Raw genomic sequence first — 70792 nt, 5'->3', positions numbered from 1 at the left:
TGACAAGAAGATGCTTCACTCTGATGATATGAAGCTTCAAAAACAAGCTCTCCAGCGAATAAGGAAATTGATTGAGATGATGGGCCCTTATTTGAGTACACATACGCCAAAGATTATGGTCCTGTTGAGTTTCGCCATTGATAAGGAAGGTCTCCAGATGGGTGGTCTTGATGTCTTACATTTTTTCATAAAGCAATTGGCTCAAGTATCACCAAGTAGTATCAAATATGTTCTGTCCCAAGTTGTAGCTGCTTTCATTCCATCTCTGGAAAGGAGCAGAGGATGTCCTTCCATGAACCTAGGTAAAATTGTTGAAATCCTAGAAGAGCTTGTTGTGAAAAACAATAGCTTGCTAAAGCAACATATACGTGAATTACCACTGTTGCCTAGCATACCGTCTTTATCGGAAGTAAACAAGGTAATAGAGGAAGCTAGAGGGCTAATGACACTGCAAGATCATCTGAAGGATGCTGTCAATGGTCTTAATCATGAAAGCTTAAATGTGAGGTACATGGTAGCTTGTGAGCTGAGTAAATTATTCAATGCCAGAAGGGAGGATATGACTGCTCTTATCATTGGTGAAGATATTGCTGATTTGGATGTAATAAGCTCTTTAGTTATGGCTTTACTTAAAGGATGTGCAGAGCAATCAAGGACTGTTGTTGGCCAGAGACTGAAACTAGTTTGTGCAGACTGTCTTGGCGCACTTGGTGCTGTTGATCCTGCTAAGTTGAAGGTAAGTTCTTGTGAGCGCTTTAAGATAGAATGTTCAGATGATGATCTGATATTTGAGTTGATCCACAAGCATCTTGCAAGGGCATTCAGAGCTGCTGCTGACACTACAGTGCAAGATTCTGCTGCCTTGGCTATCCAGGAGCTACTAAAATTGGCAGGTTGCCAGTCTTCATCTAGTGAAGAATCAAATTGTTGTGAGATGAGCTACAGGGGCCAAAAGTTGTGGGACCGTTTCTCAAACTATGTCAAGGAAATTATTGCCCCATGCTTAACATCGAGGTTTCATCTTCCTAACACAACTGATTCTGCTTTAGCTGGCCCAATATTCCGCCCAACAATGTCTTTTAGAAGGTGGATATACTACTGGATTAGAAAGTTGTCATCACATGCAACTGGATCCCGTTCTAGTATTTTTAGTGCATGCCGTGGAATTCTTCGGCATGACATGCCAACTGCAATCTATCTCTTACCATACTTGGTCTTAAATGTTGTCTGTTATGGTACTCCAGAGGCTCGTCAGAGCATTACTGAGGAAATTCTGTGTGTTCTCAATGCTGCTGCTTCTGAAAATAGTGGGGCTGCTGTTCATGAAATTGCAGTGGGGCAGAGTGAGGTCTGTATTCAAGCCATCTTCACTTTACTTGATAACCTTGGGCAATGGGTTGATGACCTCAAACAGGAAATTGCTTTATCCCAGTCTAGTTATGCCATGGCTGGAAAGCATGGAGGTAAACTGAAAGATCGCACATATTCTGATCATGAACAGGATCAAATGCTGGTGCAGTGTAGCAATGTTGCTGAGTTGCTGGCTGCTATACCTAAAGTCACTCTAGCAAGGGCCTCTCTTAGATGTCAAGCTCATGCTCGTGCTCTAATGTACTTTGAATCCCATGTCCAGGAGAATTCTGGTTCCTCCAATCCAGCTGCGGAGTGTAGTGGCACCTTTTCAGACAATGACATATCTTTTCTTATGGAAATATATGGAGGATTGGATGAGCCTGATGGCCTCCTAGGTTTAGCGAATCTGAGGAAGTCATCGAGCCTACAGGATCAGCTTATCATTAATGAGAAAGCTGGAAACTGGGCTGAAGTCCTAACCTTATGTGAACAGGCCTTGCAAATGGAACCTACCTCTGTTCATAGACAATCCGATGTTCTTAATTGTTTGCTAAACATGTGCCACCTTCAAGGCATGATCGCCCATGTGGACGGTTTGGTTTGCAGTATACCCCAGTATAAGAAAACTTGGTTCATGCATGGAGTGCAAGCAGCGTGGCGATTAGGGAGATGGGATCTCATGGATTCATATCTGACCAGGACAGACAAGGGTCTGGTGTTCAGCAGTTCTGAGAATAATGCTTCTTTTGACATGGATCTTGCTAAGATATTCAAGGCCATGATGATCAAAGATCAGTTTCTGGTTGCTGAAAAAATTGCCCAGTCCAAGCAAGCATTGCTTGTACCTCTGGCTGCGGCAGGCATGGACTCATATATGCGTGCATATCCTTATGTTGTCAAGCTCCATATGTTGCGTGAGTTGGAAGACTTCAATTCCCTGTTGGGAGATGAGTCATTTATTGATAAGTCATTTCGTGCAAACGATCCAAACTTTCTGAAGTTAACGAAGGATTGGGAGAACCGTCTGAGATGCACACAGCCATCACTGTGGACAAGGGAACCTTTACTTGCTCTGCGAAGGGTGGTTTTTAGTCAGAGTCATATGAATGTTCAAGTTGGGAACTGCTGGCTTCAGTATGCTAAGCTCTGCCGTTTGGCTGGTCACAATGAGACAGCCCACCTTGCAATACTAGAAGCAGATGCCTCAGGTGCCCCCAATGCTCACATGGAGAAGGCAAAGTATCTCTGGAATATACGGAAGTTTGATAGCGCTATAGCTGAACTTCAGCAAACGCTTATCAACATGCCAGCGGAAGTTTTGGGAAATGCTGTCGTTTCATCTCTTTGTAGCCTCTCTCTTGCTTTGCCAAATGCACCTATCTCTGCAACACAAGCATCGAAAGAGAATCCAGATGTGTCTAAAACCCTGCTTCTCTATACTAGATGGATTCACAATACAGGGCAAAAACAGAGTGCGGATATCAAATCTCTCTATTCTAGAGTAACGGAATTGCGGCCCAAGTGGGAAAAAAGTTTTTTCTGCATGGCAAAGTTTTTTGATGATTTGCTTGTTGATGCTAGGAAAAGGCAAGAAGATAAGTTTGCTTGTAAAGTTGGATCAGTCCCTTCTAGCTCTGCAAGCAGGGCAATTGAAGAAAAAGAGAAGCCTTGGTGTGAATTTCTTCCGGGAGTGCTACTATGTTATGGAAAAGCACTTCACAAAGGACATAAGAATCTTTTTCAAGCACTGCCTCGAATGCTTACTCTTTGGTTTGAATTTGGAAGCATATATGTCCGAAATGAATCTTCCTCCAATCAACGCATGAAAGAGATTAATGCAAATGTAAATTGATTGCACATCCTTTTCATATTCTTTTTTTTTTCATTCTGCGTAAGAAACTTAATCAGCCCATTGCAGGTTTTAGGCCTCATACGTGGGTGTTTGAAGGATCTACCAACATATCAGTGGCTTACTGTGCTGTCTCAGTTGATCTCCCGCATCTGTCACCAATATGCTGCTGTTGTCAGAATGGTCAAATGCATCATCACATCTATTTTACGGGAATACCCTCAACAAGCTCTTTGGATGATGGCTGCAGTGTCTAATTCCACTGTTCTGGCAAGACGAGATGCTGCTGCAGAAATATTGCAGTCAGCAAAGAAAGGATGTCGGCGTGGGAGTAATGCACTCTTCAGTCAATTTACTAATCTTATAGGCCATCTTATTAGGCTCTGCTCTCATCCAGGGCAACCAAGGGCGAAAACAATAAACATCTCAACTGAGTTCAGTGCCTTGAAAAGAATGATGCCACTAGGAATTATCTTACCTGTCCAGCAAGCTTTAACTGTGACTCTGCCATCATATGATTCAAATATGTCGGATCAATCTGGTTTTCACCCCTTCTCAGTCTCTCAACATCCCACTATAGCTGGAATAGCTGATGAAGCAGAAATTCTTAACTCCCTTCAGAAACCAAAGAAGGTACGTTGAGCATTGCCTTGCTTGATTAATTACTGCATTAGTATGAAGAGAAACTGTTTAGGCTAACTAAATTTCACATCAAAAGCCATTCTAAATTTTGTTAGATGGTGAATATTTCTAGAGTGTTGTACAAATCATTGTTGAATTTGATATTGAAGTTAAAAGGCTGTTCGACACTTGTACAAGTTTGTTAGTATCAGAGTTGGCTATAGTCCTATAGCTTATACTTCACTAGGCTGATAGCAACTCACCAGCTGATCATTTTGAACTTCAGGTTGTTTTCCTCGGAAGTGATGGAGTTGAACGTCCATTTCTTTGCAAACCTAAGGATGATCTTAGGAAAGACTCACGCATGATGGAGTTCAATGCAATGATCAACCGTCTCCTCTCCACGGTCCCTGAGAGCCGCAGGAGAAAGCTCTATATCAGAACCTTTGCAGTGGTACCACTTACCGAAGATTGTGGAATGGTAGAATGGGTGCCCAATACTCGTGGTCTTCGGCATATTCTTCAGGACATCTACATAACTTTTGGGAAGTTTGATAGGGCGAAAACAAATTCACAAATCAAGAAGATATATGACACATGCCATGGGAAAATGCCTGACGATGTGATGCTGAAGACCAGAATCCTTCCAATGTTTCCCCCAGTTTTCCACAAATGGTTCTTGACAACATTCTCTGAACCAGCTGCATGGTTTCGTGCTAGAGTGGCATATGCACATACCACGGCAGTGTGGTCAATGGTTGGGCACATCGTGGGGCTGGGCGACAGGCATGGTGAAAACATCCTCTTCGACTCGACGACCGGGGACTGTGTGCACGTGGATTTTAGCTGCCTGTTTGATAGGGGCTTGCTACTGGACAAGCCTGAGGTGGTGCCGTTTAGGCTTACACAGGTAAGTAGCGAGAGCATGTCTTGGTTAGTTTTTCGTGCCTTTCAAGCTCTGTGGATATCTGACCTGTAACATGGTTTTTTTTTCTTGGACTTCAACTGCAGAACATGATCGATGGCTTGGGCATCACTGGGTATGAAGGCGTATTTTTAAAAGTCTGTGAAATCACTCTATCTGTTCTCAGGACCCACAAGGAGACCCTCATGACTGTCCTTGAGACCTTCATCCATGATCCACTCGTCGAGTGGACCAAACTTAACAAGTCTAGCGGAGGTGAAGTCCAGAACCCACACGCGCAGGTATGATGGCATATACAGCAAGGGCACTGGACGAGTGCATATTTGACGTCTTAGAAGTATAGTAACCACCATTACACCGGTAGCATTCTGATGTATCTCTTGTTGTATACAATCCAATCTTCCAGAGGGCCATCACTAACATCAAAGCGAGGCTCCAGGGAGTTCTGGTGGGTGCTAAAGCCAGCCCTTCACTGCCGCTCTCCGTGGAAGGCCAAGCGCGGCGGCTGATCGCTGAAGCAGTCTCCCTCAACAACCTCGGCAAAATGTACATCTGGTGGATGCCATGGTTCTAAGTTCTATATAATAACAGGTCGTCCTCTCTCTCTCTCTCTCTCTTACTACGTGTGTGTGTGTGTGTGTGTGTGTGTCTATATATATATATATATTGGTTGACAGAAACTTTGGGCAGAAAATGGCATTTTGTAATAGCCCTATGGCTGCCCTACGCCCTTATTGCTGCTGTACCTACTAGCTAGCATATCAATGCTTCTTTCATCTAGTAATATTACAACATGACTTTGGCCTCTCGGGGTAGCACTTATAGCAGTCAAAAATCTTAGTGTTGATCCATTGGCATTGGAAGTTTGGAACTGAACGAATGGTGGTGTCGTGTGAGGTGTGACTGTGACTGTGAGGCACAAGCAATACGCCATGGCCCATGAATGGAATCAAAAGGCACATGGTAAGACAAGCAATCAGGACTGCTTATTATAAAGCAACAGTATTAAGGTCCTATCTCAAGAAACGTTAAGGTCCAGCCCAGCTAATTATATGGGTCCGGCTCAGTTGGGTATCCTGCAGGCCGTTTCCTTTCCTATACACCACAACTCCACCAGTTCATGGTGCGCTCTGTGTTAGATTCCTCGTATACCGGCCGGCGACGGTGTGGTGTGGGCTGAAGAGAAGAGAGACGCTTGCTGGGACCACCCATACCCTACTGGACTTCTGGTGGAGATCGGATCATGGGCGGCGTCGCCTCCTGCTCGTGGACATGATCATAAGCGCGCTGTATATGGTTATGATGACTGATGAGCGCTGCCCTCATGGCAGTCATTGCGGCCGACAACCCATCGGATGCCATGGAGCGCCCGCCTCGCGCGGCAACCCTACAGTGCAGTTGCAGCGCTGAGGTGATCAGAGGCCGTGAACGTGAGGGCATGTCGCCTACCTCCTCTGACCTCTTGGTGCTGGAGCTGGTGCTCCCACACAAGACAATACTACGGTTGGCAAACTATAGCGAGCAGTTCAGCATCTTTCTTTTCTTAATTACTTGCGCAAGCCTGTCATTCTTTTACTTCCTTAATATATTTTGTTATAATAACCCCATTCATCTTGTCCTGATGGCAACTCATTGCATCTACCACTACTATACTAAACATACTCCTATACATTAGCACGCACGGTCACCGTCTTCCTTGTATTAGATATTAGTACGACTACGAAAAGCAAAGCAAAGGCGTCTGGCCTGGACAAGAAAAGTACAAACTTTGGAGTCTAGATTGAGCACCTTTACAAGGTTCAGATGGACCTGCAGTGGACGACGATCCGTCCTGGGGGAGTTGTTCATTCCTCGCAGCATTAGCCATTAGCAATCAGTTAGCTGAAGATGCGGTTGGCTGCTTTTTTAGGATTTAGGATAGGGCAATTACAAATTCGGCCAGGATGCTTTATTTTCATAATGAGCCTATATTTGATATATAAATGTTAACCGTTTGTTATAAATCTTGTTAAGTTTAAAATTATTTGAGCCTCAGAGACAAGTGAGACTTCCATTAAAAACGGTAGTCTGAGTATTGAACTGTTAGCTCATCAGAAGATAGAAGAAGAAAACGGGTTGGGCAGACAAACGGCTGGACACCGTCTTTGTCTGCGTAGCAGAAGTAGGAATACTCCGTATATACAAAAACTACTAGGGGTCAAACACGTCCATCAATGACGCTTTCCCTGCCGGCATCCTACCTCGCCCGCAGTCGCCGTGCAGAGCGCCAAGAGATACGACAAGCGCCACTGATCTGCTTCCGTGGTGAAATCTTTTACCGCCCTTAGAAAACGGAGTCCATCCATGGACCACGGTCATGGAACCAACGGGAGCAGCAAGCAAGACGGGAGATTGCGAAAGCGACCCTCCATGCTTGGATTCGACAGAGAGAGAAAGGAGAGGGCCCAAGATCAACAAGAAGCAACAAATCAGCCTTATCAGCCATTTGTACAATGTTTTTCTTTCACAACAAATCAGCAAGCAGTCCTTCTCAGCCAAGCTTTTCAGCTAAGCCCAGCTAAGCCAACAGGGCCAAAGCTTGGAGCCTCCGCAAGTCCCGCCCCGTGATAGCGATCATTACAGATGATGATGAACAAATGAAGCATGGAATGGAGGGAAGGGGGTTTTCCTCTTCCGCTCCCTCCTTCATTAGGCGGCCGGAACTCTAGTGCTTGGTAGTAGTTGTATCAGAATGTGACAGCAAGCAAAGAAGAGCAGAATTTTGCGGTGGCACTCTAGTGCCTCATTGTTTCCTGTCTGTTCTACTTCTACTCTACAAATACATTTCTTTGCTTCATTGGTTGGTTGCAGTGTCCGTCCACCGGCAATGGCGAATTGGCAATACATACAGATACAGATCATAAGCTGGACTGAATATTTCAGCAACACACATGCCCTTCCTTCCTTGATACCTCCACAATATGAGCTAACATTATACATCCACAATACAACGAACAGAACAGAACAGAGGAGCTGAATGAAGAACATTAATATATATAGATATATCCAAAAAGAGAGGGAATCGCCAAAGGCACTTCTGATCAATCATTAGAAAGGCAGCGAGCTTTGCTCTTGTTAATTAATAATAAATATAGGAGAAAGATTCAGCAGCACAGGGCAACCTTTGCATCCTGCATGATGCTAGGACGGACGGACACACACTGCTAACATGGATAGTAGATCGAAGTGGGTTATGTATGATGGGGAGATTGATTGCAAAAAGGCCTCCCAAATCTTTGCCAGCCTCTGCCCTGCCTGCCTTTTACTAGCGCTGCTCAAGCTTAATTAATTGCTGCCTCCTGATCCCCTTCTTCTTCCTCCTCCCATGCCCTCTACAAGCAGCCTCCGCCGTAGCCAGCGTTCTTGAACAGCTCCTGCTTTATCACGTCGGCGCTGATCATGTCCCTCTGCATCTGCGATGTCATTGCCACCAAAAATTGTCAGTTAGGCACCCTCTTCTCCAGCAACCATTCAAGGAGCAAACTTGTTGCATTGCATTGCATGATTGCATCCAATTTGAGGGCGAAGGAGTATGAATGGCAGCGAACCAATGGATGGACAGGGAGTGGTCACTACCTCGGAGCAGGAGGCGTGCATGCCGAAGCCGTTGAAGCAGCTGATGACGCACTGCTGGATGTCGAGCCCTAGCGTGTCCAGCGTGCTCACCGTGGACAGCAGCAGCCCCGGCTTGGCGGCGCAGTAGATCTCCACCCGGGTGTCGCCGCCCTCCTTCCGCTCCACGTCGAACTGCACGAGGCATCACGTACATAGCAGCAGCATCTCAGCCTCGCCTCACATTTCCCTTCCCCCAATCGCAGTAGCAGCAGCAATAGCAACAGCAACAGCTCACTTCTTCACGTACATTGGGGGTGTTCCTGGCCACCATCTCGTTGGGGTTGAGCTCCCGGAAGACGCTGAGCATGCCCGGCGCCTCCTGCTGCTGCTGGTCGATCTCCTCCTGCAGCAGCTTGATCCTCTCCAGCAGCTCCTTCATGTAGTCGATCGTGTCGCCCAGGATCGACGTCCGGTCCATCTGCGCACCACGACGCACATTTCATATCTCATCAGCCCAGCCGCCATAGATAGATAGATTGTTTGTTTGCTGTTGATGCAAATGTCCTTTCTTGGCCGAGGAGGACAAGAACCAAGGAAAAGGAGAGATTTTTTTTGGCCTTCTCACCTTGCTGATCTTGGGCACGACGGAGCGCAGCATGGAGAGGCGGTCGTTGAGGCGCTTGCGGCGGCGGCGCTCGGCCATCAGGTTCTTGGACGGCATCCCCTCGACCCTCTTCTTCTTGGACGCCGGGGCCGGCGGCGGCGCGACGCTGGGGCCAGGGCCGAACGCGCCGCCGCTCTCCGCCAGGCCGGGCTCCACCTTGCAGACCCCGAGGCCCGCGGTGGCGCCGCCGACGCCGACGCCGTCCACCAGCGCCGCCGCCGTCTTGGGCTCGACGACGTCAAGGAACCCCATCTCGCCGCCGTAGTCGCCGTCATTGGGCCCGCCGAATGCCGCGGCGGCGCCGTAGACCTCGCTGAGGCAGTCGAAGCCGGGCGCCACCGCCGGCTGCGGCTGCGGCTGCGGCTGGGCGTAGGAGGCGGTGAAGGTGGGGAGGACGCTGACGGTGGGCACCTGGTGGTGGCGGTCCTGGAAGGAGCAGTCCATGGCCGCCGCCGGGGAGAAGAAGTCCCCCATGGCATTGCAGTCCCAGCCGTCCCTCCGCAGGGAGAGGATCTCCTCCAGGAAGGCCTGCTCTTCCAGCTCCATCGCCGCCGCCGCCGCCTCCTTCTCCTCGAACTCGAAGAATGCGAGAGGGTAAGCACAGAAAGAGGTGGTGGTGGCTATGGCTTGTGAGGAGGAGGAAGGCGTGGTGGTGGGGAGAGGGAGAGCGGAGGATGCCAATGCCATGGGTGAAGGAGAGGGTGAGGGGAAGGGGGATTAATATATGGGGAATGGAAGGGGGACAATTATTCCCTATGATAAATGGTGAACAGTGGCCATTAAGGTAGGTTTGAGTTGATGGCTTCCATGTCATTAGGGGAGAAGGGAGGGAGGTACTAGTCTTGATGGGATTGGATTGGAAAGGAAAAGAACCATGCTGCTGCCTTCTCAGTTCTCACTACACTACTTGATGCTTATGCCTGTATTGTGTGAGCTCACATCCATCCATCCATTTGTTTGTCTGTTTGTTTAATTAATTAATCCATGGGGTTTTCTGCTGATTAAGTTGTGGTCTGTACTGCTAGTAGCAGTAGAATGCAGAGAGGCCCCCAATCTGTTTTTTGTTGTATTGTGACTTGTGAACCCTAGGGCAGAATAACAGTGATAGGCTCCAGGATTCGTCCTGTTGGAGAAAGCTCTGCCTTGTGATCCCATCACTCATTCATGAGTTGTTACTGTCTACGGAGTACTGCTGAGTAATTAGTGTCATCTATGAATAATAGGCAAAGGGGTACTGTGGTAGTGTTTAGTTCCCAAAATTTTTCAAGATTTCCTGTTACATCAAATTTTTGGACGCATGCATGAAGCATTAAATATAAATAAAAAATAAAACTAATTACACAGTTTACACGAAATTCACGAGACGAATCTTTTAAGCCTAATTAGACTATGATTGAACACTAATTGCTAAATAACAACAAAATTGCTATAGTACCATTTCGCCAAAAAATTCGCCAACTAAACAAGCACTATGATGACTGATGCGTCTCTGCTGGACATAAATAAATGTAATGCTAATTGCTGTCAGTAGCATCGAGAGGACGAGAAGTCGAGAACTACTACTGTCGCACAGTACTACATACTACACCAGTGCACCACCCTGTGTGTGATTCTGTTCTTGGATTTGAAAAATAAAAAGAATGGTACAGATAATACCGTGTTTTTATTTTCATGAGATATCACCATCGTTTAGGGAATGTTTGAAATATTTGTTCCTCAATACCGGTCTGAAAAATGCACAACTCATCAAGCCATGAGTACTACTCACTCAATTGGAGCTAAACCTGATGCGTCCAGAAGAGATAATGGCACTTTTGTTAACTGCTAGTAGCATCATGAAGCTAGAAATGGCAGTTAACAAAAGTGAAGACTCTGCTGCAGATACACTAAAGGGAAAGAGATTAGTAATAAACAACTAAACAAGGAGGAAGTCAGGAGCAGCAAGCAAGGATCCAAAACCGTCTTTCTGGACGCCACGGGCACAGACTTTGAAAGGCTCAACACTCATGACTCGTCAGGCAGAGAGGGCATTCAGATTCAGAAGCAGGACAGGACAGGCTCCACACCCGCACCCACACCCACACTGTGGAAACTTTGGTGAGTGTGGAGTTCCTCCTCTTCCTCATTGTCATGCCAGTTGATTGAAATGAAATGAAATTGATTGATTTCTGTGACAAACATTTTCTTAATCACTGATAGTCTCTGTCCACTAGTACTACACTACTACTCTTTTTGGAGTTTTATGTACTGTATAAGTATATTCGGCCAGCTCGCTTGGTCATAGCATCGTATATTTTTTCAGTCAGAACAGTATTTTTCTCTCACACCAAACCAGCCAGTACTAATAATTCACGATCGTATATGATCGTTTTAGCCCTAGCCGAATAGGCAGATTGTATGTACACTCTTGCAACTATACATGTTACATGCTCCTACATCCTACGTACTGGCATCTACTATAATGCACCAATCAAAACTACACTAGGTCTCACTAAGAAAAAGTCGTCCGCTGAAAGCCTCTAATCATTATACATCCAGAAAAATACACACATAAATTCGTTTCTATTAAAATTAAAGGCTAATAAAACACCGAATCGCTCCGCGCGCGACTCCCACCTTGCAGCCACGGTTCTTTTTTATTTTTCTGTCTTTTCTCGACTCAAACGACCACCGAACCTGGATCTGGATCCCACGCGCCGACTCCTCTCCCCACGCCCAACACCAGGGAGCCACCACCGCCGGTGGGAGGGGGCCGCGCGGGGCTGGCCAAGCACCTACAGGCGCAGGGCGATGGGCCGCCCCTGCCTCCCCCCCACGCGTCGACTCCTATCCCCCTCTCTCCTCCACGCCCAGCACCAAGGAGCCGCCGGTGCAGGTGGGATGGGCCGCCGCCACCATGGGAGTCGCCCATCGTAGGGCCTCCTGCCGCCGCCACCATGGGAGTTGCCCATCGAGGAGCGGGGAACGAGGTGGGCGTGATGAACCGATGCTCCGTCATCTGCAAGGCCGGGCGAGCTTCGTCGCCCCACGACGTCAACTTCGACTGTTCTATCCTCGGCATCGTAAGTGGCCCGGAATGCCCACCCTCTCCCGAGTTCCCGTCCGCCTTACGCCACGTGGACGTGCCTATGACCTACGTGCTTTTGCAGGGCTAGGTCTGCAAGGCCATCATCTGCCTGGAGATCAATGCGTCCAAGTGAGTCTAGGTTTGTTGGTCAACTGTTCGATGAATTGCCCATGTAAGGAATCTTCTAGGTCCTGTTGTAACCCGCGTCATTTCGTTTGTTGATTGCTGTGGTTCCAGGTGATATTTGACCAGGCGGAGGCTGTGCATATGAGCGGGATGTCTGAAAAGGCGTACATCAGATCATCTAATGGACTCCAAAATAGTCTTGGTGTGAAGTATGCTTATCATCCATATTTTCCTGATCGATGCGTCAAATTCCTACCCTTGATTACTAAAGTGAATTTTGCTCCTGTAGGACGACTTTGGATGTGTGTGAATTGGGCATCCAATTTGGTTGTGTCAGGTTGATATCTTTTGTTCACATGGGATTTTTAATGTACGTCTTCTCTCATGGCAGTCTGATTGCACTTGCATCAATATTTGAAGGCCTATTGATTCTGAATTTTTTTCTTGAGACCATGAATTGTAGACAATGTCATTATGAGCTTCATCGAAACTATCCCCAAGTTTGCAAGTTGCAACCTGATGAGCACTTATCTTGGTCGGCCAGTGTTCATCTTTATTATCTTAAAATAGTAAATGTTGTTTACCAACAGCTAGCTGGGGAATTAGGCAACAGGTCAATACAAAAGTCAGTGCCAACTGCTTATGACCTCAAGCTCTGAATTACGGATCTTATCAATAGCTGTATTTGAAACTTTTTTATTTTCCCATCAAGATATATATTCAAACTATTTTCATTCGTTCAAAGCTCAGATTTTCTACTTGGCATTCACACCAGATCTGTAATCCAGTTAAATTAATTTATGCCACTTTATGCAGTTGATTCAATAGGAGCAAGTACAAAAAATATGACCTTAAGCTTAATTAAGAGGCCCATAAGGCCTTAAGAAAAAGAATTTAAAGTGCATTTAACTAAGAAAATAAGTCATGAGACCTGCAAACTTACTTGGCAATACTACTTAATTACACAAATGCTTTGATTCAAAGTAAATAATTAGTGTTCCGTTGGAGCCACTAATCGTCTTAATATTAGCAATTCATATATCTATTATTTCATATTACTATTTCAACAGATTGATTCTTGATGAAATTAGAGAATGGCAATAGCTTGGCTGTGAGCCACTGCTCTAGGTGACTGTGGCCTGTGCACCGACCACTGCCACCCACCAGACCTGCATGCAAGCCATACTGAAGCCAAGAAAGTCGAGCTGACAGTTGAAGCCGACATTGGCGATGAAGGGGACATGGTGGCAGCTGAAGCTGGGGAGGGCACTAGGGGTTGTGCAAGTGTGCATGGAGGCAGATAACGGTGAGGCGCGCGGCGACCGCCACAGAGGACACATGGAGGAGGAGTTGGCCACACAAGGGACATGTGGGGTCAGTAACTCAGTATGACGCGTCTTCGCATGCTAACCGCTCTGTCTGTGACTGTGTCCTTTGTCAAAGCATATGCACACAAGGTGTTCGATGGAATTCCCTATTCTTGAATGGAGAGTTCTTGGATGCTTGGTTCAGTCAACATGCTGTTGATTATTTTAATTGGTGTTGACAATTCGAGCTTAGTATGTTCAAGTCTTAGAACCCTTCTATGGTTCGAGTATCTCAATTTGGTGCCTAAATTTTTGGAATGTTGACCATGCGAGGTAGCTGGTTGTTTTTTTTGTTTCTTTAGAGATGTTGCTTACTTTAAAAATTCTTGTTTATGCTACGAAGTCAATGGTATTCCCATCTATTCAATTATTATGAGAAAAATATTCTGTTCAATGTCAAATGATAAAAAATATTTTTGAGATGGGCATAAGAGTATTTATACACATTTATTTAAGTGGATACATGAAGTGTACATGTATGCACTATCAAAAGGAGTATCATCAAATTGAATGGAATTGTGTTTGCTTGAGTTGATATATATATGACAAAAATATTTGATTATACACCATATATGACGTGAGAATCTATGCTTGATTACTAAGAGATATTCGTTGGTTGTTTGATTTGCATTGATAGATGCTACCATAGCGTTAGCACGGGCAATATCATTCATGTGTGCAACTGGTGGGATATTTTCCTTGTCCAATATAATTGGCGTGTTTTGGTCCATCTTGGAGTGATTAGTACCTGCAATGCTTGAATTTTTTTGAGCCACAGAAATATGTTTTTGATTGAATCTTAACGAAGTAATTTAAATTTGATAGAATTAACTTGGATCTAATATGACCCGTAGCATTAGCACGGGCATGAAGTTGAGGTATTCCACTTAATGTATGTTACTTGTGGGTCTATCTGCAGGCTGCACTCATCCATTTTGATGCACAGTTTTATTCATTGATATAGTGAAAATCGATCATGGCCTCATGGGAACTTCATTGTTGTGTTCAAAGTTCTGAACATGATGGGCTCTTGTATGCAAAATAGGACAGATGATTTGTGATGATGAAACTTCTTCCTCAAGCAGTGCTACATTGATCCACAAAGCAGGTATGCCAGAGAGAAACCACACTGTATATCCAGTTGAAGTCACCATCCATTAATTAATTTGAGTTCCAACTTTCTATGTTATATTGGCAGATCCAAAATCAATGCTTCATTTCAGGAGGACAAATACCTAGGTTTTGTGATGTTTTTAGGTGGGGATTAGATCCGCACCATTCTTGTTTTTGGATTTGTTTTTCTACATGTACTGATTCATGTTAAGTTGTGTGATGAAATCAAGGCTTCAAGCTGAGTCATGTGTTCATGTTTGTATCCGTTGGAGTATTGATTATAAATTTGTTAGATGCAAATCAAGCTTTCTGCAATAATTCAGTACAAATAGGCACTGTCAGTATGCCAGCAAATCAGTTTCCCTCTTATGCAAATCAGTGCACCGATGCTTAAACCTTGAGTAGGCTAGAAATATCTGTATAATGGATCTGATATTTACTTCATTTTCAAGAAACATATTGTCTAATGAGTCTATAGTACAAGGAATACTAGTACAGTTTTACATAATGCTCTGTTTCTAAATTGCAAGGAGAGGATATTTGAATGTGACCAAATCTTTACTCCTCTCGAAAAAAATGCCTAGTTGAGAGAAACACTGGGAGAGAATGATTAGGCTGGGTGGGGCCCGCAGGTTTGACCCACAGATGCGTAACGGCTTTGGAGGGCAGCGGCCGTGTCACAGTTTCCCTGCTCATCTCCTGCATTGGCATGCAGGCACAAGGAGGCCCCCGCGTTGGAGCCCCACGTGTCCTCTCTCTATCTCATGGGCCTTTCTGAAGTTGGGGGGGTACACCTGTGATTCTGTCCCTGTATGCTCTCACTGCTCAGCGATCAGCATACATTGCCCTCCACGTCAGAGCCTCTTGAAGCATCAAGCAACTGTTTATGATTCAACATAAGCTCGGATTACAATCGAAGATAATATATATTCTCTCAGTTCTAAATTAAATTATAGTTTAGTTTAATGGTATGCTGATTTTTTCTAACCGTAACAATGGTTATAGAAAAGTACATAACAACTAAAACACTAAATTAGTTCCGTTAAGTTTTCCCTTGGAGCTACTACTTTGATCAAGCTTTTTTATAACATGTATAAAAGTATAAGTTCTTACATATATAGGGGCCTGATCCTAGAGGGAAAACTTTATTTTTACCAGTTTATTCTAATATGCTTTCTCTTTTAGTACAAGTTTTTTTAATAACATAACATTGTTAGAAGTCGTGATTCAGTATGTTAAGTAATGTATTAATTGATATATTTAGTTATGACATTACTTAAGACACTTTTACTCAGTTTTATCATTTAAAATTAAGGTGAACTGACAATAGTATGAATAAGTCATATCAAGTTTACAAAAACTTCATTAATTAAAAACTCATCAAAATCCATATATGGGCTTTACCTTTTACAGCCTATTATAGAAATGTCATGTGGAAAAAAATATTTTACTTCCTAGAATCTGATAGGATCGTATCCTTTGATCATGATCTTGTGACTTGTGACTTTGTGAGGCAACAAAAAGATCCCTGACTAGAATCAGGATCCTGCAGGTGACCTTGCTGTACAAATCTGCATGCAGTAGCTACTTGTTCCACATGCATGGCAGTACATGTATATATATAGTATTTATTTGGTGGCTCCTGTTGATCAGGATGCATGATCTGTTCCCCCAAACCCCTGGTAATAACAAGTAACCTGCAGATCGATATATGATCACCCAATTGATATATGAATGAACACAAGCATCAAGTTGACATCATGGCTGTGGTTGGGTTTTCAACTTCAACAACGCATGCATGCGTGCGTGGTGTGGCAACGATAGATACCATGACAGGTCGTTTTTGATGAATTGAATATATATATTGCCTACTTAATACGACCTGTCAGGCTCAGTTTGCATTGCATGCATGCATATGCCAGGGTCTGGACGGGATTTTTTATTCATCCCGTAGGTCGGCCTGTCTGTCTTGTCTGTGTCCTTTAATAACTAGAAAAAAAAACTAAGGATAACCAAAAAAAAAACGTCCCGTTTTTATGGTCCCCGGCAGGTCACGATGAGAAGAATGTACTAGAGAGTATAAAATTTTCTAGCTCTGACTGCTGCGAAGAATCCATAAATCGTGGCCCCGTTCGCCTGTCTTGAGCCCGGTTTGATTAGTATTTCTTCAGAATTTCTCCGTACCATCAAAATTCCTCTAGAACCATATCATCTAAATGGGGCCATAGTATAAAACGGCTCATCTTGCTCTTCTATAGCTTTGCTGCTAAAGCCGTTTTCTACATTGCCATTTAGTACAACTTCCGCCGAAGCTACGGAATAGTCCCTTAGCTGCAGCGGAGTTTTCGCAATTAGATCAAGCGCTTAAGGCAGCATTTCATTGGTGGGCCCACTTAAAACTTTTGGATTTGTCAGTTTGTAAGCCGTGTGTATCTTAGGCTCTTAGGTTAGACGCTGAAATTAAGACTGCCATCAAGGTGATTTGTAGTGTAGTCTTGATTTTAGGGAAAGCTTGGTTTACTAGTAAAAAGGGGAAAAAAGAGAAAGATTTAGAAGTAGCACACACGGCTCTGTTTGCTTGTTCTATTTAACCAGCTTTAACCCATACAAATCAACTGTAAAATAATATTTTTTTCTCATAATAAACCAGATATACAAATCAGCGGAAGCTAATTTAATACCAGCCGAACAGGAACGCGCGCTAGGTTGCTGGCGAGAAGCGTCCAAGAATGGAGACTGAAAAGGCGAGGAGGAAAACCAGAAACCGGCATGGTTTTGGATGTAGCACCACATCGCTTGTTTTTGGCTTGTCCTATATGCATGTGTTACTGTACAATACGAAGGCAATGGATCACGGATTACCCTCTCGCTCTCGCCCACAATAATATTTGCTCACAGTCGCAGCACATCATGTCAGTCATCAGCAGGTAGCTAGAGAGCGCACACACGTACGAACACATGCACACGCTACATAGCAATGTTCTCCCTCTGTTTCTCTTTCTTTCTTTCTCCGAAGAATCTAGTACTACTCCAATGCCTTGTTTAGACAGCAAGAGTTAGAAAAATTTGGTACTTTAACATTTTTGTTTGTATTTGATAATTATTGTCTAATTATGGACTAACTAGACTTAAAAGATTCGTCTCGTAATTTACAATCAAACTATGTAATTAGTTATTTTTTTATCTATATTTATTGCTGCATGTATGTGTCCCTAGATTCAATGTGATGAAGAGAGAGTAAAAAAACTTAGAACTTTAAATCAATCTGAACAAGGCCCAAAGTCCTTTTCTTTTTCAGAAGAGAATCACTAGCTTAGATATAGCAGTAGACTCTACAAGTAGCAGTAGTGTGTGGTGCTTTTTGGTGGTGTCCCGTCGGTAGCTGCTGCTGCTGCTGGGCCATTTGGGGTTCCGCAAGAACATGGAGCATAATAGCCGGGCTCCATGCATCTTCCTCCTCCATCTCGATCGCCTGCTCATGCATTCTTCTTCTCCTATAGTATTATATATATCAATGCAACAACCGGCCGGATTCCATTCGATTCGATGTAGATGTAGGTATAGCTTGGCTCGCCCTGCACGTACGCACCGGCGGCCGGCCCACCGCCGGATACGCCACCTGGCCGGCCGGCCTTGTCGTGCCTCTGCAACGTCCAGTCATGCATGCATGCATGGATGCACCACCGTACCAACCATCCATGGGTCCGAATTTTTTACTTTTTGGCCCTTTTTTCGAAAGTTTCTCTCAAATAGACTCCTGGCGGAAAGAATTCCAGAAATGGACCCTTGGCTCGACGTCAGAGTGAGTGGCGTCGAGCTCGGCGCCACGGTGACTGGCGCCGAGCTCCTGGCCACGGGCAAACGGCCTGCAAGGGGCTCGGCGCCATCCACTCTGGCGCCGAGCTCGGCGCCATCCACTCTGGCGCCGAGCTCGGCGCCATTCACTCTGGCGCCGAGCTACCTGCATTTAACCCAGCCCAGCCTTCTTCCCTGAGCGTTCTTCCTCTTCTTTCTCCTCGGGTTTTTTTCTCGCCACTTCATCCTACCTCACGAATCGACATATTGGACCTTGAAAACCTTGATTTGATCCGTAGATCTTCGAGAGCAAGGTATACTCGCTCACCTCCTTATTTTTCTCGTATAGATTCGGTACATATTAGTCGGATTTTTGAACCTAAGAATCGTCATCACTTAGGGTTTCATTGTATCCCTCAATATATGTATTATACAACCGTAGGTTCATTTGAAGGCGTGAAAAATGCTAGCAAACCAAGCCGCATGTAGTTATGTTATGGGTTTATTGTTGTGGATGAAATGAGAAACCCTAGGTTTAGGGTATAATGTTAACTGCTTTTGGTTCTTATAACGAAATTGATTGTATTGTAGTTATGGTTCTCATTGATATTTTGTTGTGATATTTTTATTTATGTTTGCTAAATTACATCCTATTTGTTAGATGCAAGAAATGTTTCGGGAGGAGTTTTGGCGAAAACGGGGTCGTCCTCGCGAATTATACCCCGACGCATCTAGCAAAGATGCCCCTGTTCCCCCTGACCTTCCTGTCCCTAACTGTGATTGTGGTTTCCCGGCCCATGTTTTTCAATCGAAACATCTGGACACAGCCGCGCGTTGCTTCTACACATGTAGTCGGTTTAATGTAAGAAATTATTTGTACTATCCTTTTTCTTTATTTGTTTAAGTACGATACTAATATATTATTGGAATCTCGTTGTGTAGGACCATGAGAGGTGCTTTTTCTTTCAGTGGATCGATGGTGCAGAAAAGTTTGATCCTAGGTACTACAAACTAAGTAATCATGATAATAACTACGTATATATTTATAGTGTACTCACTAAATAGCAAGATCATATGTAGTTAACTACAAATATAACTACATATCTAAGTAGCTATCTAACTATATCTATTTATCAATGTATCTATGTTTCTATCTATCTACATATATATATATATATATATATATATATATATATATATATATATATATATATATATATATATATATATATATATATATATATATATATATATATATATAACTAAATCAACTAACAAAGTCATCACAATATAACTAGTCAATAACATACACCAACTAAATAGGTACATTGCATATTCATATTTTATACCTTTCCGGGTCGACGAACGATGGGCGTAGGTCAAGGCGAATATCCGGGACTGCGGTGGCGCGGCCAACGACATAGGTGGCGCGGCCAACGACATAGGTGGCGCGCCGCGGTCGCGGGGTGGCCGGCGCTCCGCGCTGCGAGACCGGCTCGACGACCGCGGGAGGCGGGGCGAGGCGAGGACAGCGGTGGACGTCGGTAAGGCGGGACGAGGCCGAGGCCGGCGGTGGAGACAAAGGCTACGACGACGGTGGAGGGCGTGGCGGCTCGGCGCTGCAGCCAACCAACGGCCAACAGCGCGAGGGCACGGCGGCGCGGTGCGGGCTCGGGCGAGGGAGCGGAGGCAGCGGCGCGGCGCGGGCTCGGCCGCCGGAGCAGCTGCTGCTCGGACGGGCCCGGCGCGGCGCGGCGCGCGGCGCGGGGGGCGCGGGGCGCGGCACGGTGCGGCGGGCGCGGGCGGGCGGGTGCCGCGGCGTGGCGCGCGCGGCGCGGGGCGGGCGCGGGCGACGTCGGGCGCGGGCGGGCGGCCGGACGCGGGCGAACGCGGGCGTGGGCGCGGCGGCGGCGGCGGGGGCTGGCTAGGGCAAGGAGATGGGGAAGAAGGAAGAAGGCCGGGTAGATATTTAGGCCGAGCTCGGCGCCAAAGTGAGTGGCGCCGAGCTCGACGCCAAGATCTACGGCGCCGAGCTCGGCGCCAGAGTGGATGGCGCCGAGCCCCTTGCAGGCCGTTTGCCCGTGGCCAGGAGCTCGGCGCCAGTCACCGTGGCGCCGAGCTCGGCGCCACTCGCTCTGGCGCCGAGCTAAAGGGTCCATTTTTGGAATTCTTTCCGCCAGGGGTCTATTTGAGAGAAACTTTCGAAAAAAGGACCAAAAAGTAAAAAATTCGGTCCATGGGTTTCTTCTTGCCTGCCGGCTGCCGCCTCGCCATTGCCAGCCGGATACGCCAATCCATTCTTTTCCCACCTCTATCGACGACGACGATCCATCGCCTTCTAATTTTTTTTTTCTGGCTTAGTCACTGCGAGAGGAGCAACGACAAAGCGCATGGCGCCACGGACCTCGGGAGCTGCGCACGCGCCCCCTCTCTCTGCGTCTGCTGCTGGGGCTGTTTGGCTGCTGCAGTGCTGCTCACTACTACAGCCCAGCATGCATGTACTCCTATGCAGTGCAAAGCCTGTGGCGTCTCTGCTGGATTCCAGTCCAGGCAGGCCCATGTGTATGTATACCGTTCTCGTTCGCGAGCGAGCACACGATACGAATAATAATTGAAGGCGATGATCGATATATAATTGCATTATTACGATCTGCACGCCATATACGGAGTGCTATGCGGGGACTCTGCTGTCAGGGACGTGCATATACGGAGTGCTACGCATCGTGCATGCATGAGTCAGCACAGCACGCACGCCACGTACGAGGCGTCGTACAAATCCAAAGAAAGGCTTGTCGCCGATGCGTCCTCCGTTCCAGACAGTTGTCCGCGCTCCGCAGCCTGGCAGTTGCAGGCGGCGTCCGATCGATTCCCATCCCCTCGACCTCGAGTCGATCTCTCTCATGCTGCTGCCTTGCGTTGCTCCCTTGCCACGGATCAAGAATCTGTGTTTACCTTTGCCACTCACCCACAGGCCACACCCCTGCCTTTCTTTCTTTCCCGGCCCCGCCAGGTCTGCCCTGCTCCTCCGGTGACTGTAGCTGTAGTACTCCTACGCAAAAAGAAGCAAGAGAATTAAGCTGCTGCTGTTGGGTGCAGGGAGTGAGTACGGTACCCTTCCTTGCCTTTGCATCGATCAATTCAAATCCAATCCAGGCCTTGTTTAGATGCATCCCAAATTCCAAGTTTTTTCACTCTCTCTCCATCACATCAATTTTTAGCCGCTTGCATGGAGTATTAAATGTAGGTAAAAAAAATAACTAATTACACAGTTTAGTTGAAAATCACGAGATGAATCTTTTGAGCCTAGTTGGTCCACGATTGGACAATATTTGTCAAATAAAACGAAAGTGGTACTATTCATCGGGTTGAAATTTTTTCGCAATCTAAACGAGGCCCCACTCGCTCTCAACCCCAGAAAGTGAAGTGGTGTCACTTACACTTAATGATGAGATAGATACCTACGGAGCAAAAGCAAAGCAACACGGGCTGGCTGGCTGGCGGGCTCCATCAGCTTTCAGCCACGATCTCTACTACATGGCCATGGAATGGACGACGGATGGATCACCAGACACATAATCATATACCAGGGGGCAACGGCAGCGGCGCATCCATCACTAGAGGCAAGGCGGCAGCAGCCCTTTTGTCTCCTCACTCATGCCACCAGTGAATTCATTGTGAATATTCCACCTACTGGGCCGGGCCTTCGCGCCTTTCAAGGATTCGAATTATGATAGCCACGTAGCCACTGTGCGGCCATGATCCCAAACAGTCACACCTCTCAGATACCCGCCCAATGGAACCCAAGTCCCAAGTCATTCTTTAGAAGGAATCATTGCAGGCTACAAGCAAAGGTGCTCATACAAATGTATCACCAAATCCACAGACGCGGGAAAATAGTCCACAAGTCCACAGCTACAACAGTCAAACCATATCACGGGCCATCGCAGCAGCCGTGAGGACATCCATTTTGCCGTTCCGTTGGTCACCACCGAAACAGGCAGAGCGAAAACCTCTATTTTTACCTGTCATAGCCACCGCCGCCCGCCCGGCGGCCTCCACCGTAGCCCCTTTCTGGCATCCGATACGGCGAAATCGATCGCTCCCTCCTTGACCTACCACCGCCGTAAGGAGGCGGGGAGTAGCCCCGGCCGCTGCCCCTGCTTTCGTAGTAGTCTCGAGGGTCCCTGTGGGGAGAGTAGTCCCGGCTGTCCTTGTAGGAGGGATAATAGTCCCGGCTGTCCCTGTAGGAGGGATAATAGTCCCGGCTCTCCCTGTAGGAGGAAGAGTACATGGGAGGCGGGGACCTGCGGTAGCCATAGCCACCGCCATTGCCATAATACTCATCACGCCCACCACCATAGCCTCTACGGAATCTCCCACGCTCTCTACGCTCGTACCGATGGCCTGTCAATGGTATCAAGGTGTAGGATAACTGCATAAGTAGTGAGTAATACCAATGGTCTGTCAAAGTGTAGGATAACTGCATAGTAGTGAGTACTACAGGAGATATTTTTATACAGTAAAAGCAAAAGAAAAGGGTCGGATGAGTCACCAAGCAATAAGTGACGAGACATGTCACGGCAAAAGTAAATGGGAAACAGATAGAAATAAACTGAAAGGATTCAAATGGATGTTGTAAAATAAAATGAATTGGTATCTACAGAACTAAAAATGCGGCTTCCATACCAAGATAGCTTCCAGGAGTTGGTGTCCTTGGGCGACCACGGCGTGACTGAGACAACGGAAGGAGAAATTTTAGTCAGATTACAATGAATGGTAATAATATGATTAAAAGTAGTATCATTCAGGATCATGTAAGTAATTACAAGTTCCTCTTACAATCAATGGATACACGCCCTGCAATAACGGACCAAGGGAGGAAATAAGTAACGAAGAGCCCAAACTTCAACTAGCAGGCATCCAAAGTTGCTATCGCACATGGCACCACACATGCTTGACTAACGAATTGGCAATGCCCGTTGATTAGTTGATGTGGAAGTTGAAGGTGAATGCTCAGGTAGGTTTAGTTGAAAAATTGCTATGTTAAGTTGTTGTGAATCTTGTGGTGCATGGTAACCCTTTGGGCTGTCCACTGAACGAGCCATATGAGCTAAAGTTGGAATTGGTGAACTCAGCATCTTGATTGCTGGACATAGCTTGCACAATATCTTCTGAATAATAACCAAAAAAACTTCCAGGTCAACACTCTGCACATATATGGTTGCACTTTATTTAGCATCAACAACCCTGGTGGAGGTAAACACAATTACCTTCTCAACTGTGATGTTTCGACCTTCCATTACAGAATCATTAAGATACTTGATGCAACGCTCAGCTTCTTCAACAGTGTCCATGGTGACAAAGGCAAATCCACGGGAAACACGTGTATGGGGTTCAAGAACAACATGGCAACCAACCACCTAGTCCAAAAGAGATGTCATGATGAGATACTTCTCAGAGAGATTAAGCTTAAACTCTGTATGAAGTCACTAACCCTTCCATGCTTAGAGAAATAATCTTTAACATCCCTTTCAGTCACCCTGGAAGAGAGCCCAGTCACATACAGAGTATTTCCGTGGTTAACAGCCTCCTCCTCCCTGCAAACAGGAAAGAAATCAGAATGTGGCCACTGCAGATAAAGTATAAGCAAATGTAAAACTAAATGGCACGAAATCTTTAGGTGTCTCATTGAGTGAAAAATAATGTTTTCGCCTCTCTTTTCTCCTACTGTATCTCTTTTACTAGTCCCAAATGTACATGCCATCCAAACTATTAAAACATTATTCCATTAGCAAAATCTGTTATCTACTTCTTTATCAGTGAATTTCCTTTCCAATTTCAGCTACTATTTCCATATTACATTGGGCCGTCACACATCGGTTGTTGCAAATCATCTCACCAAAGCAACGAAATTCCTTATACTCGCTATATGTAGTTTGCAAGTCAAATACATTGCATGACTTTCAACTATCACAACAAATCTATATCAAAGATGGCATGTTTAAATACTTAAAAGAAAATATAATGAACAGCTATAATAATAGGTGCAGAACAGATTTTTTTACTCTTAGCCCACATCAACAAATGCTATTACAACATGAATATCACTTAACTCCAGCAATACAATTACCATATACATTCAAATTTTCTAGTGATAAAGGGAAAATCGTACAAATTTAAGCAACACACTAGCAAACAATTTATACCACATGTGTAGCAAACATTTTAAAGCACATGTAGCGTTGCAAACGAAGGAAAGGAGTAAACTGAGAACCTCTCATGGCTTCTAGACCTTGACCTCGCCTGAGATCTAGGATCAGGCACAGGCGACCTAGACTGAGACCGAGCTGGAGATTGTGACCTTGACCTCGCTTTTGGGTGCCCCCTGCTGTATGAAGGGGACCTCGAGTACCTACAAATAAGAAATTGCCACAGGCATGCATTAAACGTTAAACAACGCTTAGAGTTGTGATAAACTGTTCCGGTGAAAGATGGCAATAGAATGTGCAGTTGAAAATCTAAATGAGCATGCAAAATCACTTTATTGATCTACACAGTTTTCAAACTTCACAGGATATTCCATGTCTACTGATAGGACACTGTTTCAGAGGAACACTGAAATACGATAGGCACCACATATAAATCATAGTCATAATTAAAATTGGCAGCCAACCTGATACTTTTAAAAACAACACAAAGTTGCAGCAGGAATTAGGACCATGAGCACAGATATAAAAGAATGCAAAATGCAAATTTCATGAAGTGTTTCTAGAACAGATGTTTCTTGCCTTATCATTCATCACTAACATAGATATGCCATGAATTATCTGAATGAATCGACTAAATTTAACTCTAGTGATATCTCTCAATAAAGGCAGCAACAACACTATAGAGGATACTTTCTCCACAAAAACCAGAGGTGCCTTCCAGCACTGATTTACAGCAAATGCTAACAAACCATTTGATGTTTCTTCAGTTTCTCTAAGCAATGAGTGACTACAATGTATAGGAGGCAGCCTTTTTCAAGGAAAAGGGTTGTCCTCGACTGAGTAATGGACCAAGTTTCAAAGACTATTCCTCATACGAAAATGAAACATAAGAATGACATCATTGCCTAAAAAACAATGGATTGACCAGATGATGGCCAGACAAATCCTAGGACCAAGCTATTCCTCAAAACAAACGTACCCTAAGATAAAGCACCAGAACTAATAGTCTAGCTGTGTGCAATGACAGACTAACACCTTCAGGAGCTAGTAAATTCAAGCCTGACATGAATAGCACTTGTTTGAGGGCACTTCTGACAAATAGATAGAACTATATTAACATAGCAGAAGGAATGCAAGGAGAAGCTTAGCACTTAAGTATGTTCATGGATTATGTCTCCAAAATTAACCTGACCTCATAAATACAATGAGACATGTCTATATAAGACTCAAAAAGACATAGAACCTGACTCTAACCAGTTACGCTATTAAGTGCATTAACAATTTGGTCAAAACTATCAAGGGGCTGTTTGGATTGAACCCTAGCCAGGCAACACTCACCAGGCAGCCAAAATGCAATGACTGAGAATGTTTTGCCCGCCAGGCAGGTTTGCCTGGTGTCAACTGTGAAACCGAACAGGCCCGACCATGCACACTTTGGATAGCAAGCCTGTCATGCCAGAATCATGACAAACACCATCGTTTCTGGTTAAAGGCGTATGAGGCTACACTAAACACGCACATAACCGATTCAAACACAAACCTAACCTGATTTAAAGACACAAATTACATACATGCGCAATCTAGATAGTAAGCAAGTTGTGCCAGATTCAAAAACAATATCATGAAAAACATCACTGCTTGTGGTTATTGAAGGTTTAGGAGGCTACACCAAAACCTTTAGGAGAATGGGACTTAGTAGAGAAAAACTAATGCAGGCAAGCTGGTTCATCCATATTTGATAACCGAGGAGCTCCCACTAGAGATCTTAAGATGCACAAGGCGTCTAAACATACAGCTACCACTGCCCTCATAAGCACAAGAAGCGAGATACATCGAGCCTCACGATTCATTATTTAACTCAAAACATGACAAATAAAACAACAGAAATCACAATCAGACATTCCCTCCCGCAGATCCTACTATATTCTCTATGGATCCTCAGTTTTCCCATACTACCCCAATGAAATCAAACAGCACCCACAGAACTAAGCTGAAATCCCATAAGTTAACACCACTAGGGCCAGATCAGGGGTGACCAACGACCGAGGATGATTATGACGCCCATATACGAATAGAGAAGCCGGCGTAGCTACCTCCTGCGCGGGGAATCGGCCTGCGAAGACGTAGAGGGAGCATCACCCAAAAAGCAAAGCGTCAGTGCGGGGATCAACGGAATCACCGGACGAGAAGAAAAAATAAATCACAAACACGAATGGAACAGCGACGGCGAGGAGGGGAAGAGGGGATCACCATGTCGCGAAGCGGGGACGGCGCCGGGGGAGCTCCCAGGCGGTCGCGCGCGCGGGGCTAGGGTTTGGCTGCGCGTTCGCTTCTCCCCCTTCCCTCCTCGGCTCTCCCTTTCAGTTGTGGCGTGCACAGCACTGCGCTCTCCGCTCCGAATTGTTCCGCGTTGTGTATTTGTCGGGGGACCGCAACAGCTGGTGGGCTTCGAGGTCAAGCCTTTCCAGCCCGGCCCAGTTAGGACAGATGCGGGGTAGGTGAGGAAAGAAGCCGTTCGCTACGCGATGGACGGTTCAGATCTGTCGGTTTCCCAGTGTGGAGTGGGTGCTGTGGAAGAGCCGAAAAGGCGAGCCAACGAAGGGAAGGGAAGGGAACCCTCGTGACCGGCGGCGGCGAGGGGAGATGCCGCCGGAGAGGACGAGGATGGAGGAGCTGTGGGAGCGCGAGGTCGGCGGCCTCCCACCCAAGCGCTTCGCCAACTCCGTCATGGCCTCCAAGGTTTTCCCGTCTCCCTCGTCTCTTATTTTGTGCTCCGATGAGGATCTCACGGTTCCGTTTGTACTTTATACCATCCACATGGTTCCGTGAATTCGAAGAAAAATTAGGTTCTAGGACTGAGGAATTAGTGCGTTAGATTCGGTTTCGAGCTAGGCCTACGCGCTTGGGGAGTTTGGGAGAGGATGAGGGGGCAGCTGGTAACCAGTTTGCCTGTGCGCAGGAGTATGTGCAGTCTCTCAACATCCAAAAGCGGCTACGGAAGCACAGGGGCTGCGTCAACACGATAAGCTTCAGCGCCGACGGGAGGCTGCTCCTCTCCGGGTCGGACGACCGGACCCTCGTGCTCTGGGACTGGCAGGAGGCGGCGCCGGCCTTGTCGTTCCACACCGGGCACAACAACAACGTGTACCACGCGCTGTTCATGCCTGTCTCGGGTGATCGGAGCATCGTCTCATGCGCTGCTGATGGGGAGGTATCCATATGTTACAGTTTTACATGGCGTTGCCCTTGCAACAACAAATTCAATGATCTGGTCTGCGTTTGTCATTTATGGATTCGAAACAGGTCATCCATTCGCAGATACAGGAAGGGGATCGAGTGATTACAGACAAACTCGTTGAGTTGGAGTTTGCAGTACACAGGTTGGCTGTTGAGCCAGCAAGTCCTCACACGTTCTACTGCTGCTGCCAAGATAGCTCCGTGTGGCTTGTATGTTGTTGAGTTCCTTTGCTTCTTTCTATCGCTGCTCAGATTCTTCATCTGCTGACTCTGTTCTCGCCCCAGTTTGATCTCAGGGGGGAAAATGCCATGGAACTATTTAAATGTAGGGCTCCGGACTACTACGCTGCTGAAAACATCGCACTCTATGCTATTGCCTTAGACCCAAGGAAGCCCTGTTGTTTCGCAGTTGCTGGATCAGATCAGTATGTAAGGATATATGATACCCGCAAGATTTTTGTGGATGGGAATTCTAGTTCCAGTTGCCCGACTGAGCACTTCTGCCCTCCACATTTGATTGGTCAAGTTGAAGAAGAAATAACTGGTTTGGCCTACTCACAGACCAGCGAGCTATTAGCGTCCTATAGTCATGACGATATCTACCTTTTCTCAAGAGAGCATGGTTTACACTTCAACAATGTTGAGGTCAATAAACAACTCCTGAAGGATGCGATTGAGCCTTCCTTTTCCTTTGGTGATAAGTTGCCTATACCTAAGACATTCAAGGGACACGAGAACGTAGAAACCATGAAGGGGGTCAACTTCCTTGGGCCCAACTGTGATTTTGTTACCTCTGGGTCAGACTGTGGCAATATATGTATTTGGAGAAAGAAGGATGCAGAACTACTCAGAGCGATGCGTGGAGATAAGCGGATTGTAAACTGTGTCGAACAGCACCCTTGTGGGATTGTTCTAGCAAGTAGTGGCATTGATAAAGATATCAAGATTTGGGAACCTGGTGAAGGTGAAAACCTCTCCATCACTGAAGCTCACGAGGTATGTGGATGTTGTACTTGAGTCTCTTATCCTTCTCCTTCCTTGTTGGCTATTATGTTCTTTGTATGGACAACTTGCCATAAATCTCCTAATGTATTGAATAGGCATGGAAAAATCTTCACATAGCAACATTGCAACATTTGCATAATGAATTAGCTTGCTTGGTATTTGTATTGTGAATCTGAAGTATCCAGTGTATAAAGGAAAAGGATCAGTTTCACGTTAGAAAGTAACTTGAGTTAGGAATGACGGTTTCTTGTTGAAGTCGCTATTGAACTACCAGAATCTAACATTATGAAAATCCGTGTAATGTTGATTAATGCAAAAGAAATACTCAGTAGTTTGATACACCACAGTTCATATTATATATAAGGTATAAAACTAAAAGATAGTGATCAAATTATAGTTTAAGCTTTTAAAATGGACAATTATTTTAATGAAAAAATAAAAAGGATGTGGTATCTAATCTCTTAGTCCATGCAAAGTTATATTTTAGCATTATAACAGTCGTATGATCCTCCAAACCATATTCCTGTTCTTATTATGTGACACTGTTGGAGATATCGGTTTCTGCTGCCCTACTTTTTGAGTTTGAACAGAGTTGCAAAAAAATGCTATTGCTATATGAGTGATTTTGAATCCTGATGTGGAATTTAAATTTTGAAGGACGATGAAGATATTTGGATCTCCAGTGATTATGATTCTGATGGCTTTATTATCAACGATGGCTTTGGTTATGTGATGGACTTGGATCCTATCCATTTATATGAAAACGGTGATCATGAATCTGAGGATGATGAAGATACATCGTCAGGGGAACATTATGATGGAGATAACAGTGCCGAAGAAGATTTTGATGGTGGAAACAGTGCTGGAGATGAGGGCGATGATTGATGATGATATGATAGGTGAGGGAGATTGCATTCAGCTATTAGATCAAGAACAGCTGATTCTGTGGTCGTTTTAGTTGTAGCTTTGTAGGTTATCTTGGGAGGAGCAGGGCTTATAAAAAAACGAAAAACGTGCTTAGCTAGGATTATCAAGAGTTTATGTACGATGCCTCCTAGGTTACTGTTTGGTGTTCCTCTTCATTGTGTACTATTTCACCTGTATATATTTTCTTCCGGATTGAGATAGTCTAGCGTAGCGATGTAAATGTATTGTGAAAGCAATTATTCCAACGAGAGACTGACATCAGAGCAACTTTGGATCATGATGTTGAATAACATCAAGTATTCAACCATTCATATGTTTATCAAAAAAAAAAAACCATTCATATGTTAGTAGAGTTTATGAAAACCTGTTTGCTCTTCATGGATTGCTCCTCGCAGTATGGGCACGCACTGGAATCAGCACAACGTGCAAAGTCCTTTTTACTAGTTCGGAGGAATCTTTTATATATTTAGATTAGATTTAGAAAATAATTCAATTCCTGGAATGTTATTATTTGTTTAGAGCGGCTTATTTTTATCTAGTAAGTAGTGTTCTGTTCAATAATACATAGTCCCTACCCTCTGATTGAAAGTACAAAGCCTCCTCGATTTTTTTCGAAATACATGCCATCCTGAACTATGAACTTCGAGGCATTTTTCTCTCTCTCTCATTTTCTTCCTTTCATGCTCTTCTAAATACTGTAAGTGCTTTCATCCTCACAAATAAATTAACATATCTTTCCAGTATAGTAGTATAAACAAATGTAACAAAATCATTCGGTCACTTTTCTTAATCTTCGTGCACATCATAAATAGAAGCAACGAATATCTTGAATTGGAGAGGGATTATTATATGCAGAATATCTGTTCGTTTTCATATGCGGCTTCAGTTTCTACAACTCTTAACTACAGCAGAAGCTAGTTCGGAGTTATTAATGGCCGCAGCTGAAATAAGTTGCAAAGGGCACAACCTCCACCAAAGGTGTAGAAAGATATTCCCTTTTTCTTTTGTATATAACACTCATGTTTAGAATAGCTACATTATCTATTATCTATGGACTGTCCCGAAGTGCAACTGTATCCTATAGCGGCTTCTCCGACAATTAGTTTGGAGCAACCATTCTTACCACAATGTAGGAAGAAAAATGATGCGCACGCTAGCGAGGGAACAATAGGCCTCCCTCTCCACTCTCCTGACTCACTCTTTCTGCATAGGTAACTCTCTTTTTTTTTAAAAAAAAAAAATCTCGCTTTCGAGGAGTTAATAATTTTAAATTCAATTAGATTTATAAAAAAAACACTAACATTTATGATACTAAACAAGTACTAAATTAATCATGCAATATATTTTTATTATACACGTATTTGGAGTTTTAAATGTTAATATTTTTTTGATAAACTTAAGTCAAATTTAATAAAGTTTGACCCAATCTAAATTCAGAATTCCATTTTTTTTGGGACGGAGGTAGTACAAAAGATCAATAAACGACAAGGATTGGGTCTATAGATGGTAGGACAGAAAGAAGTGAAATAAAGAAAGTCTTATACGAAGAGACCACAATATGACGTGGCATGTAAGAGCTAGCAAGTGATTCTTGCTGTTGGAGATGCCCTAAGCCACCAACCTGCATACTCCCTCCGTCCCGGAAAGAATGTCATTCTAGGATTGAGCGGCAAAACGAGGTAGCTGCCAATGACAAAAATGCCCCTATGAATAATAGTCTGACATTGCAGCTCTGTTATGTAATCATAACCGCGCTAGAGGCAAAGGATACGGTGCTGGAAATTTGCGATGAAACGTGTGGAGGGCGAGCATCCGCGTGTCCGCATGCAGGGCTTTTGTTTTTTTATATGACCACGATGCATTTTTTATCACGTGAGATGTTTGTTTCATGAGTGGGTCCCATACCCCTGGTACCCTATCCTGCTAGCTTTACCATCCTAAAACGACAGTCTTTTCGGGTTTTTTTTTCAAATACTAGAACGACAGTCTTTTTGCGGATGGAGGGAGTAGGTATTTTCGCTAACCGCTGCCAACTTAGTTCTAACTTTTGCCCTTCTACTTTCGCCTCCCATTGCTGCTCCATCTACCCTTGTTCTTCACATAAGCTTTCCTTGTTGCCGGCTCTCCCTACCGACCATCCTTCGCTGCTTGCCCTACAACTCCATCACTAGGCTAGTCGCTACCCACGACCATTCTTCTAAGCCTTGCTATCTCCCTCTCCCAACTATAGTGCTAGCGCAACCCTAGCTTGGGCATGAGCTTGAACTAATCCAAAAGAGGGAGTAAAGGAGAAGAAGGAAGAGGTTGCCTGTGGCTAAGATTAGAAAGCTTCATGCTTACACCACCAACATTAGCGAACACAAGGGGTAACCGGAAGGAGCTCGCCCTCCCCTAATTTTACTATTTTTATTAGAAAATAACACTTAATGATCTAGCTAATCTACTACATAATTAAAGACTAAATGACCCTCTATTGACATTTGCCTTCCCTAAATCTAATTCCTAGCTTCACCACTAACCACCAAGACAAAACTAGAAGTTTGTCTACTAGCGACAACGAATGAGTAAGGTTCAAGAGGTGGTTACAAGGGAAAATGAGATCGAAGTGGATGATGAGATAAGTCAGTTGTATGCTGTGATTATAAATATCAGTGACTGACTTGAGATTTATTTTTTTATGTTATATTTATATATCTTCTACAACTAAAAAGAACAAAACTAAGACAATCGAATAGTGCGACAATTTTTTGGTCGCTCTCCCTACCCCGTGCGATACCGCGGCTCCAACCTCGCCACCCCGCGCGCGTTCAAAAGGAAACCTCGCGCCGGACGAACCAAAAGGAAACCTCCGCCCGCAGTCTCCTGATTCCACGCCTCCCTGCTCCATCCACGTTTACGGCAACGCCGTCTAAAAGGAAGGCTCCAATCTCATAAAGCGCGGCACCCTTTCCCCTTCCCCCAATCAGCGCTCTGTAAAAAGGAAGCATCGGTTAGTTCCATCCGTACCGAAACAATCGCTGAATTGGTGGTTCGGCCGAGCAGGCAGTTGCGGCGTCCGACGAGCGCGGGGGGCAGGCGGTGGTGGTGGTGGCGCGTGTCCGCGAGCGTGAGCATGGGGCCGCCGGGCACAACAGCTAGCAGCAACCGAGCACCGAGGAGGTGGCGGCGCGAGCCTGCGGGCGGAGCCACGGACATGGAGGCAGAGGGATGGCAGGCTCCGGCACACCGTAGGCGGGAGGCGGCACCGCGGCGGCTGGGCCCGACCGGCCGGCTACTAAGGAAGGCAGAGGCAGCAGCAAGCAGACCTCCTAGTTCGATCTGCTTCACCTCCTGGAATAGTAAGATCTACCGTCTTCCCTCTCCAATTCTGGCATCACGTATTGCTCATATCTGACATCTCCAACTTCGGTGTTCGCTTGTACGTCAGGGACTTCATGATCGTAGAAGAGATGTGCCCCTGTAGCACCACTCACAAATGGGCATTCTGACATTCAAGTAGGTTGAGTAGCCACGTAGGGGAGGTGTTTGTCGAGATTTCCCAGAGAAATGTGCTTGCGGTTTTTACCATCTGTTTTGTTCTAATCTGTGTCTTTTTTTCTTTCTGGATATTTGAGCTGTATCACCCGAACATGTTCAACCAAACATTATGTTGGATCCAATGAGTATATACTGAATATATGGCGATTTCGGATCAGCTGTGATTTCTTAGACAATATGTATATTTTCCCACCATTTATATAGTTTCAACTATAATGTTTGTTTTTCCCAATTGACATCTGTTAGAAAACTAAAAATTATGGGCCGAAAGGGCAAGGGTGCCCAATCAGCCCCCCTTAGAAAACGATGATTGCCAAAAAAACTAGAATTGTCAAACTATATTTCCTATCACAGCTCAGATTTCAGTTTTCAGTCATTAATCAATGTAGTAGTAGCAAACTATATATATACGAGGGATTTTGTGACTTCTCCATTCATGTGATGTTTGCGAATTTTTGAGCTTACTTGAAATATTCCCCTCCTTATTTTGCAGCAAAACCATCCTTTGAATTGTCTGGGACGCTTACTGAAAGACCGACAAAGTTACAGGTGCTTATCTAGAGATCTTGTATATTTATGTGCTCACAGGCTTATACCTATGCTAAGGTTACTGAGGCTGCCGCCATGCTCACTTGAGGGTAACTTCGTCGCCTTCACCTCATCTAAGGTCGATGTTTCATGGTATCTGTCTACAATGCTGATTGACACTAACTGCAGGTTTGCTGTTGGTTATGTACGTCTAATCCAGTAGAGTATTTGGGTTGCTTCAACTGTAGCAAAATGTTTTTTTTCTCAATACATTTGAGTTGGAGCATTTAACTGAGTAATAAGCAATTTAATTTTGCATTCAATTACGTGAATTATGGGGTATGTACCTGAACAGATTATACAAATGGTTTCAAAGTTGTTTAGGCACTTGATTTAGAGTTGTGGCCTATATACTCTTACTCATTAGAAAATCATCGTCAATACTATTGAAATTATGTGGGCCACCTAAAAAGCAAGTTAGTAGTGATATTTTTTGGTATACTGTCAATTACATGCGGCACAGTGGCAGTTAGTAGTGATATTTTTTGGGATACTGTCAATTACATGCGGCACAGTGACAGTAGTTATCCACTTTTTAAACAAAGGAAATAGTACCTTGTGGTTTAGATGACTCACTGATGAACAACAGAAAGCACAAGCTTGGCTTTCCACATCTGGTGCAGGAAACACCAGATAAGATCAGGGTTCAGCGTAGGATGTGAGCCTGTCATTGTGTTCATTGGGTAGCTTTGTGGTAACTAATGATTAACTGATGAACAACTCAGTATGTGAGCCTGTCAGTTTGGTAGAGTAAACGGCTTTTACGTGGTCAGTTTAACTACCCTCTTTGTAAAGAAATCATTGCCAATTATTTTTCTTGAACTTTTAACCGTAGACTTTCTGTTCACAAGGCAATGGTAATTGAAGGGTGGTTTTTGTTTCTCCGAGCCATTCTTACTGCTTGGACGGTTCCCATATGTTAAGGTCGATTGTTTGACACGTTTTATGAAATATATTGTTAGCTTTATTTTTTAATGCTCAGGAAACTATAAATATGTAGACCTTGCTAATCAGCTGGTGAACTCGATCACTGCACAATGTTCTGAAGACCTGTGGAAGTGTGAGGATCTCATTTTCATTGTTGTCCATGTAAATTTTCTTGCACAATTTTCTTGCATAGGAGTAGGGTTAATTTTGTGTAAATTTTCATTTGTGGCGGTGTGATGGCAAATAAAGCAGCTAAAGGGTAAGCCACTTTTCTTGCATCTTTAATTCCAACACTGCTAGGACCGATAAGTAACTAAAATGAACTTGTTTTGGCAGTGAATGCACATAGTTGTGCATGTATTTTTCTTAAGTTTGTAAAGCTGCTGCCTGCACGTACTTTTCTAATATTTATCAAGATGGTGCTACTTATTTAACCATTTTTGTAACATCTTTCGTTGTTTTCATAAACGTCTTATTTTCACTTTGTCGTTCCGCATTTGCAGCTTCTCAATGAGACAGAAACAATGCTTGATCGCTTTGAATCTAACACAGAAGTTCCTAGAATCGTGCTCAAAGCCTATTGATCAGGAGATCCAAACATGCATTATGTCGCTTCCTGCCAGTCCTATCAGACCTCTAGTGAGCTTGAAGCCAAATTGTCTCTATTATAATATTTTTTGTGATGAATTGCTGATACATGTAGCTCCAGTCTGTTGTTACCTGTTTCCAAGTTTATTGTAATGTTGTATGTATGTAGTCCTAAGCAAATGGGGGTTTCCCTCCAAGTGTGCACGTTGCAACACTATGGGCTTAAATATATTTCTTGTCTTGGACTACAGTGTCCTAGGTTGGTGAGCTCCAAAGCAATGGGCACCTCGAGAAAATGACATTACCCGCATGTGAGGTTAGGGGCCAAGACTCTTGTAAATGGAATATCAGGGCTGAATCAAGCAACACATTCAGTTGCTTACTGTTTTACTTGGTAAGACTAATGATCTCTGCATTGCCAAATCATAAAAAATAAAATATTTCAAAGGAATGTCGAACTACTAGCTTATATAGAGAAAAGATCTGGTTGATAATATCAGTTCTCATGTTATCTTGTTCCTCTATCGTTCTTTGTTTGCCCTTCTTAGCCTTATCGTCTTATACCATGGGCCATGGACCGATGGACATCAAGTTCATTGGATTAGTATGAAGGATCCGACGTTCATATTGAAAGCATTTAGACCCCTAGTTGGTTTCGGTGATTAATGACAATACGTGATTACTATGACTAACATGTGTTTTGCAGAGGCAATTAAGTTAGGTCATGGTAATAGCAATTGATTGGGCAATCATGGTTGTCATGCCCCTACGATGGAAATCATTTTGGTTTTCAAAGGATGGACGACAAGGTTAAGGACAGACTAGTTCTAAATGTCGTTTAGTATTGAAGAGACACTTAGAGTAGTTTGGGACTTTGTTTTTCCTTTGGCCGTACTATTAAGGGGGTATGGACTAGTAGCTTGACCTAGGTGAGTCTAGTGGGTTAGGTGTGGTGCACACTTATCAAATCTAGCACTAGGTAGCTCAGGAGTAGCCCTAAGATCAATTGGAGCAAACTTCATTCACATATGATTTCGAGTTGGAAGTGAATGGAGGGTCAAATGCTGACCGGACGCTGATCCGATTGTGACCGGACGTTGATCCGGTTGTGACCGGACGCTGGCAGTAGAGTTTGGTCAGTTCATTTGATCAAGGAGAAGTCGTCTAGTTGCGACCGGACACTGGGTGCTAGAGTTCGGTCAACTCCAGTAAGGTTCTAAAGAGGGAGAATGCTGACCAGACGCATCCAGTTAGTGCTGATCAGACGCGTCCGGTCAGTGCTGACCGGACACTAGTCAGGTTCCGGTTACTGACCGGACGCTGAACAGCAAAGTGACCGGACTCTGGGCTCCAGCGTCCGGTCAACATCAGTAAGGTTCTAGAGAGTAGTTTTTGTGACCGAACGCGTCAGGTCAGTGCTGACCGGACACAGGTCAAAGTCCGGTCATAACTTAATGGCTCTATGGTGGGGAGAATTGTTCGGAGTGTCCGGTCACCCCATAGAATGCTGACGCCACCTCCTAACGGTTCGTTTTGAATGAGGGGGTATAAATACTTCATCTATTCATCTAAGGGAGGTCTCTTGCCCATTTGATAAGCTGAAAACACCCTTCAGAGTGCTTTGAAGAGCAAGAGCCTAGTAAGGTGATTATGATTTGAGAATCCAAGATTAAGGCCTCATTAGTGCAAGGAGAGTAGCAAGTGATCATTCACCCTTCTCATTAGGCTTGTTGTGGTCAAGTGAGAGTTCGTTCTTGTTGGTCTTGGTGATCGCCATCACCTAGATGGCTTGATGGTGATTGGGAGTTTGGTGATCATTCGGCGGAGCTTGTGGATGACCCAACTCAAGTTGTGAGCAGTTGTGGGTGATTCACCGTGACGGAGTATCAAAGAATCAACCCATAGAGAGCACTTGATCCTTGCGTGGATCAAGGGGGAGCTACACCCTTACGTGGGTGCTCCAACGAGGACTAGTGGGATTTATATTTGAGCAATTCAATTCTTGTCTTTACATTCTTAGAATTGCCATGCTAGAGTAGGATTGGAACTTAGGGTGCTAAACTTTTGTGCGTTAGATCAATGGAATCACTTTCTAGGCATAAATGGTGAAGTGGGCTAAGTGTAGGGTTTAATTATTGCAAAGAATTTTAGAATTAGCCCAATTAACCCCCCTCTTGGGCATCTTGATCCTTTCAGTTGGTATCAGAACCTCATGCTCACTTAATTAGGCTTAACCGCCTAGAGAAAGATGTCCCATGGGGATAAACCTTCTCCTATATTTGAGGGAGATGATTTTCCTTATTGGAAAATCCATATGGAGGTGTATTTAGAAGCTCTAGATGTTGGAATTCTTAGAGCCGCCTCTCAAGATTTCCCAAAATCTAGGGATCCCACACATCTTCAAGGCGATGAAGTAAATTATGAAAAATGGAATGCAAAGGCTAGAAACATCATCTTTAGAAGCCTTTGCAAAGATGTATTTAATCGTGTGCGAAACCATAAGAACGCCCATGCACTATGGTCAGACATTTGTACGCTCCATGAGGGAACAAATAGTGAGTGTGAGGAATGCTATCATCTCATCATGAAAAAGCTTAATTCTTTTGAGATGCTTCCTAAAGAAAGTGCTAATGAGATGCACTCACGCTTAAATGTTCTTGTAGAGGAAGTCAATGGGCTTGGACTTACACAAATACAACCATCCAATGCTGTAAGAAAGATCTTGAGTGTCCTCAATATTGACAAATATGGGCATATTGTGACCGTGCTTCATCAAGGTGATCTTTCCACTGCTACACCAACTCAAATCTTAGGAAAGATTAACGCTCATGAGATGTATATGCACATCACACCATAAGATGGCTCTTCCTCTACCAAGAAGAAAGACAAAGATTTGGCATTCAAGGCTAGCCAAGAGAAGGGCAAAGCAAAAGTTGAATATGAGAACTCAAGTGATGATGAAATTGATGATGCAAGTCTTGCTCTCATGGTGAGAAGAACCGCCAAGATGCTAAAGAAGCTCAATAAGAACGGTGTCAAGTTTGATGGCAAGAAAAAGAAGTTCTTCACTAACAATAGAAGGAAGTCAATCTCCAAGATGGATTGCTATAATTGTGGAGAACTTGGTCATCTAGCTCATCAATGCCCAAGCCAAAGAAAGACAAATACAAGAAGAAGTACAAGGGTAAGAAAGATGACTCAAGTAATGAAGATGAAGATGAGAAGAAGAAAAATAAGCCATACAAGAAGAAAGATGGCAAGAAGAAGGATTTCCACAAGAAGAAGAAAATGGCAAGGCATACATCGTCGATGATTGGCTCACGGATATTGATTCATCAAGTTGCTCATCTGATGATGATAGTGAGAATGAGAAGGTGGCCGCTATTATAATTGAGTCTTCATCATCTTCACCAACACCACCGCCATCATCCTCTACACACCTATGCCTTATGGCCAAGGGTGAACGAAAGGTATCAAATGATGATGAAAGTAGTGGTGATGAACATGCTTGCAATGATGATAGTGATAGTGATGATGATGAATTTGAATCACCTTCATATGATGATCTTGTTAAATTGCTAAATCAATATACTAAGATCATTAGAAAGTCAAGAGCTAAGAATGAAAAGCTAGAAGTTAAGAATGATTCTCTTTTAGCTAAATGTGACATAGCAGAAAAGGCTAGTGTTGAGCTTAGAGAAACAAATGATGCTATGTCATCCAAACTCAAGGAGCTCAAATCTTCTAAGAAAGAGCATAAAGATAAACATGATAAACTTAAGGGATATATAATGAGCTCATCACTAGCTACAAAATGCTAAAAGAAGAATATACAAATCTCAAGATCAATCATGATAATCTTGTTATCTCTCATGAGTTTTTATCCAATGAGCCACATGATGCTACTAACTATGTTGTTAAGATTGATATAGCTACATCATGTGATGATTTAATTATTGAGAGCATTGAGCAAGGTTCTAGTAGCAAAGGCAAGCAAGTGGTTGAGTCCGATAACTATGATGAGTATGTCAAGATCAAGAATGAGAATGAGAAGCTAAAGAAAGATCTTGAGAAGCTTTCAACCACCAACACCATTGTGATAGAGAACCTTGACCATGATAGTGATCTAGCTCTTGAGAATGAGAAGCTTAAAGAAGAGAACAAGAGGCTCAAGAAGGAGAAAAATCATGATGAGCTAAAAGATGAGAACAAGAAGCTCAAGTTAGAAAAAAAACATCTCAAGACCGGGTTGAGCAAATTCACAAGAGGTCAACATCTTCAAAGTGAGCTACTCATGAACACCATCATGAAGATGGATAGAAGTGGAATTGGATACTTGGCACATCAAGAGAAGAAGGCTCAAGCTCAACACCACCACCAACACAAGTCAAAGCCAAAGCCAAAGAGGTGTTTTGGGTGTAAACAAGAAGGTCACTTTGCCCATGAGTGTCAAACTCTATCACCACAACCCTTGCCCAAGCATGCTAGACCTTTTGCTTTCAATGCTCATTACATGCTTAGAAAAGACTCTAGTAGTAAAATGAAAGTCATGTTCTTAGGACCTCCCAACAAGAATAGGACTAAGAAAATTTAGGTTGCAAAGTCACTTATTGAGAAAGTCAAGGGCCCTCAACAAGTTTGGGTCCCTAAACAAGCTTGATCTCTTATGTGTAGGTGAACTACAAGACCGATGGAAGTCATTGGGTAATTGATAGTGGTTGCACTCAACATATGACCGGTGATCCTCGTATGTTCACCTCACTTGATGAAGAAGTTGATGGCCAAGAAAGAATTACATTTGGTGATAATTCAAAGGGCAAAGTCAAAGAATTATTCAAAGTGGTAATATTAAATGATCATTCAATCTCAAATGTGCTATATGTTGCTTCTTTGAGTTTCAACTTGCTATCCGTTGGACAATTGTGTGATCTTGGCTTTCAATGCTTGTTTACTGAGAAGGAAGTGGTTGTATCTAAGAAGGATGATGATCAAGTTATATTCAAGGGATTTAGATACAACAACCTATATCTAGTGGATTTCACCTCCGAAGATGCTAACTTGAAGACATGCATATTCACTGAAACATCACTTGGGTGGCTATGGCATAGAAGACTTGCTCATGTTGGGATGGGCTCACTCAAGAAGCTTATGAAGAATGAATTGGTGAGAGAGTTGAAGGATATAAAATTTAAGAAGGACAAGCTTTGTAGTGCATGTCAAGCCAGCAAACAAGTTGCAAACACTCATCCTACAAAAGCTTTCATGTCAACAACAAGAGTGCTAGAGCTCCTTCACATGGACTTATTTGGATCAACAACTTACAAGAGTTTGGGAGGAAATCTTTATTGTCTTATGATTGTTGATGACTACTCAAGATATACATGGGTATTCTTCCTTCATGACAAGACCAAAGTTGCATCATGTTTCAAGAAGTTTGCCAAGAGAGCATAAAATGAGTTTGATGTGAAGCTCAAGAAGATAAGAAGTGATAATGGAAAAGAGTTTGACAACACAAACATTGAAGTCTATTGTGATGAAGTTGGAATCAAGCATGAGGTCTCCGCAACATACACTCCTCAACAAAATAGTGTAGTAGAGAGAAAGAATCAGACACTCATTACACTTGCAAGAACAATGTTTGATGAGTACAACACACCCAAAGCTCTATGGGCAGAAGCTATCAACACCGCATGCTATGCATCCAACCGCCTATTCCTTCAAAAGTTTCTTGGCAAGACACCTTATGAGTTGCTCAATACGAAGAAGCCGGACATGTCATTCTTCTGGGTGTTTGGTTGCAAATGCTACATCTACAAGAAGCGGCAACACCTAGGGAAGTTTTAAAGACATTGTGATATTGGCTTTCTTGTTGGTTACTTATCAAAGTTTAAAGCATATCGAGTATTTAATCATGCCACCGGCTTGGTTGAAGAAACATATGATGTGGAATTTGATGAATCTAATGGCTCCTAAGGAGCACATGAGAATCTTGATGATGTAGGTGATGAACCATTGAGGGAGGTCATGAAGAACATTTCAGTTGGAGACATCAAGCCTAAAGATGATGAAGATGATGTACAAGTGATTGATCCACCTTTTTTATCAAATGTGCCACAAGATGGTGATAAAGATGGGAGAGTAGAAAATAAAGATACTCATATCTCTCATGATCAAATGGTGGCACAAGCATAAGATGTTGATGCTCCACAACCTCCGCCTCAAGTGGTTGATAGAAGAAATTCACCTCTACTACAAGCTCATCCACCAGATCTCATCATAGGGAGTCCTTCAAAGGGTTTAATACTCGATCTCAAAAACTTGCTTTATTTATTGAACATCACTCTTTTATCTCTTGTGTTAATCCTAAAAATGTAGAAGAAGCTCTTCAAGATTTGGATTGGATCAATGCCATGCATGAAGAGTTGAATAACTTCACCCGCAATGAAGTTTGGACTCTTGAGCGACCACAAGGTGCAAGAGTCATTGGAATAAAATGGGTGTTCCGCAACAAGCAAGATGATTAAGGTGTTGTAGTGAGGAATAAGGCAAGACTAGTTGCAAAGGGGTTCTCTTAAGTTGAAGGGTTGGATTTTAGAGAGGCCTTTGCACCAGTTGCAAGACTTGAAGCCATACGTATCCTCCTTGCATATGCATCGCATCATGAAATGAAGTTATATCAAATGGATATTAAAAGTACATTTTTAAATGACTTTAATAAATGAACTAGTATATGTTGATCAACCTCCTAGGTTTGAAGACCTTAGATATCCTAATCATGTTTATAGGTTGTCCAAGACGCTATATGGCCTTAAGCAAGCCCCAAGAGCTTGGTATGAGCGTCTTTGGGATTTCCTCATTGAGAAGGGCTTCACCATTGGGAAGGTTGACACCACACTATTCATCAAGAAGCTTGATGGAGAAATCTTTATTTGTCAAGTATATGTTAATGATATCATCTTTGGATCATCAAATGAAGATTATTGCAAAGAGGTTGGTGAATTGATGTCGAAGGAGTTCGAGATGTCAATGATTGGAGAACTTACATTTTTTCTTGGTTTTCAAGTCAAGCAAATGAGAGAAGGGATTTTATCTCTCAAGAAAAATATACCAAGGATCTTCTCAAGAGGTTCAATATGGATGAATGTAAGCCAATCAAGACACCAATGTCATCAAATAGACATCTCGACCTAGATGAGGGAGATAAAATGGTTGATCAAACTCTCTACCATCTATGATTGGTAGCTTGTTATATTTAACCGCATCTAGGCTCGACATCATATTTAGTGTGTGTATATGTGCTAGATTTCAAGGTAATCTTAAGGAAGCTCATTTGGTCGCCGTTTAAAGAATCCTTAGGTACCTTAAGCACACATCAAGCATTGGCCTTTGGTATCCCAAAGGAGCTAGATTTGAATTAGTTGGCTATTTTGATTCGGATTATGTCGGCTGCAAAGTTGATAGGAAAAGCACATCTAGAGGGTGCCATTTGCTTGGTAGATCACTTGTGTCTTGGTCCTCCAAGAAGCAAAATAGTGTGGCTTTGTCCACCACCGAAGCAGAATACATTGCCACGGGTGCTTGTTGTGCACAAATACTTTACATGAAGCAAACTTTGCTAGACTATGTTGTAGTTCTAGAAAATATACCTCTTTTATGTGACAATGAGAGTGCAGTAAAGCTTACTAATAATTTGGTTCAACACTCTCGCACCAAGCACATAGATATCTGCCATCACTTTCTTAGAGATCATGTTGCTAAAAATGATATATCACTAGAAGGTGTAAGGACTGATGATCAATTGACGGATATCTTCACTAAACCGCTAGATGAGGCTACATTTTGTCGGTTGAGGAATGAGCTCAATGTGCTTGATTTTAGTAACTTCACTAGAAAATAAGCTTGTGTTGTCCCTTGCATTACATTGTAATATACAACATGTTTAATTTTTGGTAATGCATTTAGGGCTTGTCTAACATGGTTAAGATAACCGCCGAAAAGCGAGTGGAGAAGCTTAACCTTGGATCAAACTTGACAAGCAACTAGAATTAATTTCAAGTATTGCATTGCACATGCATGAGTGTTGTTTTGTCGTTTTCTTTTGATTACCCTTTTATTGTCAATTTTCTTAAAAAGAAGTATAGCCTAAGGCAAAATATTTTGAAAAATTTGAAGGTTTGAGAGAGGTCATACACATTAGTCATAATTGGTGTTTATTTGTGTCTTATTAAAGTTGAGACTTGATTGAGAATAGGTAGCGTGAAGGAACTTTGAAGATTTGCTAAAAAAGGGTGATCGGATGCTGCACCGGACTCTGGATTCCAATGTCCGGTCAGTTCACAGGAGGTGAATAGAAGCGCAAAGGAGTGACCGGGTGCTGAAACAGTGTTATCCGTGTGTCCGGTCAGATGGTGGTCCTACATCTGGCTAAACGAAGAAGATGAACACAGCATGGACCGGACTCTGGCTGTGTCCGATCAGGGTTAACCGGACACGTTCGGTCGTGACTTAGGAGGTTTTGGACCTCTCTGTTGTCAATCGGACTCCGGGTGGCAGCATCCGGTCATTGCCATCGGAGTGTCCAGTCAGTTGAAATCATGCGGATCTAGAACTCTTTCTCCTTTCCTTATCCGTCATGTTGGGGGCCACCATATAACCGCGCCACGACTTTGACCTAATCCCGCATCAACCCACGCCGACTTCGCCACCGCTCACCCAAGTCACCGTGCCTCCGTTGCTTGCGCTCGCCTTGCGCCTGTGCCCTAGCCACGCAGCAGTGCTCTGCCACACTCGCACCGCTCTGTGCCACCACACCATCACACCGCCACGCCCTACGTCGTCGTGCCCGCACTACAGCAGCGCCACCAAGCACCATAGCAGCGCCGCCTGACCGCACCCAAGCCATAGCATACCAGCGCCGCCACCTGTGCCTCCTCCGCCATGATTGTGCTACGCCCACACACCAATCTCCAAACCACCGCTCCTACCTTGCGTTGATCGGCCACCACATTGCAACCCTAACCCTAGGCGATTCTTGGTGGTTCCCCGCAATTTGTTCCTCTGCTCTTCGTTTCACCAGTTTGTCAGGTAGAAAGCCATCGCCTCTAATTTTGTATCCATTGCTTGCTTCTTAGGGTTTCGTATCTTATTGTAATTATTCATATATCTGATCTATTCTATCGTGCAACGAGTCGGTGTTTTTGAGGTCACTTTGTCAGTTGTCAGTCAACTTAGGGCCAAGCCCACGAGTATGGATCGAGGCCAAGCCTCGCGAGTGTTAGAGGCAGTTGATTCTAGTCTATGATAGTAGTTCGTCTCAGCTCCAGCAATGGCACGTGTCAAGAATGCCTAAGGTGGTCTTGGTGCAGAGGATCCGAGGCCTCCACCTCGCCTATCTACTAAGACGAAAGGCAAGACGAAGAAGCTTACGACAAAGAAGCGCAAGTTTGCAGATGCTGACGCTGAGAGAGCAGCAGCAGTTGCAGCCGCTGCGGAGCATGTAGAGAGAGGAGAAGCTTAGAGTGGTGTTCTCATTACAGACCAGCTTTCACCAGCTCAGAGGGCCACTATCGAGCAGGTTGAGCGTCGTCATGGTAGTCTAGCTGGGACTATCATGCTTGAAGGACGGTGGGTCACTTTAGAGGAGAGTCAACCTCAGAGTGAGCCACAGTAGCAGACACAGCCAGTAGAGTAGTCAGAGGGCACCCAACAGATAGAGAAGACTCAGGAGGGATAGGAGACCGAGGAGACAGAGCAGGCTCCTCATCCACAGTTACGATGCTCTGGTCGTACTCGTGCTCAGGTGACACCGAGGCCAGAGATACAGCAGAGGGATTCTCGTCTGCCTCCTAGACCACAGGGTCCGCCTCCAATGACTCACCTTGATATGAGGGCAGACACAACCAAGCAGGTGCAATAGCTCAGGTTCGTGCAGTTCGAGGACTAGTTTCTACCGAGGCAAGATGAGCGTGCTTCAGAGGGATTCTATACACCACTACAGGAGGATTTCTATAATGCATATCTTAACAGTGGGGTTGCATTGAGATCTCAGCGAGTTTGCTCTATTGATTTAGTTATTGCAGCAATAGGAGAGCAGATCCGCCCTCACCTATCTTATCTACTAGGGCTGATAGACTTACTTGGACGGACTGGCCGATATGTTCCATCATGGGTCCATGAATTCTACACTTCACTTTGGATTGACCCGGGCCATAGATTCATTCACTTTGCATTCAGAGGCCGTGACTATAGGCTGATGAGCTACAGGGTTAGAGAGATTCTCAGGATTCTAGAGGCACCCATTCTCCTGCATGAGGTTTGCTATGGTCAGATAGAGCCTCCTAGATGCCCTCATGGTAGTCTTGTGCCACCCATAGACTTGGTCAGACCCTGCTTCACAGAGCCTTTTGGCGAGAGGTCAAGTAGGACACCTAGGGATCTTACTCCTATAGCTAGGCTACTTGATACTATCATGAGGAGGACCCTGCTTCTGAGGATGGGCTATCGCGAGGGATTGACTCGCATTCAGCTATGGTTGGTGAACTCTCAGATAGTTTTTGATATCTAGGATGTTATTCTATTAGAGATGGAGGATACTCTTGTAGAGGGGTTCAGAGGCCATCGTCAGCTACCTTATGCTCACTGGATCACATTCTTGATTCGTAAGGCAGTTACAGTGAAGTCCCCAGACACTATGGCAGAGTATACTAGTGCTACTACATAGTTCCCTCCATACAACATGACCCAGATGCTCCATCATAGCAACACGAGGACACCTAGCCAGCCGTGTCGTCGCCTAGAGGTGCCAGAGACTGTAGCCTAGCAGGATGAGATCATCAGGGGCGTTGTAGCGACAGAGGAGGAGCAGCTAGATGCTCAGCAAAAGGGTATGGTTGAGAGCGACCCGAGTGACAGTTCAGATGATGACTACCAGGATATCCCTCAGATGCCTCCTCGACGACATGACAGTGAGGCCGGTGGCTCCAACTTAGCTACACCCTAGCCACCACAGATAGACCCCGCTCTTCTTGCTATTCTTGAGCGGATGAGGTAGGATCAGGCTCACCAGGGCTAGGAGACTGCAGCTGCCCTTACACAAGTTCAGGCCAGACATGATGAGTTTTAGAGACAATAGCATGCCATACAGCAGCAGCAGCAGCAGCTCCTGATGCAGCAACAATTACTTAGATTTATGCAGCATATTGTCACTGCTATTGGGGTTGCACTGCCACTGTCTACACCATAGCTTAGTCAGCTTGCCACCACTTCAGCGACTCTAGCTTTATAGTCCAATGGGCTTTAGAGTCAGGGACAGCCAGCTACATAGTTTGCTTCACCTATAGAGTAGGTGTCCTAGTGGTTTGCTTCACTAGTGATAGCCTCGCACTTCACACCTATTGTTATGGGCTTCACACCAGCTCAGAGTTCCTTAGTGCTTGTGACTGACACCCTAGTTTCCAGGAGCCTTGGTGCAACATTCAGTGAACTTATAGGGCAGCCTACACCACTAGAGCTACATGTCCCTATACCTACCACTGTTGCTCCAGTCACTGGGACCACAGAGATGCTCCCTTCATCTGTTGCATCATTAGAGTCACCTGCTTCAGTGATACCTGTAGAGTCACATGCCACACCAGTCATAGATCCGACCTAGACTACTTTAGCTTTAGTTCCAGCGACAGAGGGTCAGACAGCTCAGAGCTCCGGATTAGAGAATGATGCTACCCAGTTTCAGATCGCTCACTGCACCTCAGCACCCGACTCGTCTGCTCTAGCCCTGCCGACCGACCCTTAGATTTTGGTGCTTGATGCCAAAGGGGGAGAGGGATCGAGTATGATTAGATCTAGGGGGAGCGATATATCTAGGGGGAGCTTATTTATTACTTTTGTTTTTTTATGTGTGATACATTACTATGCATTCATGTTTACTTTCCTGCATTGAACTACATACGTGTGATTGTGATATTTAAGTGATATGGGTGATATTTATGTGATATGTGATATGTGTGCTCTCTGCTTTGATTTGTATATATGTCAGGTCACTTCATTATGCTCATTTGGTTTGCTTCCGCACTTCACTCCTATTTAAATGAGCTTTATTTCTTATACTCATGCTTATTTCATATCTATTGAGTACATCATATTGGCTTGGGTCATATAAGCATGCCTAACTCTTTTGTTCTTATTGTCAAAAGCTTATATGAACCAAGCATGTTGAAAACCTCATCTCTTTTACATACTCGAGGTTGTATTGTCATCAATCACCAAAAATTGGAGATTGAAAGCATCTAGGCCTCTAGTTGGTTTCGGTGATTAATGATAATACGTGATTATTATGACTAACGTGTGTTTTGCAGAGACAATTAAGTTAGGTCATGATAATGTCAATTGATTGGGCAATCATGGTTGTCATGCCCCAATGATGGAAATCGTTTTGGTTTTCAAAGGATCGACGACAAGGTTAAGGACGGACTAGTTCTAAGTATCATTTGGTGTTGAAGAGACACTTAGAGTTTTATGACTTTGTTTTTCCTTTGGCCGTACTATTAAGGGGGGTATGGATTAGTAGCTTAACCTAGGTGAGTCTAGTGGGTTAGGTATAGTGCACACTTATCAAATCTAGCACTAGATAGCTCAGGAGTAGCCCTAAGATCAATTAGAGAAAACTTCATTCACATATGATTTTGAGTTGAAAGTGAATGGAGGGTTAAATGTTGACCGGACGTTGGCAGTAGAGTCTGATCAGTTCATTTGATCAAGGAGAAGTCATTTGGTTGCGACCGGATGCTGAGTGAAAAGTGACCGGACGCTGGGTGCCAGAGTTCGGTCAACTCTAGTAAGGTTCCAGAGAAGGAGAATCCTGATCGGACGCGTTCGGTCAGTACTGATCGGACGCTGGTTAGGTTTTGGTTACTGACTGAACGCTGAACAGCAAAGTGATTGGACTCTGGGCTCCAGCGTCCAGTCAACATCAGTAAGGCTTCAGAGAGCAGTTTTTGTGACCGGACACAGGTCAGAGTCTGGTCACAACTTAATGGCTCTATGGCGAAGAGAACTGATCGGAGCGTCTAATCATCCGTAGAATGCTGATGCCACCTCCTAACGGTTCAGTTTGAATGAGGGGGTATAAATACTTTCTCTATTCATCCAAGGGAGGTCTCTTGCCCATTTGATCAACTGAGAAACACCCTTGAAAGTGCTTTGGAGAGCAAGAGCCTAGTGAGATGATTGTGATTTGAGAATCTAAGATTAAGGCCTCATTAGTGTAAGGAGAGTAGCAAGTGTGCATTTACCCTTCTCATTAGGCTTGTTGTGGTCAAGTGAGAGTTCGTGCTTGTTGCTCTTGGTGATCGCCATCATCTAGACGGTTTGGTGGTGATTGGGAGTTTGGTGATCATCCGGCGGAGCTTATGGATGATCCAACTCAAGTTGTGAGCGGTTGTGGGTGATTCACAGCGATGGAGTGTCGAAGAATCAACCCGTAGAGAGCACTTGATCCTTACGCGGATCAAGGGGGAGCTACACCCTTACGCGGGTGCTCCAACGAGGACTAGTGGGGAGTGACGACTCTCCGATATCTCTGCAAAACATCACCGCATTTCTTCTTCTCTCTTTACTTTAAGCATTTATATTTGAGCAATTCAATTCTTATCTTTACATTCTTAGAATTGCCATGCTAGAGTAGTATTAGAACTTAGGGTGCTAAACTTTTGTGCATTAGATCAATGGAATCACTTTCTAGGCACAAGGGGTGAAGTGGGCTAAGTATAGGGTTTAATTATTACAAAGAATTTTAGAATTAGCCTAATTCACCTTCCCTTTTGGACATCTTGATCCTTTCACATATTATTTACATGGCAACCAATCGTGAAAGGTTTTTACCACTGCAGGACTCAAGTCTGGATTCAAGTTAGTGAGGATGCTACACAACCAATGTTATCTTCACACAAGGTGCAACACATTTTTTCTGTGATTTTGTGGATTCCATGTAAGGATGGTGATATGAACTTTTATGTATGTATGCACAAATGTACAATACTATAAATGCACACCTTGATGATTGAAAGTCACTGACGAGAATTTTAGCCATTTTGTACTATTGACATTCCGGACATCACACTTGCAGTATTGTTTTTTTTGTGACAATATAACACATTCATTCTCAAATTATTAGAGCACTATTTTTTCCGTTGCAACGCACGGGCATTTACCTAGTCTTATACTATCGTGCAGGATGATATTAACTAGGTTTATAATATCGTGTAGGATGATATGAAAGGATTTAGACTGAAGCTTGCGGCGATCTTGCTATCTTCAGAGTTAAATAAAAGAAAGGGTTCTCCACATCTTGATAGCGATGAAAATATTGTAAGCCCAAGCCACTGTGTCATAATAGAGAATTCAAAGATGGCTTACCAAGCGTGCATAAAAAAAAGAGGAAACATTCTGAGGAGGACGAATACTTAGTGGTTTAAACGGGCACCCCTCAACGCATACAAACTCAGAACAAATTCTCACAAGTCCATGCCAACCAAGACCCTGATGAGTTTTAGGTATTTGAGGTCATGAAAGACGTGCTAGTGAACAAGGAAGAGATGACCAAGTTTTGTGGGAATTTTTTCAAAACACGTAGTATTACCCATGTGACAGGCACTAATATTTACATATATACTCGAACCTGTGTACAAGATGGTACGGAGATAGGCGAAACTTATTCGTGGATTTATTGGCGCACGAAAGAAATGGTTATCGGAGATTTCTTCCTGCCGATATAAAATATTATCTTAGTCGTATTACGGAAATGTCTATAAAGTATACTTTGTGAGCCTGTGACGCTGCGCTCTCTGTGACTATTAATTTTATAAACTTTATTTTTTAGATTAAATATTACTTTAACGTTGATATTTAATTTTTACAGTATTGCTATCTTATCATACGATCCATGTGTTTTAAGTATAAAATATTAGCTATCCCGTAACAACGCATGTTCACGCTAGCTAGTATAATCTAAATAACAAAATTGCCACAAAACAAAGTTTCTAAAACGGACCAAGAAAATTTTGTGAAACCGACCAACTGAGCTGGTGTGTATGTGGGGCCAACAACCTCCGTTAATCGTCACCCGCTCCTTCAAGAAAAAAAAAACGATTTCATTTGTCTGCCTTCCGCCCTTCCCCTTCCAGCCCAAGAGGAAAAAAATATCACGCCACAGCTGCACCTCCCTCCTCGCCGTTGCCCTCTCGCCGTCGCCGCCCATGGACTACGTCGCGGCCGCCGCGATCGCCACCACCTCCCGCTCTCTCCCGCTCCCCTTCTCCTCTACCCCGCTCCACCCCCGGCGCCGTGCCGCCTTCCTCCCCGTCGCCGCCTCCAAGCGTACGTGTCCATCCCTCCCCTCCCCGTGCGTCTCGTTTCGACCTCTCTGGTGGCGTAATCGTCACACATCACGAATCATCTGCAGGTCACGACGACGATGAGGAGGCCGCCAAAGGCAAAGGGTCCGGCTCGGGGCCTGGGCGCGAGCCCACCAGCCTGGCGCCGTACGGTGGGCTCTCCATCTCGCCGCTCTCCAGGGTACGGACGCGGCGGCGGTTAACCCGCCGTAACCACCCTTGGTGCAATCCGACAGCACCCCGGCCTGATTCGCTCGGTTTCGTGCCGTCTCGTCCTGCATTTCTATTGGGGGTCTCTTTGTAGCACTCGGATCGAATTGGACGCGTTTTGGCCTGCTTTTCGCTTGCAGATTTCGCGCCATCTCGTGGAATTTCTTGCTTCGATTCGCTCCCATGCCGCTCGCAAATGGTCTGATCGAGCTGATTGGTTGATTGATGCTGTGATGTCGGCTGACCTGGCTCCTGTGTCGCATCATCGGCAGGACGCAGCCATGGGACTGGTGGTGAGTGCTGCCACGGGGAGCGGCTGGACGACGGGATCGGGGATGGAGGGCCCCCCGACGGCGAGCAAGGCCGGTGCGGCGGGCAGGCCGGAGGTGTCAACGCTGCCTTGGTCCCTCTTCACCAAATCACCGCGGCGGCGTATGCGGGTGGCCTTCACCTGCAACGTGTGCGGGCAGCGCACGACCAGGGCCATCAATCCTCATGCCTACACCGATGGAACTGTGTTTGTTCAGGTATGAACTAGGAGTATGTGATTAGTGTAACCAATGTGTTAATAGAAGTCCAATGAAGCTGATCCTTGTCCTACCTTAGTTTAGTGTATATTGATGAGGTGCCACTTGCTGCTTCCGTGTTTATTTTTTTAAGTTGCAGCATCGTTAATTTGTTATTGGTTTATAGCATACGGTTTAGGTAGGTTTCTGAATGTTGGAAAGAAATGACCGATTCAGTGAATTATTAGTACTGTATTTCCATGGGTAATATTTCTCCCTCAAAATTGGCCAGCAGTACAGTTCAAATATGAAGAGCTTGGTTATCTTAGAGATGAGAATCACTTGACAGTTGGTGCTTAATATCATGAGAAAAGAGACGTCATGAGTCATGTTGCTATAATCTGATGCAGTTCTTCTGAATATTGAAAGAAATGACTACACCGACAATAACTAATACTGTTTTAGCATTGGTTATATGTCCGTCCACAAAATTGAGCATCTGTATAGTTCAAATTTTAAGAACTTGGTTATCCTAGAGATGAGAATCTCTTGATAGTTCATCCTTGATATCGTGAGAAAAGAGACATCATGTTGCAATAATCTGATGCAATTCTTCTGAATATTGAAAGAAATGACTAACACCGTCAATAGCTACTAGCTAGTACAGTTTTTACCATGGGTTATATGTTCTTCCACAAAATTGGTACCTGTACCATTTAAATTTGAAGAACTTGGTTATCCTAGAGATATGAATCACTTCATTTTGTATGTGTGTTATACTGTTATATAGATATAGATATTGGACGAGATACATAGCGTTCTTTTTTTTAGTTTCAGACATGTCAATTGCTTAAATAATTTTAGCCCATTCAATACGAAACCAAGATGACTATTAGCTATGCAGTCTCTGTACTACTATGTTGCTTCTTTTGATGTAAAGCTCAAACTTTCCCGGACTGTGAATTATCATAGCTCTCTATTAGGTTCGTGGTCAGCTCTGGCCTTGAGTTTTAAACAATGTGTGACACCTACAAGTTGTTCTTTTCCGCATTCGGATGTTCTCGTTTTCCTTCCCTGGTGCTGCATTTTCTGTCTAGCTGTTTGCTTTCATATGTATCCACATTTGCTGAATTTTGGTCTATTGTTTCAGTGCTGTGGTTGCAATGTGTTCCATAAGCTGGTCGACAACCTGAACCTGTTTCATGAGATGAAGTGCTACGTTGGTCCAGACTTCCGCTACGAAGGAGACGCTCCATTCAACTACCTTGACAGAAACTAGGATGGCGACACTATCTTCCCCCTTTAAAGTCTAAAGCCTCCCTTATGTTCCAGTACAAAATGGTCGATGTTGTTCTAATTTGCTCGTATAGCTGTACTTAATAAGCAGATGTACCTTCATGGACTCGTAAGACTATTCAGATGTATATAATTATACTGCACACAGGTAGTGGATAATAATGGATAGACGAGGAAGTCTATGCATTCGGCCTTGTGCTCTAGGAGTCTATAGTCTGTGAACATGATATATATGAATATATCTCAAGTGGTTTCTGCCTTTCTGGAGTAGATTTGTGATCCTAGGGACTGAGTGGGGCCTTTCTATGGTTTGTGTTGAATTGGAATAGCAATCTAGCAGTCGTGTGTGCAGAACGGTAAATTCTTGTGTTGGGGCGGTGGTGGTGGTTCAAACTCAACTGAAATTGACCCATTAAAAAACTATTGCTCACAATCAAGTAAAAGGAAGACTGTCTGGTGCCCACGAAAAGAATGCACGACGTTGTTAAGCAACATATCCAACAATGCCCCTCTTTCTGGTAAATGCACCACATATTTTCAGTTGGAACGTATGAGTGAGTTTCAAGTTGGAGTTTTGCATGTTGAGGTCTCATTTTGAAACAAAAACAAAATGGAGGTATTTCATAGGATTTCTATTTCCTTTAAGAAAAAAATTCCATGAGAGCCTTTTAGAACAAGGGATTGGACCACTACAATTCATATGAAGTTCCTAAAGAATAAGTTGTTTTATAGGAATTATAACATGGGGGGCCCAACCTCTTAGAAAAAAAATCGCTTGCGCTTCTCTCTCTTCTTCAAATTGCCACAACATTCTACACAACTGTAGTTCGTTGCTTAATACGAGTACTTCCTGAAATACTGGTTCCCCCAGCTCATAGTTCTTAATAATCCAATTATAACTTGCAGATGTGCTGGAGGGAGCAGTGCTGATCCGGGAGCACACAACGATGACTGATCTATTGAGTTGCCTTTGGCTCAATGAGGTTAATGTTTTCACACCACGTGATCAGATCAGTTTTGGATACGTGGTGCGTAGGCTCAGAGATGCTCTTAAGTTCTTCATGTTCTCCAACTGTGAATACATTCGCTGTTCATCTTGCACAGACACACAAGAGAACACTCATCAAAAGTCCAATGGATCAAAACAATCGATGAGATTATGAAGAGGGGACTGAAGGAGAGTAGAGGAAGATTAGGGCTTTGGACCTTGTATCCTACATATCTCAGCTCTATGGAACTCCCTGCTGTAAAAAGAACTTCACCAGCAGGCTAGGCTAGGATTGTGGTCTTTGATTCTTTCATGGTTGTACAAAGTAGAACATTGATTTTTCAAAAAAAAATTGCTTTAGTAGATGAGATATTGTAATTCCTGTAGATTCTGTCACAACTGAAAATAGGGAGTACTGTAGGCTAATGCTTGGAGACTTCACAATTACACATGTAAAAGAACCGAGGAACCTAACACATCGGATTCATGCATTTTGAAGTGATGAAACCATATGTGACTTGTGTATGTATAACTCTGTTTCTCCAATATTCTCATGCATAACAAATGGAAATTAGGGTGAGAAGGTTCGAAATACATTTCCATGTTGCCAGGAACACACAACAATGACTGGTCTGTTCAGCTGCCTCTGGTTCAACGAGGTCAATCTTTTCTCACCATGTGATTAGATCAGTTTTGGCTACGTGGTACATAGGATCAGCGACGCTCTTAAGTTCTTCATGTTACCCAACTTTGAGTACAATCCGTTGTTCATCTTGCACTTACACAAGAGAACACTCATCTAAATTCAAATGGGCCAAAACAATCGATGAGATTGTGAAGAAGGGATCGAAGGACAGTAGAAGAGGATTAGGGTTGTAGACTCCATATCCTGTAGACCTCAGCTCTGCAGAAGTAACTCCTTGCTGTAAAAAGAACTTCACTGGCTGACTAAGCTGGAAAATTTTGTGGTCTTGGAGTCTTTCGTGGTTGAGCAAAGTATAACACTGATTTTTCTTTTTTTTTGCTTAATCAAAAGAGATAATGTATTTTCATGTAGATTTTGTTGCAGCTGAACATAGGGGGAGTACTGTAGGCAAATGATTGGAGTTTTGTTGCTTCCAGTTCTGTGCAAAATCATACTATTATACACATATAAAAGAATCATGGAATGTAACTGATCGAATCCTTGTTTGTGATGACGAAACCATACGAGTAGTCACCATGGGTGGTCCATTTACACAGGAGTGAAAAAATATAGTTTATTTGCAATAGAAGAATCATGGTTTATCAAGTCAGGCACACTCTGCACTTTGTATTGTTGGATCTGTAAACATGAAAGGGATCATAAGTTTCTATGTAAACTCTTGTTAACTAGAGTAATTTGTGCTACTTGTGCAAAAAATCATGGTGGCATGAAAAGATCAAATAGAACAAAACATGGAACATCAAATATCCTTAGTAATTCAAAGGTAGTATAATTCACTCAGTATAATAGAACAAAAGCAACAAAGTACAAATCTAAGTACAAGTACACTTGGTGCATATGCATCAAGAGACATGTCCATCCTTCTAGTTCTAGGCTAAACTCTGCACCTTACAAACTGAGGAACACAAACTAACACAAGAATGCAGGTGATGTGGGGGTAAGGAGGAGAAGAAAAGGTAGCTAGAGAATGTAGGAGTTGGAAGACAGAGATGGAGAAAAAGGTGAGCCATTGACAGAAATAGCAGATTAGGTGGACTGCTAAAATGAGGCTCATAACTTGGAACTGTCGGGATTTGGGGGAATAGTGCATACAACTTGTCACCCATACACCTGTTTTCATCCGTTTTTAGTCTAGACATTGGTCCCCTCACCAGAATGCATGTACACCCCAATTAATCGATCCTGATCTTAATGTCCATCCGTCTCAAGCCGTGCATCAGGATATGGCTTCCAATGTACCAGTTGCCTACATTACACAAGACACAAGAAAAACGCTTTTAACACCACTAAAATTAGAAAATACATATGGAAATACATAGGATGATTGACTTATGGTTCCCTCATGCATTTGACAATCTCTTTATAATTAGTGAGGACATCATGAAATTTCCTTACATCAATCTTCTTCACCTCGGATAGATCTTAAACATTGAGCTATAGGTCAGCATGACGTGTAAAGTGCTTATTTGAAAAGTCCTAATTGGCTAGAGGGGGATGAATAGCCTAATTTAAAGACTACAAATCACTAGACAAACTTGTTAGACAACTAAAAGGCTATAAAGCTTTTTGCACTAGCTCTAACAAGTGTTGCAAAGCCTCCTATCCCAACAATTCTAGTTGCTATAATCTCTAAGACAATAAATGGCTAAGTCACTAAGACCTCTCAAAAGCTAGCTACACTAAAAAGCTCAACTAGGTGAGAAGCTAAACTAGCAAAGGTAATACAAGCTCTCAAAACTAATTACACTAAAGAGCTTATTACAACTAGTTTGCACGAAATAAAGAGATGATGGAGAAGTTTATACCGCCGTGTAGAGGTGATGAACCAATCAACCAATCAACACAATATGAATACCGGGAGAAATCCAATGGCAACAGACAATCAATTTTCTCCCAAAATTCACGTGCTTGCCAGCACGCTAGTCCCCGTTGTTTCGACCAACACTTGTTGGTTCGACGGCTAATAGGTATCACACATGTAGCCCACTGAAAGCTCTAGTTTGGTTTTGGTTAATTGATGAAACCCTATGTGCTAACCTAGTTTATCAAGATGATTATGAGATAGGTAGCACTACTCCAAGTAATGAAGCAATGGCAAAGATCATGACGATGGTGATGGCATGGTGATGATCAAATGCTTAAACTTGGAAAAGAAGAAAGAGAAAAACAAAAGGTTCAAGGCAAAGGTATAAAATATAGGAGCCATTTTGTTTTAGTGATCAAGACACTTAGTGAGTGTGATCACATTTAGGATAGATAGCCGTACTATTAAGAGGAGTAAAACTCGTATCAAAATGCGGTTATCAAAGTGCCACTAGATGCTCTAACTCATTGCATATGCATTTAGGATCTAGTGGAGTGCTAACACCCTTGAAAATATTTGTGAAAATATGCTAACACTTATGCACAAGGTGATACACTTGGATTCGGCGCTTTCGGGAAAATAGAATACCTATTTTCTATTGCGCCGGATGCAAATTCTTGTGGTTGGCTCATTGGAGCAAGGGTGAAGAAGTTAGAAGTGAAAATGAGTTGATCGCGAAGACGCTGGCGTCGGTTAACTGACCGGATGCTGGACCTAAGATGCACCGGACGCTGGTTTCTGCGTCCAGTCAAACTGACATGGCGACACAGTGACCAGGGTTTAGCACCGGACGCTGGACCTGAGATGCACCGGATGCTGGTTTCTGCGTCCGGTCAAACTGACATGGCAACGCAGTGACTAGGATTTAGCATCGGACGCTGGTCTATGTCCGGTCAAGATGCACCGGACGCATCCGATCGAAGAAAATCGGATTTGGACCCTTACTGTAAACGACCGAACGCTGGTGGTTCAGCGTCCGGTCAGTTCCGTCGGAGCGTATGGTCAGTTAATAGCCGTTGTGATCTGGTGGCTCAAGTTTAACTTAGAATGACACGTGGCTTACATCTGTGGACCGGACGCTGTGTCCAGAGTCCGGTCAGAGCCCGCAGTGTGCCCAGTGAAGGGGTACAACGGCTCTATTTCGTGGGGGCTTCTATTTAAGCCCCATGGCCGGCTCAAGCTCTATCTCTTGCACATTTTCATTGACATAGCAACCTTGTGAGCTTAGCCAAAGTCCTCCCACTCATCTCTATCATTGATTCATCATCTTTGTGAGATTGGAAGAGAATCCAAGTGCATTGCTTGAGTGATTGCATCTAGAGGCACTTGGTATTCGTGTTGCGCTGCGGATTTCGTTTGTTACTCTTGGTGGTTGCCACCACCTAGATGGCTCGGTGCAGCGGTGGAGGATCGGCACGAGGTGGTGATTATTCATGGCCGTCTCCGGTGATTGTGAGGGGAGTTGTACCTTCCCCGGCGGAGCGCCGAAAGGTAACTCTAGTAAATTGCTCGTGTCATTGAGTTACCTCACTTGTGGGTCAGTTCTTGTGGTGTCCTATCGTGTGGACGAGGTTTGTGAAACACCTCTTAGCCGCCGAACTACCAAGTGTTGGTCGACACAATGGGGACGTAGCGTGTTGGCAAGCACGTGAACCTCGGGAGAAAATCAATTGTCTCTTGTCTTTGGCATTCTCCCGGTGATTGGATATATATTCTTCTTGTGATTGGTTCATCCCCTACACGTTGGTATAATCACCCTACTCACTTATTTACATTCTTGCAAACTAGTTGATACAAGCTCTTTAGTGTAATTAGAATTGAGAGCTTGCTTTATTATTTACATTCATCTAGTTGAGCTCTTTAGAGTAGCAAGTTTGAGAGATCTTAGTGAGTAATTACTTTGGAAGTTGTGTGCCTAAGTAATCATTGCAACTAGAATTATTGGATAGGTGGCTTGCAACCCTTGTAGAGCTAGAGCAAGTTTGCATTACGCTATTTGTCATACTAATCAAATTGCTCTAGTTGATTTGTAGATTTTTAAATAGGCTATTCACCCCTCCCTCTAGCCATATTAGGACCTTTCACCCACCACAAGAGGCGCCGCAAGAACCTACCCACAAATGAGGTAGCTCAATGACACGAGCAATTTACTAGAGTTGCTTTTGGTGCTCTGCCGGGGAAGGCACAAGACCCCTCACAAGCAATGAATCGAGGCCGGAGACAATCACCAACTCCGCACAATGATCCTCCAACACCGGGCCATCTAGATGTTGGCAAACATCAAAAGTAACAAGCTCACAACCAGCCCAAATCACCCAACTAGTGCCACAAGATGATGCAACTCAATGCAATGCACTAGAGGCTCTCCAATCTCACTCAAGATGATGAAATCAAGTGAACAAGTGAGTGAAGTGTGTTGCTCAGCTTCCAAAGGGTGTGCACAAGTGTATGAGGTACCAAGAGAGTGGCCAAGGCCAGCCACACCCTCTATTTATAGCCACACAAGCAAATAGAGCCGTTACCCCTTTGAGTCAGCTTCTGTGGGGCCACCGGACATGGACAGGGGGTGGCAGTGCCACCCTGGCCAACACCCTAAAATCACCCCTCTCTAGATAAAAGGGGCGGTGCACCGGACATGGCACGGCGATGCCCATGGCGGTGCCCCCTTACCTTCTCCTGCTCTTGGGAAAAGCAAGGCGGTGGCACCGAACAGGTAGTGACGGTGCACCGCCATGCCCATGGTGGTGAACACCGTCGTGTCCGGTGACCACCCCACAACGGCCCTTCTCTGTCAGGTCCTGGTGGGCACCGCCACAGGGTTGATGGTGCACCGGACAAGGGGTGGCGATGCCACCCAGACACCACCACTAGCTCTCCAAGTTACAAACTTTGTCGTGTTTCGATCCACGTCAACTCGAGCTACTCCCCGCAAGTGATGCTAACTCTCAAAGTGTTTTCTCAAAACATATTAGAGCCAAGTTAGCATTTCTCAAAACATTTTTGATAAATATTTTTGCTTGCTTGATCTCCGATGTGCACTAGACCTAAATGCAATGCATGAAGTCCAATACCTAGTGGCACTAGATGACTGAATTGTCTAGTTAAGAACCCCTCTTAATAGTACGGCCATCTATCCTAAATATGACCACACTCTCTATAATGTCTTGATTACTAGAATAAAATCCCTAATTATACCTTTGCCTTGATCTCCATAGGGTTTTGTTTTTTTCTTCTTTTCCAAGTTGAGCACTTGATCATCATCACATGTGGCCATCTCATCATTTCATGTGATCAACATCACCATTTGAGTACCACCATGCTCCTCACTTGGATTGCACCAACCTAGCTCATATCATTACTCATGACAAAGGTTAGTGCTTAGGTTTCATCAATTATCCAAAACCAAACTAGGACTTTCACTCTTAAATGAAAGAATTCCATTGTTTGTTGGTACAAATGGATGAGAGACACCTTCTGCAGACTAGAATTTAAACCAATAAATCTTATGGAATACATCAGCTGTGTTGGTTGGAATTGAACTCCTCCTGTATTGGCATAGGTGGCTTAATAAACCTAACATCTTCATCATTTATCACAACCATATCTTTCAAATCAAAATGTTCCCCATATTAAATTGAGTGAATGTCCATGAAAAACTTCTACCATTGAATGCTAAACTAGCATGATGTCTTTATCATAGACGATGCATTCTCTCACTTTTTCTGCCAAATTTTATATCACAGCCAATTTTCTGTCACTGTCCGCAATGAATTTAGAGACATATTTTTATGCTGCTTACATGCATGATAACAAAAGGATACATCAATTACAGGGCATACGCAGAAACCAAACATAGAAGGGGAGCAAAGCTCAAAAGGGTACATATATGAAATAAAAGCAATCACGTGGAGTATAAGAAATATCAGGAAGATGGCTAGGGTGAGAGTCCCTTGCCCTCATGCCCTTGGGCGCTATATATATAGGCAACAGACATAGTTACAAGTGGCCCCTTGGTGGGGGTCAGTTTTACATGCCACTACACTAGTTCTAATTGGGCCCCTCGAGCCAAAGTGGTTGATGAAAGTATAGTAGACCTCGGTGTCGAAGGAGTCAGTGTAGCCCCTCAAGCTTGGTGATGGAGTTAATTCATCATGGGCATTGATGCTGAAGGTGTCAATGAAGGCTCTCGAGCCATTGAAGTGGGTGAAGATGATGGTGAAGGCCCTCTTGCTGAAGTGTTAGCGAAGGCGAGTCGTAGAGGTCCGCCGAAGATGTTGGCAAAGCCCCTCCTACCGAAGTGTTGATGGAGGCATGTTATTGTGGTTCATAGAAGTTGTTTGAAAAGGCCCTCTAGCAAAGGTGTTTGGTGGAGGCGATGTTGGTGTAGATGCCGAAGGTGTCAATGAATCCCCTCGTGTCGATGTGTTGATGGAGGCGAGTTATTTTAGTTTGACAAAGGTGTTTGCGAAGGCGATTTTGGTGTAGACGCCTATCGGGTATCAATATTAGGGATACCTAGAAGAAGGAAGCTAATGGCCGTGAACGCTAACTTGCCTGGATGGTCAAGAGCGTATTTTGGTCTCACCTAACCCTGAAGGTATGGGTTCCATCTCGCCTGACCCCAAGGGTGTGGGTTCCGTGCCACCCGACCCCGAGGGCACGGGCTTCATCACGCCTAACCCCGAGGGTGTGGTTCCTGTCTCGCCCGACCCTGAGGGTGTGAGCTCCATCACGCCTGACCCCGGGGGTGCGGGCCCTATCTTGTCAGACCCTTCGGGCATGGACTTCGCCTCGCCAGACCCCTTGAAAGGGGATTCCGCCTCGCCCGACCGGGGTTCATACCACCTCCAACCACTATGGGTCTAAGAGTACGAACCCAGGGTCAAACTTCTAATCCCAGAAAAGGAGTAGGGGCATCTTGATGTGACCCATGGCCATGATGGGCAATACTTGAGGACTCACGTCGCCAACAATGTCGGGCGTGCTGGCGCTACGCTACCTAATTACTATACAACTTCCAACGAGGGTATATGCTAATCATGTCACCCGCCAGGATGGAATGGAGTGCCATGACTGGCTGATGACGCCCACATATGGCGCCAGTGATGAACAGGGTCACGAAATGGAGCCATCCCCATCATCATCTATAAGACCGGCAGGACCTGCATAAAGGAGATGAAGGGCACTGCGACCCCAAAGGCCTTCTTCCTCCTCGCTTCTCTCTCTCTCTCTCGTGTAACCTGTGCCTTCCCCTTCATCTATAAAAGGGGAAGCAGGATGCTCCATGAAGGCATGGCTAAACGACTGAACAAGTTGAACTAGACTCAACTCCATTTGATCCTTCCATCAGAGACTTAGGACCTTCTCCCTCTCTTGCCCGTTTGTAACCCCTACTACAAACAAGTGTCGGTAACACGGGCAACCTCAAACTAGACATAGGGATATTCCGCCCGAAACATTATAAACCCTTATGTCCTCCGAGCATATCATCCAGGCCAGATGCGCAAATCACAAATTTACTAGTCGGTGATTCAAAACACCGACAGTTGGCACGCCAGGTAGGGGCCTTTTGCCCGTCTTGTCGTCCACAACAGGCCATGGATGGCTAGCCATGGTGTCAGCTGGGTCCTGGGCATGCACATGCGCTTTAGGAGACTAGATTTCTTTGTCACCACAGAGGGAGAGCTGGCACGGGCTCCCACCCCCATCCAACTTCTTTGCTCCACCAGCCTCGACATAACCATTGAGGCCCTCGAAGAGCTGTAGCTACACGCCTAAGAGGCCCATGCCCCTAGGAGCAACCAGCTCCTCAGCTTCGATTATGGGAGGCTGGAGCGCTAGCTCAACGCCTTTCTATGACCCTGATCATCCCGGGAGGACCTGTGCTACCTCACCTTTTTCTTTGCCAATGTCATGATGCAACTTGTCGGAGAGGAGCCGCTCTCTCTGAAATACCTCACCTAGAACGCCCCAACAACATTTCTGTTCGGTCTACGCAATGCCACAAGGACCATTGGTCACCTCATAGCATAGCGCATGCACCCGCCCCCACAGAAGATGAATTCGTGGGTATGATGGACTACATCGTGGAATCTTTCCACACCTTCTCACGAGAGATTCAGAGATGATCTCTGACTCTAACTCCAACAGGAAAAGCCATCACCCCTCGCGAGAATGCTTCATGGTAGACACTACCGAGGGACGCATCGAAAGCATCCACGAGGGAGGGGCCACTCCTACTGATGAGGACATCACTACTTCATTGCATACAAGCCAAGGAGAGGAGGAGGTCTAGCATGGGCATCCAATTCATATTTTTCATGGTGGAAGTCCAGTCCAACTCAAGTTCGAGTCCGGCTCGGGCTCCAGGACCAGTCTACCTTAAACTGGTCACCTAGGACGCATCCGGACTCCGTTTTCGATGATCCACATATGGATGAAAAGCTAATTGGATAAGAAAGTGAACCCAATTAGTTTCACATCAAAAGCCCTTCGAAATGAATAGGAATTGTCAAAACAAGTCAGCGTCCAGAATCTATCAGGGTGCTGCGACACCGTCTTTTGGTCCGTTGGACCGTGTATCGTGTTTGGGCCCATTAGAGGGCACGTCCAAGGGGGTTGACGCCCAAGACTCTATAAATACCAGCTGTCGCTCTCCTTAGGGTTTAGATTTTATTTAGTTCTTCATTTCCTCATGAAACAGACGTCGTTTTGCTGCAACTATCGCCGCCAAGGCCGCTTGCTGTGAACCAGGGCCCCAGTTCTTGATCTTGTTCGCCTGTGGTGATTAGTCCTTTCGAATAAAGACTTGAACTCCTTCTTATTTTCATAAGCCTCATATTTATTTATAATTTCAGATTGCGTTCATCTCATTCTTGCTTGTGTTCTTGATTCGCTTGCAGGAAAGCCTTCTCGGCGAGGTCAATCGCGTTCACATGGTTGATAACCAACGGAGTAGTGGTGTAACGGTTGCGGGGGTCCGAATCAGTCTTGGTTCAAAGCCTAGATTGTGAACGTCGAGTCTCCACCAATCGACGCTATCATATCTTTCGGAAGATCGGGTCTAGTCTACATCAAGTGGTATCAGAGACCTTATTGTCCGTTAGATATAACTTTGTTTCCCCCTTTAGATTGTTACTGATTTTGCATTACCTACGGTCCATAAAAAGCCAAAAAAATATACATCATCATATATTCCCTGTCCTATAGCCTCATTGTGCCGTGCAAGTTTGTCTTTATTTTGTGTTGTTGAGTTTGTGCCCTAGGTCAAGTTCTTGTTGCTGATTTTAGATTATTTTTTAATTCAGTTTGTGTTTCCCCTTTATTTTTCATCATAATCCGTGACATCTCCAAGTCTTGTTGATTCCTTTGTATTCATCAAATCCTAGTCCACACCATCTTATTTGTTACACTTATCTTCACTATTTTCCATCAAATCCTTGCTGTCGTGACCAATTTTGCGCGTATTGTTCCTCTTTTGTCCTCTAATTCGGAGTGCGTTCGTAAAACTGGTCTAGTTTTCGCATACGAACTCGGATTTCGACGTTTCATATATAAAAATCGATCAGAAATTTTTTTGGATCCGTCCATCCCCTATTAGGGTCAGAGATTTTTATTTTGGTCAAAAAGTGGTCATAAGATCCTCTTTTCGTGATCACAAGGTCTTTGTCGATTTCGAGCACGTCTTCTAAAAATTCCACATACCACGTCTTTCACTTGTATAAGCTCATATTTTCTGTGGTTACTTCTTTTATGCTCCTAAGTGAAGAAAAAATATAAAAAAATAAAAAGAAAAAGTCAAAGAATCTCAAAAAAACAACAGTCCAAAAATAGAGAAAAAAAGAGAGGCAAAAGTGGAACAATATCTAGAGGAGCACGTAGAGAGCGTCATTTGAGCTGTGTTTGCGTGTGTTGATTTCTATCTTGTTCCTAATCATATTTTTGCTGTTCACATCACTTGATACATCTGGTACTTGGAACGTGAGTAGGCCAGCAACTAAGACAAGTACTTGGGATACTTATTCAGCTTTGCTATTCAGTTGCGAATATTGTTTTTCCTTGCTACTATATTGTGCCTATCCAAGCTCCACTTTCTTCTAACCAAGTACAGGTTCGCCTTGCAACTGTTACACTCAAGCTACAATGGTATCACAGTCACTGACCGATTGCACCGCCAGTTGCTTCGGTAAGAACACTTGTAAGACCATGGTAAGACGCTTGAGAGTTGAGTGCCTTATTTTTCCTTGTCCACAACCTAAGTAGTTGGTAGGGATAATACTATTTGTGTTGTCTTTTCCTTTCTACTAACCATGTTAGGAAAAGCCAGAGGCAGCGGCCAAGGAAATGAGGACGCACCTACGGATTTCAATGACTGTGTTTCTAAGAATGAGCTTCATGCCGTTCTTGATGACAAGTTCAATGAGATCCTTCAACAAATCACCAATTTGGCCAAGAGGATTGAAGATGTTGAACAACGACAGCCTAAACCACGTCCTGAAGAAGAAGAAGAAGATCTCTCTGAGGAGGACAATGGTGGCGCGGAGGCTAAAGCCGAAGCTCACCGACGTGCTGAGGATGCACATAACCGTAATTAGTTAAACTTTAACCGACACGGTTTGGGAGGTAACAACCAAGGTAATAATGATCCTTTCTCTAAAACTAAGTTTAAGATACCTCATTTTTTTGGTTCTGCTGATCCTGAAGTATATTTAGATTAGGAGATGGCTGTAGATCAAAAATTTAGCTCCCATCAAGTACCTAAAGAATATAGAGTTAAACTTGCTACTAGTGAGTTTACTAGTTTTGCTCTTTTCTGGTGGAATGATATTTGCAATAATGCTAATGCTAATGCTCAAATATCTCAAACCTAGACTGTACTTAAATGACGAATGAAATCAAGATTTGTTCCTCTATACTATCAGCGTGATCTACGATTAAAACTGCAACGTTTAAATCAAGGTAGTAAAACTATTGAGGAATATTATCAGGAGCTTTTAATTGGTCTAGCATGTAGTAACATATAAGAGAATGATATGGATAAGTGTTCTAGATTTTTTGGAGGTTTACATCGTGAAATACAGGATGTTCTTGACTATAAAGAATGGACTATATTTTCTCAATTATATCATTATGCTATTAAAGCTGAAAGGGAAGTACAGGGACGACAACCTAGGCGATCCACGACTCCATCCACGACTCCATCCATTCCTTCACGTCCAACCGAGGTGAGTAAATTTTCTAATGTGCAGACACCATCAGCACCTATAAAGAAGAATTCTCCTATCACATCTTCTTCTAGTGAATCTGCTACACCTTCCTCTAGCAGCTCTTCTAAAGTTGTATGTCACCGCTGCAAGGGCATAGGACATATTGCTAAAGAATGCCCCAGCAAACGCGTATATATTGCTACTGATGATGGTGGGTATGCTAGTGCTAGTGATGAAGAGAATGAATTTGCACTTGCAACTGATCTTTATGTAGATAAATTTGCGGATAGTGCTGAAGATCCTGATGAGGTAATTGATAGTGTGGCATGCACTGTAGACTATAAATCAATCCTTGTTCAGCGTATTTTGAGTACACAAGTTGAGCCAGTAGACAAGCTACAACGCTATAATTTATTTCAAATGTTCCTCATTGTCAATAATTTCCGTGTTCGTGCTATAATTGATGGAGGGAGCAGCAATAACTTGGTAAGTTCTGAGCTTATCAAGACTCTTGGTTTATCTACACGTGCTCTTCCACATTCATACCATGTTCAGTGGTTCAACAATAGTGGTAAGGCAAAGGTAACACAATCTACTCATGTGTAATTTTCTATCGGGTCATACCATGATTATGCTAATTTTGATGTCGTGCCTATGCAAGCTTATTCACTTTTGTTAGGCCACCCTTAGCAATATGATAATAATGTTGTACATCATGGTAGGCAAAATAGATATACTTTTATGTTTAAAGGAAAGATCATTGCTTTACTTCGTTTAACATCTGCTAAAATTGTGCAATATGAAAAGGAACTTGCTGAAAAGAAAAAGAAAGGCCATGATAAAGACTTTAGCAAACCAACAAATGAACCATCAAGTAACATGAAAGAAGTTTTATTTGCTCTTAAATCTATTCTTGCTGATCATGATGAACCTTGTTATGCTTTAACTTGTACATCGCCTATATGTCCACTTGGTCCTACTCCTAGTGCTATGCCTCTTGTTGGTACTAACCTTTTGTAGGAGAAGGAGGATGAATTCCCAATAGGGAAGCCACCTTGGCAGCCACCTTTGCAAAGGATGGGGCACCAAGATGAACGTCTTCTTCCGGAACCATCATTGTTGTCATCCAATGGAGGAGACGATCTACTTCAGTCGAGGATGACTTCAATTCAAGAAAGGGAGGATGATGAGGACATCACTACTTCATAGCATACAAGCTAAGGAGAGGAGGAGGTCCAGCATGGACGTCCAATTCATCTTTTTCATGGTGGAAGTCCAGTCCAACTCAAGTTTGAGTCTGGCTCGGGCTCTAGGACCAGTCTGCCTTAAACTGGTCACCCAGGATGCATCCGAACTCCATTTTCGATGGTCCACATATGGATGGAAAGCTAATTGGATAAGGAAGTGAACCCAATTGGTTTACGTCAAAAGCCCTTCAGAATCAACGGGAATCGTCGAAATAAGTCAGCGTCCAGAATCTGTCAGGGTGCTGCGACATCATCTTTTGGTCCGTTGGACCATGTATCGTGTTTGGGCCCATTAGGGGGCGTGTCCAGGGGGGTTGACGCCCAAGACTCTATAAATACCAGTCGTCACTCTCCTTAGGGTTTGGGTTTTGTTTAGTTCTTGATTTCCTCATGAAACAGACGTCGTTTTGCTACAACTATCGCTGCTAAGGCTGCTTACTATGAACCAGGGCCCCAGTTCTTGATCTTATTCGCCTGTGGCGATTAGTCCTTTCGAATAAAGACTTAAACTCCTTATTTTCATAAGCCTCATATTTATTTGTAATTTCAGATTATGTTCATCTCGTTCTTGCTTGTGTTCTCGATTCGCTTGTAGGAAAGCCTTCTCAACGAGGTCGATCACGTTCGCATGGTTAATAACCAACGGAGCAGTGGTGTAACAGTTGTGGGGGTCCGAATCAGTCTTAGTTCGAAGCCTAGATCGTGAACATCGAGTCTCCACCAATCGATGCTATTATACCTTTCAGAAGATCGGGCCTAGTCTACATCACCTACAGATGACCCCGATGATGAGGTCATGGGAGATGTAGGGGCCCTGCCTTGCCTATGAGTGGAGCAGCTAAGGGCACGACACAAGGAGATCGAGGATGCACGACTCTAGCTAGAGCAGGAGCATATGGAGCTCGAGTGCGAGATTGAACACTGCAGAGACGGTGGTTGTGCATGCGCCAACGCTCGTGACGTAAACCGGAGGATCTTCGAGGACGATGGAGGGCACCCGTACTTCGCTCGGGCAAGCCAAAACATAGCGGCCACAGCGGCCTTGCTCCGAGGGCTCCTAGAGCCCACAACACTTAAAGTCCATCGCGCCCATCATGAGATCCACATGCTGCTCGAGCGCGTAGCAGTGTAGCAGGTGGAAAGCTCACTGTCTCAATGACATGAGCTCGATGCTAGTCAGCACGTGTCTTTGGGATGACATGGCCGGGACGTATCCACCAAGCGCCACGCGATGGCGAGGGGCTTGCCATGGTCCTGTTGCATGAGTGTCTCGGCCCCAACCGTGACGCACGTAACACCCTAGACGCCCATAGGCATGGATGGGGGGGACAAGAGAGAGGAGGTTGGCCATGGCTACCACCCTTGTCATGGCAGATGCTATGACAACAATGAGGACCAGAGCCTGAGCCCTGATCTGTCGGGGCCCTAGGATTTCGGCCGGCATATCCTCAATGTAGCTTTCTCGCTACGGTATCGACCACCGACCAACATCCTGAAATACTCTAAGGAAATGAACCCCGGCTTGTGGCACGAGGATTACCAGCTTGCTTATCAAGCTAGCGGTACAGATAGTGATTACTTCATTATCCGTAACCTCCCCTTGTTCCTGGCCAATTCGGCATGAACATGGCTGGACCACCTTCTGCCCACCGGATTCAAAGCTGGGTGGACCTGAAGGAGATCTTTGTGGGAAATTTGCAGGGCACTTACATGTGCCTTGGGAACCCCTAGGATCTGAAGAATTGCTGATAGAAGTTTGGAGAAACTCTCCATGAGTACATCCATCGCTTCTCTAGGCAATGCAACGAGTTGCCCGACGTCGCCAATGCTGATGTCAATAGAGCCTTCCTATCTAGAACCATCTGTGAGTCCCTAGTCCACAAGCTAGGATGCAAGGGCCCTCGAATCACCAAGGAGCTCCTCGACATCATGACCAGCCACGCCTCAGGCGTGGAGGTGGTCGGAGCAATTTTTGACCGCCCCAAGGGCAAAGCGAAGCGGAATGAGGACACCGTCGATTGTGTCTCCAATCGCCCGAACAAGAAGAAGGAGAAGTAGCGACACGAGGGCTCGCTCGTGGGTGTTACTGATGGAAATGCGGCCGAGCGCCCACCGAATGTGCTCCCAACCACTTCGAGAAGCTACTCGAGGGGCCATGCCCGAACCACACCTTCCCCATAAAGCAACTATACAAGGACTACGCCTCATAAAGCATTTCCTATTCGGTGGCTCCAAAAAGGTGGACTAGAGGAAGAAGCCTAAGCCAGTGGCGGATGATGCTAAGGGGAAGGATGGTGGCTTTCCGATGCTAGATGGTTGCCTCATGATCTTCGGTGGGGCGACGGCTTATGACTCCAAGTGCCGCTGAAAGCTCATGTGTTGCGAGGTCTATGTGGCCACACTAGCCACGCCATCTTTCCTCTGGTGGTTAGAGTCTACCATCACCTTTGACTAATCCGACCACTCAGAGAGCATCCCACAGCTAGGAAGGTATTCACTCGTGGTCGACCCAATTGTTGGCACGAAACAGCTCACCAAGGTGCTGATGGATGGAGGCAGTGGCCTCAACATCATGTACGCCAAGACGCTTGATGCCATGGGCATCGACCGGTTATGTGTTCGACCAACCGGGGCGCCTTTCCACAGCATCGTGTCGGGGAAACAAGTCATACTGCTTGGGTAGATCGACCTGCTGAAAGGTCCTAATAGCTAGAGGAGGGTGAATAACCTATTAAAAATTTCTACAACAACACTTAACAAACCGGTTAGACAATTATAAGGCAAAGCAAGTGTTGCGCTAGCCTACTAAAAATGCAAGCCACCTACCATATTTCTAGTTTATATAGTTTTTATCCACACAATGGCTATGTCACTATACTAAGTTAGTGCGCTCTTAAATGCTAACTAAAGAGCCACACTAACCAAACTAACAAGCTCTCATAACTAGTTACACTAAAGAGCTTGACAACTAGTTTGCGGTAATATAAAGAGAGTGAGCAAGATGGTTATACTGCCATGTCGAGGAGTGAATCAATCAATCACAAGAATGAATATCAATGAACACCAATCACCTCGGAATCAAATGATGAACACAATGATTTTTTACCAGGGTTCACTTGCTTGCCGGCAAGCTAGTCCTCGTTGTGGTGATTCACTCACTTAGAGGTTCACGCGCTAATTGGCATCACACGCTAAACCCTCAATAGGGTGCTGCACAACCAACACAAGATTAGGATCACACAAGCCACGAGGAATTCACTAGTGTACCTTTTGGCTCTCCGTCGGGTAAAGGTCAAGAACCCCTCACAATCACCACGATCGGAGCCAAAGACAATCACCAACCTTCGCTCGACGATCCTCGCTGCTCCAAGCCATCTAGGTGGTGGCAACCACCAAGAGTAACAAGTGAATCCCATAGAGAAACATGAACACCAAGTGCCTCTAGATGCAAACACTCAAGCAATGCACTTGGATTCACTTCCAATCTCACAAAGATGTTGAATCTATGATGGAGATGAGTGGGAGGGCTTTGGCTAAGCTCACAAAGTTACTATATCAATGCAAATGGCCAAGAGAGTGAGCTAGAGCCAGCCATGTGGCTTAAATAGAAGCCTCCACGAAATAGAGCTGTTGTACCCCTTCACTGGGCACTACTTGGGGTGACCGAATGCTCCAATTAGATTGACCAAACGCAGGACCCCAGCGTCCAGTCGCCCGATGCTTGCCACGTTTCATCAGCTTCAAACACTGATCGCCTGATCTCAATGGTCATTAGTACATTTAAGTAGTGACCGGACGCGCTGCTCGAAGTGACCGGACTCACCCAGCGTTCGGTCACTCAACATCTCCCCTAAGCGCGGCATATGTCATCATATGTCATACTGACCA

General features: G+C 44.4%; 5 protein-coding genes across 8 annotated transcripts in view; 3 read left to right on the top strand and 2 right to left on the bottom strand.

Annotated features, from left to right (window-relative positions):
• The window catches only part of LOC136528828 (serine/threonine-protein kinase ATR-like), a 13109-nt gene extending 7546 nt beyond the window's left edge, over positions 1-5563 (top strand). Inside the window, exons 11-15 of the mRNA XM_066521817.1 lie at positions 1-3196; positions 3272-3835; positions 4110-4733; positions 4835-5029; positions 5155-5563. The exon at positions 1-3196 is cut by the window's left edge and continues 108 nt beyond it. Coding sequence (XP_066377914.1) covers positions 1-3196; positions 3272-3835; positions 4110-4733; positions 4835-5029; positions 5155-5322 — 4747 coding nt within the window. The 3' untranslated portion in view covers positions 5323-5563. The remainder of the gene's footprint in view (positions 3197-3271; positions 3836-4109; positions 4734-4834; positions 5030-5154) is intronic.
• Positions 5564-7811: 2248 nt separating this feature from the next.
• Positions 7812-9695, bottom strand: LOC136528855 (transcription factor BHLH3-like). The gene is made up of 4 exons (XM_066521860.1): positions 8968-9695; positions 8650-8820; positions 8364-8534; positions 7812-8200 (listed from the first exon to the last, which is right to left on the bottom strand). The coding sequence occupies exons 1-4, from the start codon at positions 9691-9693 to the stop codon at positions 8120-8122; spliced, it is 1149 nt and encodes a 382-aa protein (XP_066377957.1). The 5' UTR covers positions 9694-9695; the 3' UTR covers positions 7812-8119.
• Positions 9696-22289: 12594 nt separating this feature from the next.
• On the bottom strand, positions 22290-27069 carry LOC136526857 (serine/arginine-rich splicing factor SR45a-like). Its single transcript, XM_066519430.1, has 7 exons — positions 26934-27069; positions 26777-26796; positions 24749-24886; positions 23969-24071; positions 23745-23894; positions 23161-23206; positions 22290-22878 (listed from the first exon to the last, which is right to left on the bottom strand). The coding sequence occupies exons 1-7, from the start codon at positions 26934-26936 to the stop codon at positions 22493-22495; spliced, it is 846 nt and encodes a 281-aa protein (XP_066375527.1). The 5' UTR covers positions 26937-27069; the 3' UTR covers positions 22290-22492.
• A 175-nt stretch (positions 27070-27244) lies between these two features.
• Positions 27245-30194, top strand: LOC136526856 (uncharacterized). The gene is made up of 5 exons (XM_066519429.1): positions 27245-27422; positions 27643-27894; positions 27987-28130; positions 28206-28916; positions 29583-30194. The coding sequence occupies exons 1-5, from the start codon at positions 27327-27329 to the stop codon at positions 29808-29810; spliced, it is 1431 nt and encodes a 476-aa protein (XP_066375526.1). The 5' UTR covers positions 27245-27326; the 3' UTR covers positions 29811-30194.
• Positions 30195-50650: 20456 nt separating this feature from the next.
• On the top strand, positions 50651-53152 carry LOC136528047 (uncharacterized). Of its 4 annotated transcripts, XM_066520942.1 has the most exons (5): positions 50651-50864; positions 50950-51138; positions 51232-51290; positions 51364-51618; positions 52748-53152. In XM_066520942.1, exons 1-5 carry the CDS (start codon positions 50744-50746, stop codon positions 52874-52876), a joined length of 753 nt encoding a protein of 250 aa, XP_066377039.1. In that variant the 5' UTR covers positions 50651-50743; the 3' UTR covers positions 52877-53152. The 4 variants fall into 4 exon arrangements, with proteins under 4 accessions (XP_066377039.1, XP_066377041.1, XP_066377043.1 ...); XM_066520944.1 differs by lacking the exon at positions 51232-51290 and having other exon boundaries at positions 50950-51062; XM_066520946.1 differs by lacking the exon at positions 51232-51290.
• Positions 53153-70792: the final 17640 nt, after the last annotated feature.

Source organism: Miscanthus floridulus, chromosome 19 (genome assembly GCF_019320115.1).
Source record: "Miscanthus floridulus cultivar M001 chromosome 19, ASM1932011v1, whole genome shotgun sequence".
NCBI lineage: Eukaryota > Viridiplantae > Streptophyta > Magnoliopsida > Poales > Poaceae > Miscanthus > Miscanthus floridulus.
The sequence above is the reverse complement of the archived record's forward strand: the minus strand, read 5'-3'. Positions and strand labels throughout refer to the sequence as shown.

Excerpts from the sequence above, each read along its gene's own strand:
- LOC136528855 (XM_066521860.1), bottom strand. The coding sequence starts at position 9,693 with ATGGCATTGGCATCCTCCGCTCTCCCTCTCCCCACCACCACGCCTTCC. Across the intron at positions 8,821-8,967 it reads TCGTGCCCAAGATCAGCAAG|ATGGACCGGACGTCGATCCT; the intron begins GTGAGAAGGCCA and ends CGTGGTGCGCAG. Across the intron at positions 8,535-8,649 it reads TGGCCAGGAACACCCCCAAT|TTCGACGTGGAGCGGAAGGA; the intron begins GTACGTGAAGAA and ends TGCCTCGTGCAG.
- LOC136526857 (XM_066519430.1), bottom strand. Across the intron at positions 23,895-23,968 it reads ATTTCTCTAAGCATGGAAGG|GTGGTTGGTTGCCATGTTGT; the intron begins GTTAGTGACTTC and ends CTTTTGGACTAG. Across the intron at positions 22,879-23,160 it reads AACTCCTGGAAGCTATCTTG|GCCATCGGTACGAGCGTAGA; the intron begins GTATGGAAGCCG and ends TACCATTGACAG.
- LOC136526856 (XM_066519429.1), top strand. The coding sequence starts at position 27,327 with ATGCCGCCGGAGAGGACGAGGATGGAGGAGCTGTGGGAGCGCGAGGTC. Across the intron at positions 28,131-28,205 it reads AAGATAGCTCCGTGTGGCTT|TTTGATCTCAGGGGGGAAAA; the intron begins GTATGTTGTTGA and ends TTCTCGCCCCAG. Across the intron at positions 28,917-29,582 it reads CCATCACTGAAGCTCACGAG|GACGATGAAGATATTTGGAT; the intron begins GTATGTGGATGT and ends TAAATTTTGAAG.
- LOC136528047 (XM_066520942.1), top strand. The coding sequence starts at position 50,744 with ATGGACTACGTCGCGGCCGCCGCGATCGCCACCACCTCCCGCTCTCTC. Across the intron at positions 51,139-51,231 it reads ACCCCGGCCTGATTCGCTCG|ATTTCGCGCCATCTCGTGGA; the intron begins GTTTCGTGCCGT and ends TTTCGCTTGCAG. Across the intron at positions 51,291-51,363 it reads TCCCATGCCGCTCGCAAATG|GACGCAGCCATGGGACTGGT; the intron begins GTCTGATCGAGC and ends CATCATCGGCAG.